A 72,089-nucleotide genomic window follows, 5' to 3' on the forward strand; every position below is an offset into this window, starting at 1 on the left:
CCTTTATCATGCACTTATGATAGCCTCATTTCCATTGAAATTGTCGTAGCTGCCTTCATCAAAAAATTATTCATTTCCAATTCTACTATTTACTATATCCGCATAATATTGTAAATCTAGTGCACGAAAGGTTTCTATCCAAAATCACATTTCAAAGCAGATCTATGTATGCGAGGTTTATTCTATTTTTGGAATCTACACAAATGAGATAGAATATCGAGAATTATAAAACAAACGGCAGAATCAGTAATACGAAGCACTGTAAAATATATAATGTGCCTTTAAAGCAGGGAGTAGCAATGAATAACTAAACAAGTTACGCGCTAACTTTTATAGTTTCGCTAATTTATGTTTACATGTAAACTACAATAACTATTAATATAATTACGCGTAGGTTTAATAATCTTTGAATTCTACTCCAAAATAACTTTCGTGAAGATATCGTAAATGATAATAAAGTATACTATACATCATATTCAAGTTCTTACACTATAACTTCACAACATCCTTAAAGATATAAAAATTAGTCTGGTAATTTCTGAAGTTAAGATTTGTTTATGCTGAGGCAGAGTGCAAATTGCTACTAAGATAAAATGAAAGTATATTCATTTCTCTGTTATTGACATAATACAGTATTTACTAAAATCTTAGATAGCTACAAAGAAACTTTAATTTTTTTGCTGAGTTTAATTTAGTAAAACTCTGAATGATATAAGCGTAAGCGAAATCATTAAAGTATTCATTATGGATCGAGCATAGTCATATCATCTACACGATATAATATTAATACACTTTACATTGGACGATCTGAAAAGAATATTAAATTTTAATTACCGTGTCTAAGATAGGTATTGGAATGGTCTTCCGTAAACAGCTATTATGGTGCATATACAAAAGTATTCCTCCCTCTATTCTTAAGATTTAAGCAATGTATAATCCTAGAGACAATTTCCAATATGGCTTATCTATCTCCTCACTAATTTACCTTTAGAAAAAAAATGTGTAACTTGTATTTCATACTGCTATGATGTGATATTTATTGCTGATGCAATGACTAACGTTAGTATTAATTATTAAGATTTAGACGTAGTTCTTTATACAGTGTACTTGTCTTAAATTATTAATTTTTACTTGAATATAACTCCATCAAATCAACGGTATTTAAGACAGTACAAACTACGATTAGAGGGAGAGAGCTAGGAAGATCGTAAAGTTATTGATGAAATTCGATTTTAGATTTGATCTTTTTGCTCGTTGGTAGTACATCAGTTTTGGTTTAATTTATGTTTAATTGCTCGACAGCAACTTTTAGTTTTTCCTAACTAAACAATTTGGATTTATTGACGGATCTACAAGACTAATCATTATTAATTACTGTATCTCGATACTTATTGCTTAAAAGGGTGGCAAGAATAAAGCTTGCATACGCATAGATTACAATTGTTTCGCAAAACATTGTGATAATAATATTTTATTTCATAACGAAATAGAAAGTAGCAAAAAGGAATGGGATGAATATTTTAGCAATAATTTGTGATAAATAGTAAATTACCGTAAATATATCCATTTGAGGTAAATTAAAATAATAAGATGGAAAACTTTCAATCCAATGAAATCTAGCCCCTATTTTCCTTATTTAAAATGCTGATTTGCGATAATCCTATGGCCAGTCCAATTCTCATTGGTACAGAACTGACATTATAAACAAACTGTTTCCGTCAAATTGTACTATCAAATAGTGTAATAATGAGACTTTTCGAAAGTTTATCATGGTCTGGCAATAAAAAAGTGAAAGTTGATCACTAATTCAACACTTTAATCTTCATTATCCAATCCTGTCGTAGTGCTAACTTATAAAAAATTGTTAGAAAGTCCATTAAGGCCTTGCACCTGTCACATACTAAATTCAACGAATGCAACATTGCTTTGTCTTAAATCGAAAGACAGTTAATAAGATCTTGCAATAATAGATAGGTTTCTAGATTTTAATAGTGCGTAATAATGCCCATAACTTACGTTACGACTTCTATGCAAGTGCAACACATTAGGTGAAAATGAATGTTAAGAAGAATTATTTGCGATTAGATGTTATCGTTCAATATTCTTGATTCGAATTTAAATCTACATCTTATCCATTTTAAGGTTTAATATCTTGATAGTAAATCAGCTTAAGAATTTTAAACATAAGAGTGTGAACATTCATTTCGTATACGATTACAGAGTACACTCAGAAGAATTAAAATATACGTAGCTTCCATAAAATAATTCATATTCTAATATTATTAAAAGAAATAGTTTTGCATCTTGTAGGGAAATATCTTCTATCTTTACCTATTCCAAGCAGCGCAGGTATTATGGTTAATTTCTTATAAATAATATATGATATCTATGATCTCAATAATCATACCTGCTTCATAGCAAATAAATTTTATAAGCCGTCAAATATTACCTTAGACCCAGAAAAAGTGATTCGCTACGTCAAAGCAATTAGACAGATTTTAAGAGAACCTCAAGTCCGAGTCCAGAACAACTTACGCTTATAGTTTGACAGATTTTGAGAGATATTAAAGATGTAAATAATGGGATTAATTGTGCAGTTAACTTGAAATAATAGCAAGACATTCGGTGCGGTATCCAGAAAACGAATATTGTCGATAGATAAACGATAATTAATAAATATTGCTGTACCACAAGCAAGCGAAGGAAACCAAGCCACAAGATTAGTAATACTAATAGTGGCGGCAATTTTTAACGTTTTCCTTTCAACGTTTTGGTTGAAGGTCTTGCTAGCTTTAATTTTGGCTGCTATATGCCGTAGTTTAAGATATGTCCCCATATATAAGGATAATGTAAAAATATAACAAATAAACCCGATTACGCTCAAAAGTAACAGTGAAAATCTAACGAAATTAACGGATACATCTGCAAATGTACATAAATTGCTAAACCGATAACTAATTGACTTAGCGGGTGGAAAAGTTATATAGGAAAACGCCGTAAACATACTTGCAGTGGCAATTCCAATGCTCCAACCACCAATGGAAATCATTTTTGCTTTCTTAGGAGTTATTTCTAAGTTGTTCGAAAATGGAAATGCTACGCTAACATAGCGATCAACGGCAATAATCGTAATGATGAAGACAGATTGAAATGAAGATAAAACATTTAGATACCTAGCTGTAAAACAGAATGGATTGCCGATCCAATCGTGATAAATATTCGATGAATTGATTAGTGACTCTGCCATACTACCATTATTGTAAGGATTAATTTGCATAAACCGATAGCGAAGATCAGCTACTGCTAAAATAAGTAAATATAATGAGCCAGCTAAATCGGAGGCAGCTAGATTGGCTATCAGGATAATAAATGTTCGATTGCCAACGTATCTGGCTGTAAATTGGTTACTCGTAATTTCTGATTGCCGGCTATGATCAGAGCTTACTTTAGAAAAGATAGTGCGATTGCTACGTTTCTTTAGAGCCAAAATAATCTTAAAGACGTAGTAATTAGCGATTATGCCACAAACGCCAAAACACCATGTCAAAGTGATAGCTATCGGGTTATTATAAAGAATTGATGCCATAACCCTTCCATCAAGGTAAACTTATATATTTTATGAAGCCAACTGCCTTGAAGAGCAAAATAAAATAGGTTTAAATGCAATTATTCTATTCATAATATTCATATTCTAAAAACTGCTTACCTTAGCACCCCTAATTCAGTATTATTGCTCTGCATTATTTTATCTTATAGTATTGAATTTATTATATATGATTTGTATTTTTCAAGTGTTACTTCAATGCTACAACAATAATATAAGCAACTATTTTAATTAATAACGCACAAATAATTATATGTAAAATAAAAATATTGCAATAAAATAATAAATTAATGAATATCGTATAAACTATAATAGGAAGCGATTCTTACATTGGATCATACATAATACATGCGTACTGTATAACAATTGCTCAAAGTTTAAAATATTATCATGTAAAATCTATTGCTAAATATCGGTATTCGTGCTTATAATTCACTGATGGTTAAATGTATTGTATTTCACATTTGCTAGGATCAACACAAAAACCAAAAATTTTATTGGAATAATATCACACTCTTTTCTAATGGTTTTTGTCATGGCACTAAAGTCCAAAGTGATTCAGACAACATCAAAATTATTACATGCTCAAAATTTAAACATAAGTCGTAAGGAATATCACCATAAAATTCTAAACCATGATTACACCAAAAGAAGTAGGTTTGAAGTCTACTATCGCCCTTGGCATGAATATTAATAGCGATATCGGCATGGAAATTAAGACAAAATAACAAATACAGCTATGCTTTTATTTGCCAATTTGAAATAGCTATAATCAGATGTAAAGTTATAAAAGCGAAAATAAAATGTTAATGGGGTAAATAATCATATTTATTTTCTTTAAAATTCTATTTTTATTTGCAGCTCTAAAATAGCAGAATTATTAAGGAACTAGCAAACGTTATTAGACTGTTTCCTCTTTAGTACAAATGTAGCGCAGAAACCCTCTATATTTTAATGTATGATGCTGCTGCATTTGAGCTTCATTAACTAAATGAATGTTGCATCTCCAACCAATCTGATTAATACACCCATCACCAAAATATTTTGGATTACTATCAGCATATGTCCTTAACTCTCTTTTTAACCCTATAGTACTTGAATAAAAATCGGCTAGCCGGCTGAAAAATCATCAATTTAGTGCGGACTAAGCTATTTGTTAAGATATTTCACAATCAGTATAATAACGGCTATAAATCATCGTACATAAATACCATATTATTATAACTATAATGGAGCGTGAGGTGGAAAAATTGCAATCCTGACATTATTATATACTAGCTTATACGAGCCTTCAATTTTAAATACTGTAACAAAGCAGATTTTCACCTTAAGTTTTCGTTGGTCTAACTTTATTGTGAATTAGTCAACTTAGATAGAATAAGATATAGTTTTCCGCTTTACAATAAATAACCTTCACTATGATTAGATTTCATAAATTTATATTCCATTGATATAAGATAAAACTTTAAATAAAACTATTTAACAATTCTTGTTGAGATCACAACTAAAGATTTGATACGATACGTTATAAAAATATCTAGTCACATCAAGAGATATGCAAATATTGGCATCCAATATAATAGCGAACATATTTAATTGATCGCTGTACTGCTAAAATAGCTACTCAATATTAATTGTAACTATAATTAATTAAAAGAAATAATTCTAATATAGCCACCTATTAACAATTAATGCATAAAAAAAATGCTTTACTCTAATTTTCACTTTTATTAATACTGGATTATTCTAAATCATAAGTTATGGAGTGAAAAATACCTGATCATTCATTAAATTGACTACAAGTAAATAAACCAAACGCCAAATATCTAGTAATTTTTGGATATAAAATAGTCCAACAAAGACTGCATTACATCATAAGTTAATGCTAGTAATTCACATGTCAATCCTTACATCAAATTTTCTGTTAAAATACGTAGGATTTTCTCACTTTCTTTCATAAAGAGAAGAGTCACTGTGATAAGCAAACTGACAGCGCTAAGCTACTATTTATACGAATGATTATTTTTACAATTGCCAAGTAGCCTACAGGAATGGCAAAGGTTTAATTCCGTCGTAAATGTTATCAACGTAATAGGATTTAAAACACAATTGATTTGAAATAACAAGAGTGAATTCGTAGCAGCATTTCGAAATAGATTATTCACAAGAAATATAGGATGATAGATATAAGCAACTATGCCACAGATAAAACCAGGAAACCAAAAGAAAAAATTTGTTGAGACGATTATCATAGCAATTTTTAAAATTTTCCATTCAGCTCGTTTACTCCCAAATTTGTGATTAGGATGTATGCTTATCGACCTTTGTCGAATTTTATAATATATTCCAGCATAAACCACCAATATGACTGTGTAGACAAGTATACCAATTATTAAAAATAGCAATACCAATAACCTCACTTCGTAATCTGCATAGTCCTCGAAACTGCACAAGTTATGGTAATCATAACTAGGCGCAGGGGCTGGAGGAAATGTAATATAAGCAGCTACAGTAAATGTTGTACCAACACTCATCGCTATTAACCATCCCAATAAACATAGGAACTTCGCTCGTCTTTGTGTTAATTTCAAGATTGCTGAGAATGGATAAGCAACGCTAATGTAACGATCGATGGCAACAAGCATCATGATATAAGCGGATTGAAAAATAGATACACAATTTATAAATCTTGCTATATAGCAAAATGGATTACTAATCCAATTTAAATAACTGACTGAAGAATCTGTAAAATGAGTCTGATTGTGTTTATCATGAGCTAATCTGTGATGGAGATCGGCTGAAGCAATAATTATCAAATACATTGACCCGAGCAAATCAGAGCCAGCGAGATTAATAAGTAGAATCGTAAATGTTCGATTAATGGTTGTTTTAGTTGGCTTAACAGTTTGATTAAAACGCAATAACTGCCCGTGACGATATATTGAACGAGAAATAATAGCTCGAACACGCTGTAGAGTTGGAGAATGTAAAAACTTAAGTAAAACCATATTAGCAATGATACCCGCTAGGCCAAATATCCATGATATTAATATTACTGACAGGTCGTTTTCGATTCTGATAGTCACTGACATATTGAATGCGGCTATCGGCGACAGCTTTAGTTTTGATTCAGTCATTTTTAAACTGTTTTATTGAAATGGATATCAAATTTAGCCAAGTGAAGGACTTTTCGTGCTATAACAGATCTAACAAACAAAGTCAAATCTTACTGACGTCATGCTGTATTAATGATCCTTTTTGCTTTCTTGAATCTTTTTAGATCAATATTGAAGCCAATTAATCAACTTTAATCTAATTAGGTGCAGCTATAAAAGTCAATACCTGAATAAAATAAAAGAACTCTGTAGAAACCTTATGATATTGATTTTTAGTTTATCTATCTTATTGAAAGGTTCCATACACATGAAAAAGAACCGAATGATCTGGCTAAACTTATTCAATTCATTACCGTATGCTCAGTTATTATCTAAAAATATCAATCTGATTGTATCACAGAATTAGATGCCGTGTCTTCTTCTTCTATTTCTCTTAGTTTATATCGACGAATATAAACTGAGACAGCAATATTCCTTATTTAGCCGCCTTAACTAATTATATTATCGGTCATTAATTTTATGACGCTTAATTAGTAAATTAGGGAGGCAACTTGCTCGACTTGATCATTAGAAGGTTTTACGTTTCATCTTAAAATATTCTAATAATTATAATCTATTTGCTAACATAAAATAAAACCATTTTATGCGTATGTGACGATGATGTTGTTGATTGCTACAATTTAAATCCTCACCAAGGTTACTATTATTTAAATCACAGCCAGTATTTTCACAACATCGTATTTGTCAATTATGAGCCATGCCTTTACTGTCAACGTCTCTATTTTGATTAATTCAAAAGCAGTAATCGATTTAAGCACTATTCATTTTCGCGAACATATAAATTATCAGTTACTTATTATGAATTAGTCAGATAAGAACTTCTTTGCTCTTGGTCACATTTTGTAATCATTTCCTATGGCATAAGCTTTATATTCAATCTCTTACAATTGTTAATATCATTTCCGAATACAGTGAGTCCAATAGCCGTAACAGTCAATTATAAATTCATCGATTAATGATAAAATCGTTTATTTTGCTATTGTTATTGATATATTTGCTATAATATATGTTGAAGAGCTAGATTCTGCTGGAATCGTAACTACGTAGATATTGCGGTATTTAGAGAGCAATTTACCTGAGTTAGATTGACGTTAATAGAAGTGGAAAGAAAATTATGTTCAAGAAATTCAGAAATCAAAATTTAAGTTAGAACATGGAATGAAGAATGCACAGTATTCAACTCTGTCATAGATTAGAAGGAGACCTAAGTAATGTCTAAGTGCTTTTCGTTCCTTATTTTCATTTAGAATTTTATTGTAGCACCAGGTATGCGAACAACTACAGTACTTCAAGACTCGTCGGATTTTATAATACCTTATGCATTAACAGTATAGAATAATATCATAACTTTAGAGGATATGAATCGAGCAAGCATGTACCCTTGCTTAGATTTCACCTACTGTAGCTATATATTAGGCGAGAGACGCCAATATTGCTACTAATCGTTGTTATATAGTACTAGTGCAACCTATCGATCGGAAAATAGATAGATAACTTGTAACGTGGTCGAATGGATTACTGATGAAATCTGAGTAGGCGATCAATGAATTATAATGCGATTCTCATAAATTGATTCCTTCATATGTGAATAATATTTAATAGATACTGGCACTACAGACTATACAAATAATAAAACAGAAGCTTGCTTCACTGCCAGAAGTATTCCTTTATACTACAGTGTATTGGCTTTAAAGTTAAATAATAAAATGATTTATTTGTGGTAATATGTACAGTAATTTGAGCAAATAAGTTGTTAAGTTTTGCTATATCTACACCTGTAAATATTACAACATCGTCTTCATAACATTTTACAATAACTATTTTGAATTATCAAAGTAACGTCATGTCGAATAGTATGCCAGCTTCTACGGATTCTTTTATGATAAATAGTATTTCAAAATTAATGTGCAATGTATAATTTTAAGAAATACAATGTATTAAATGCAAAATTTGTAGTGCAAACATATAATTTAGTCTAAGTTCACTTTAAGTGATGTCTAGATACGGTTAAATGAGCAAATAATTACTGGCTTTAATATTAGCTTGCAAAGTGAAAAGTTTTCTGAATTTATGCATATCATCCATTTTTTAATAAGTGATGATTATAATTATGTCTAGTAGTAATATCACAAAATAATATATGCTTGGAATGTTCATATTTATCATATGCAGTACCTATATTTGTCATAATTGCTGTAAATGTAGCCCTTGATGGATATATGTATATGTGACTTGACGTCAAGTTACTCCGGTAAAGACTCAGATGAAGTAATACTTGTGTAATCTCCACAAGTTAAATTTATTAACTTCTATCCAAATAGAATTAGAATTACTCTTAGCAAGGTAAGAGTTTATATACGACTAATGTTCTTTACAATTGATATCTCAAGAACTTCGCTACCTTAGCGAGTATCTCTTGACACTAAAATCCTTGAATAACCGATAGCACGATGTGCTCAGTTATAAGTATGTAGTCTTTCGGCTACGGGTTGATTACAGATAAGTTAGTTCAATTGACTGGATATAGTTCTTTTACGATAACACGTACCAATACAGTTATCCTATCTTATGTAGTACTGTACATATTCTGTAAATAATACCAAATTACGACAATAATGTGACTTTACGTATTAGCTAAAATTAAGATTTATTTTCGATTTTTAATATAAATTTAGTCTATTTTATTTCTTAATACAGTTATTCTCACATGATCAATATCTTTGTAGCATTTTTGTTCATCATATCTATCATGGTACATGGAGCTTACGTGATTGTATGTTGATGTAACGAAGTGACTTCAAACTGTACTTTCTCTGGAGAGAGTGAGACATGCAGTAATTAACGGCGAAAGGAGTATATACATAGGTCTCTTATTATAGAAAATTACCTGCTACATATTAAAGCCATGCATTTGCGGTCAATTTCGTACAATTGATGCAAAAACTGTAATAACGAATGTATGGGATCACGTTATATGCGCTAGTCGTGGTCTACAGTACCGTCTACTATCAGGAACGTCCAGGGACTTCTAAAAGTCTTCTAGAAAGTCCCTGACACCATCCGACTAAGTGCCTACGTGCTCTGGCAACTTTAGTTACCTCGGATTAAAATTCGTTCATACGATCGAATGCAAACGGGTATTTCTCGTTGTATTTTGGTCCAGTCCCGGCCTAACGAGACATCCATCGATGTATCGATGAAAATATAAAAATTTATATTTTAGCAAATTTTTGTCGATGTGGTTGTGTCTCGTTATAATATTCGTTGTAGTAAATTACTGAGATGCGAGTGTTGACGTACAGTACAACCAGAACGAGAATCTGACGTTCTCTTTCTGAACTCATTTTGATCGTATGAACGTAACTTTAAGATTAAGTATCTACTGTATGTGCTCTAGCGACATTAGTTCCCCCTGATTGAGCGGCTGTGATTTGCGCAGTTTTTCGATTAGCGATAATATATAGAAATCACTAAGAAAAGGGTAAGTTCAGACAGTTCCTATGTCCGGGATATGATATTTGCCCTGCAACCCAATATTGCATTGCTCTGAGTGCATGTATCCACTAAGACCTAGTGATTATGTGCTGTGGCAACTTCAGTCCCTTGGCTCTCCTCCAGCGTACAGCGTGACCATTTCACGAAATGCTGCTCCCCGCCGAACATTGCTTTTCAACTAGCGGCAATGCAATTACTAAGAAAGGGTAAGTCTGCACAAATTCCATGCCGGGAATATGATATTTGTCCCTATGACAACTCAGTATGTATTGTTTTTGAGTGCATGCATTCACTAAAGACTAACATAAGTGGCTATGTACTCTGGCAACTTCAGTCCTCTGACTCGCCTCTGAACATTGTTTTTCTAGTAACGGTAATATACTGTAATCACTAAGAAAATATGACAACAGTTACTGTAGTACGCTGTTTTAAATCTATATATAAACATGCTGTGACACGAGTTTTAAAGTTATTAATGAATTTCGTAAATAAAGCGCTTTCATTATGATTATTACATAGTTTGTCAACTTCTTGTCAATAAATAGCCGATTAAACGAACGAGGCTCAGCACGCTATTCGCACGTTACCGGAACTTCGCGGCGGGTGCTAAGGTGACGCCAATATTAGTATCTATAAAGATTATACTAATTAATTTCAGAACAAGCTTACACCTTGATTGTCTAGCAAAACTATACGCGACTAATATTCATAGTTACTCTTTACCGTATTGCCATTAGCTACATAACGAAATCTACTTAATTAACATGTACGGTGCTTTACTCCGTAACAATTGTATGTAATGAAGTATTGAATTGTGAACGAAACTAAATGTTGGTGCCTACAAACACTAATCATTATTATATATTCAATATTATCTAATAAAAGGATAATTTCCCACAAAGTAGTCTGTAAATTTACAAGGTGTACAACTAAATACAGAACCGATACAATAGTTCAATACGAGATGTATGATCTTGTTCTCTGCATGTGCGCTATTTCTAAAATTATAAATACCACCAATTTCTACCTCAGAATTTGTTGGGTACAATAGTCACAATGTTAGTATTTTCCACGTTACTTCACGACAGTTTACGTGCTGCTCTACCGTAACTACCATATTGTACGCAATTTTATAATACAACAAGTTATCTGTTCTTACTAAAAAAATTGTATATTTCTCTGTGTGGTAATAAATCCGCTGCAGCTGACTTATCGAACTCCCCATCACATACAGATATATGTATACGGCTAATGCCAACACTGATTAAACGATATTGATCGAAGTTAGTAAACTCACTAGATGTAAAGCGCAGATACTCATTGGTAGATCAGATAAGATTATATTACAAGCACATATTGAGGGAGTTTAAATGATTTATAGAAATATTTTTATCTAAGCATCAGAGATTAACAAAAATAGAAGTACTTGTCAATTAATTTAGGTTTTATAGTGCAACGTAATTGTAATTTTTCACTAATAATGACGGTATTTAATATTTTTATAACTAGAACTACAATAGTCTTTACATAGTATGTAACAGGCAATAAATAATCTAACCTTTTTAAATTTTTATTTTAGAATGCACATAATGTACATCAATAAACATATAGAGCGGCTCTACAATTTAAGATATCATACAACCGGTGAAACGATAAATTTTACAAACAGTACCGGAATATAGTAAATTACGAAAAGGTTTTCCACAAAAGAAATAGCCTGATATATCGAATTAACGGCAATAAAATATAAAATATATGAAGACATAAATAATTCCAGCACTGATATAAATAAGATGCAAACTTACAAATCATAAGATAGGTCAGATCGTGTAAGCATGTATATTACTGTGTATGATAAGCTATAATACAGGCGTTCAGTAGCAATTCTGTTTAAATAACAAGGCTACAAATTCGAAACATCCATTTCATCAGAAGTCAACTTCATTTTTTTACCAATGGCTATATTTCTTCTTATTGCAAGACAAATCATATTATTCCCCAAATAATAATTGGATGTAACGATATTCATCTGAACTTTGTTCAGCTCATTAGATAACCAATCATCGATTTTAGGATTGATTTTATTACTTAGAGTTTGAATACTAAAAGGAATTTGGTTATTAGTTGCATCAAATGTTGTAAACTCTGAAATAGAAAGACTTTTGTTATCAGTACGATAATAATCTTTAAAATGGATAAATAGTTTCTTTTCTCTTTCAATTAGAATTATTGGTTTAACTGAGTGTATTGGACCCCAAACCAAGTCACTGTCTTGATACTTTGAACTACAATTTATTTTATTGTACGATGTAAGGATTCGTGTGTTATCTTTCCAAAGCGTTGCCAATACCTTGCCTGCGTAGGATTTTGGCATCGCATATCCTTTCAACTTGTCCAATATAACATCTAACAGATTATCGTGGATCGTATCTTCATCAAAATCATAAAAATCTACAAAATGTATGATTAATACCTCATTTATATTTCTTGCGGCAAATGTCTTAATCGTGTGTAGAAATGATGTTACTGAAATTTTCGAAAGCCATTTGTTATGACTAAGCCAAAATTTTGTCTTAAACGATGGCAAATATCTTACTCGTAAATCAAAATAACGTATTCCATCACGTAATTGATTCGCTATATTTTCTGTTTGAGTTTGCGACCATGGTGTCAGCATCGGAGCCGACATATTATAACAGGCTGAACAATAAGTTCCAGGAATGACCAGATCTTGCAGTCGTAAATTTTGCAAAGAATGTTTATATTTAGCCATCCAATTAGTAAAATTGTGAAATTTAGCTACTTCACTTATCATAAATCTTGCTTCTTTGGAGCTGTAGGTAATATATGCTACGTAATAGTGTCGATTACGTGCAAACTCTACTACAGTATTGCAAGAATTATTATAATTTGCTACCCAACACCACTGCCCTTGAATATAATTACTTACATTCCTTGGATAATGGCGATAAATAGCTACATAGTCCCATGTCAATGCCTTATCACCACGAAACCATTTTAGATCAAATGTTAAGCTTTTATCAATTCCATACTTAAAAGTATACTGGCCGGATGCAGTTAGGTAAGGATTATGCCGATATCGTGTAACGTTATGAATTCGCTTCGTATTTTCCATGTTTACCTCTATCGGAGGGATTAACGGATGAGGTCTTTGGGCATAGCCGTAACCATCATCTTCTGGAGTTAATGAAGGTGAGACAGTTTTGAATGATTCAAATTCTTTGATTAAAAATCCACATACCTTGGTTTTATTACACGAGTATGTATAATACACGATATAGTAAGTGTAATCCTTGTCGTAACCTAAATTCGTTACAATTCTATCGGAGAGACGCATATTTAGCCAATGCTGATAACACGATTGGTAAATTGCTTCGCTCTTTTTCTTGCATAATATGGCAATGTAATCATACGCGTTAGGCATAACACCAGCTACCCACGAAATTATAATGTAAGTGTTATTATACGGCATCGCCCATCTTTGCAATCGCATTTTCAGTTTGACATAACTTTTTTTCATTGCTGTTCGATTTAATTCCGCAGGTTGAAACTTTTGTATTAGTACTTTCAGTGCTACTGGATTTATATTAGCTAATAGTCTTGTCTTCATCGCAGGAATTAGATTTATGTTCGCGATTTCAGGGTCTGTTATGCTTGCGTTGTAATAAAATGAATAAAAATTTATTATAGGGTTATTTCCGGCATAGATAAGTAACTCCAATTGCTTATATTTGTTGGTTGTCATTATTGTTATAGACGGCTTCGGTTGCAAAGTGAATTCTAGATTGTATAAAATGGTCATCTACTAAGTTATGTACACTGCAATCATACAAATGAAAATTACTAATCGCTCGAGTATATTAATATATCATAACGTTATTATTAATAAAAGACAGCAATTACGGGTAAACTAAGTGATAACCCAAAATGTTTTATCTTACTTGTAGTTTGGTGACCACGCAGCGCTACGATATAATAATCATTATTATCCTCTTTGACAATATATCCTGGGAAATGGAACTTATCGGTACCGATGGCATCCTTCATAATATAAACAATGCGATATGAGTATTTCTTTTTAATGTAACTACTGGTTACTACTCAAACAGGTTCCATGCTTACTTGAGATAATTTCGGAGTAAACGTTTTCCAAGTCTTCCAGTTAAATATCTTTCCAGAGGGAGAATCACCCTCTAGCCCAAAGATATCTTTCGATCCTAGCTTAGATGACAATTGCACTAAGTCATTCTCAAAAATAAATCCACCTGTAGAGGTATCAAACCTAAGGACCAATAATATGCAATACATATTTTAATAACATATAAAAAGATGCAGCCTATATTTATAGTTCCTACATATATCTACATATCTTCCTCGCTGTAATGCATAATTAATCTGACGCACATTGCTTTACCGGTCGACCTTCGTATAACCTTTAATGCAAACGGGTTATGATTACAATAGATGTAAAAGTCTCCCGCACCATAATTATTGCTAGGTTGTTTCGAGAAATTGGATGGATAATATCGAGGGTCATAAAACTAAAATTCGTAATAAGGCCAATAAGATCAATCAGTGACTGATTGTACAATAAAGGATGCTTTATTGTATATGTAGAAAGGACACATTTTGAGCGCCGTTGTAATAAGAGCACGACGTATCTTATTTCACTACGTAACATCTTAAGTTACCTTAATCGATAGCATTGCTGGACGATAATGTTCGATAGTAACCATGATATCAGTTAATGCCTTGCTGCTGTAATAAGGAGTATCACAACGGCGTAACTTTGCAATGAAATCTTTACTAGTTATTTCAGTGCGATTACGAATTTGATATCCGTAATTAACCGGAAAATAGCATGATGGAACAGCATTGCCGCTTGAAGCTCCCCAACAACATCCCCGTTCCTTGCATCCTTTCTCTGTTGCTAGCCCAACCGGGTAGCAATCAATTCTATCTTCCACGTCATCACTGCAAACTACATCGTTTTTACCGCAAACAAATTTTGCAGTGGTAGAAGAAGGAGACGTTATGATCCCAGCAGTAGTTACAGTTTTAGGTAATAGCTTTGGTGTATCAATTTTTTCATGATGATTCGAGTGTGAAATAATTTGCAGATTGGACCGATTGATGTGATATATAATTACCAACGTTGCTATAATTACAATTACTAAAGGCACTATTCGTTTACGTCCATGGCCGGTAAACATGATCAATCCAAGCCAAATGAGCTACATTTGTATATTATTAAAAAGGCAAGAAGTATTATGATTAGAGTTGCTAACCTAGTTATCATGATAAACAGGACGTAAACATAAAGTATCCTATTTAAAATTTAGCAGAATTGAAAAGTCGAAAGCACGAAAGATCTCGTTTAAAACGGCTTTACTGTATTGATTTCTATACATCCGCGATATTATATGATGTGTATGAAGTCAGGTCTAACTATAGTCTTATGTTTTTACTGATTAGGATACATATAAGCTAGATATTCCAGAACAGGCTAACAAGGTAAAGGATATTCGTTTTTGTATTAATCTTTTAAGCGACCTTAAAACTAATTAACTATAATGGACTATAGTTCAACTGATATCCAACGAAGCCTAGCTCGTACATTATTATCAAATTATAGGAAACGATTAAAACGATAAAATAATAACGTAATAGTTTATTAGCAAATAATCTTCAGGTACGGTTGAGTTTATTGGTTAGTAGATGCGAAATCTGTTATATCCTCATCGAGAGGCACAATACCTTACCGTCAATTAAATTTCGAAATACCGATGATCTAAAGTAAATAAAATAGTCCAATCAAGCAGGACGTAATTTTTCTTAAGAATCAAATTTTACAGCTAAACCTGTATTTTGACCTAGGAAGCAAGAATTTAATTAATTAATTTAGTCTAATAAAAGTTCCATAGCATTCATTGATACATTTAAGAATTCGCTATTAATAATGTTATGTTATTAATTAATTACAGCAAATTGTTCTTCAAAATCCTAAAATGAATTTCCTTTAACAGTACGACAGCGTAATGTATGCTCAAAAACAAGTATCAAATGTATGCGGCCTTGGCTGTAAATCATTTTAATAATAGTAGATAATTATAATGATTTCGTCTGATTGATGATAAACATGTGTGTCCGCAAAAATGGCATAGCTAGTCTGGTACTATAATTCGTTAGTGAACTTTAGAAATCTTAACGATTATTAAAAATATTGCAAGTCTTGGGTATTTACCTGGTACCCTTTGACTCTTCAAATTAAGGAAAATAAGATTGAATTAAATCAACTACTGTATGTGCAGTAAAGTACAGTGTCATCATTGTATTGCACAATTCATACGTGGTAAAGTAGCAATGGAACAATGTCGCGCCATCTTATTACAGTATCGTGTAAAATAGATGCCCAAAAACAGATTGATGATTTCTGTCTGAATAATAATAAAAACTGTTTATGATTAACTGTTATTTCATCCTTTACGCAAAATTAATCAATCCACCATACGTACGTTACGTAAGTAGATCTTAGCTACGAATAAATCGAAAAACTGTACGCATATTTATTCTATGTTATTTGCTATAAAGCTTGTAGATTGCCTTTTCGAGTTTACTGTTCAAGTGTAAATTAATGTAACAACTTTTTGAGTTGTTGCGAGATAGCCATCATCCGGTATCCACTGTTGGTAGTTTTAAAGTGATAAAGAAAAAATTAACATATTAATCTCCCTACCTATTCGTCATTCTCGGTAGTTAGTTTAGGTATCTGCAATACCGTGCCAAAATTAGATTATGCTTGTACAGTAGGTTCGATTAGATTACACTGTACTGTATTGTACAGTATACATGTACTGTATGTACTAAGTTCGGCAATTAGGCCTGAGTGGACTGTAAAACTGAACTGTATCCTTTTTACAATAGGCATTTCGAAGCTAGTATTAATTAATTAATTTTAGATTGCGTACAAATAGCATCATTGTAGCGTTGGCCTATAGTGCTATACAATACAATATTGTACTTGTAAGATATTAACAATAATTAAGTCATCATGATTGTAGGTTTTATGCAAATTGAAATCCAAATTAAGTGGCAGGCAATATAAAGAATGAGCCTTACCGTAATGACATCCCTTGCAAGTTAATCAGGATTGAAAAATATCAGCAAACTAACCGTAGACAACTAAACAATGAGCAATACAGTATTGTGGTGTAAAAGTATTCATGCTTGAATCTTTACGAACAACGTCGAGTTCGCTAGCCTATGCCTATACTATGAACCGATCATGCTGTACATTAATCTTTTAAGCAACTTTTCATTCTTCTTGATGATACGTTTTAATCGCTAAATATTTTCAACTTACAAAATGACACAATAGGCGTACTCTGTATGAATTATCATAATAACTACATCTTGAAACATGATCGTAGCAAAGCATCCAGGAAAGACATACGTATACGAGTAGTACAGATATTACAACCAATTTCTACGTGTACTTCCTTACCGTTTGTCAACGTTTATCGACGTGTAAATCGGCCAGTCTTGACAGCTACTTTCTCATGGTAAAGGTGAGTAGTACAGTAAAATTTTAATTATAACGAACGTCGTCTATGGAAACGATAGATTAATTAGTTATAGCATGTATTTGCTGCAATAGCGTATCAATCAATGCTAAATAGCGGTACTTACCAATTTTACGTGGCCGTTTGTTAATCAACAAGATGCTGCTTACTTCTGGCTGACGGTGATTTTAGCAGTATAGATTGGAAATATACATACATACAGTACAGTCTACAGTAGTCAGTAATCCCGTGATTATTTTCAGTTACCGTATCTTTATTCCCTTAGAAAAGTAATACCATGTTCATATTCCTGCAATAGTATCGCTTTTGATTAACTTCTCAATAATAAATATGCAATGTACGCTGCAGTAAAGTAGTTCTACTCAGTATGATGTCTAGTAAACGTTGAATCCTAGCTTCAATGATGTCATCTTCTGGCTGAATGACACAACATTCCAAGCCATTTGTACTGTAGTTAGGCCTGTTCAATGTTCATAAGGATGACGGACAGAAGTACATACAGCGCATGTACTGTACTGTACTGTAGTCAACTGCTACAGTACAGGGGTCACCAGGTGGTTCGATAAATGAGACAAAAGCATTGAATGTACAGTACACTTGTACACTGTACAGACTGTACAGTGTACTGTACAGTACAGTGTACACTACAGCGTGATTCACTACATTTTGCGTATTTTAACATCGAAAATAAATGAGATCGTACTATATCAACAATCTGATATTGAATTCGGTCATTAATCGTATGTTATACATTCACTGAATTAATAATTGGTTGTTTCCGTAGAAGAGGAGTGAATCACGTTGAAGAAAATCGATCGATTTTCTTGATCTCTAGTACACTCTACAAGACGGTACTCATTTTAGAGACTCGAGAGATTGCGATGTGAAAAGGTTCTCTTCACTTCAAAAGCTGTTACTGGCTAACAACTTGGGCATTTTAAGCAACAGTGTTACTCTAAACGTTATTTATAGATATATATATATAGACTGATAGACATGACATATACACAATGCCTTCAAACTTGAAACATATCACATGTTGTTTAGCACTGCACCATGAGATTGAACGTAATCCTGTACCGTACTGTAGATTCAAAATATAATACTGTACAATAATACTTGAAGAAATTATGATTCAATTTCAGAAATTTTGTAAAACAATATTTTGACCATATGCTGGCCCACTGTGTACACTGTACATAGTGGATTATCGCCATGATAGACGGAATGATTATCCGTTGACGCTGTTTTACCCGCCTTGACATACTGTACGAGTACTGTAAACTGATTTCGTAAATGGAGCACACTGATTATTTGACCTCGAATGCGGATAACTACAGTACATAAACTCTTCTCAAACTTGACAGTCTCTACAACACTGTACTGTATTACTATTGCCAATCCTGTCTGTTACATTTAGGGCTACCGGTGTTGTACTGTCTACTGGACACAGTGGAAAGTGGACAGTAGTGTACAGACGGAAACTCATAACGAACACTAGTCTAGTCCGCCTTTATAAGTACGTCTACAGTACACTGTACAGTAGACTGACTATACGAGTATAGCAAAGGTAGTTTAAATCATTGCTTAACCCCTCTCAACTGAGATGTTAACTATTACACACCGATCATATTTAAAAATTTTGTCAATTTAAGCACTTTTAGTACTCGCGCAAGACGAATTTCCGCAACGTCCAACAGATATTCTAAATTCGGCCATTTCTTTTTGACAGTACTGTACACTGTACAGTATGGTAACTACTGTACACTGTGCAATACTGTACTGTACAGTACTGTACAGTATGCGAAAACTTTGCCAACTACTGTACTGTACTGTACAGTACTGTGCACTGTACAGTATGTAAACATACTGACTGGGCTGGACCTCACCGGCCATCATTTCATTCATGTTGTTTGTTGTTCTTATTTTAGTTATTGATCACAGGAGAAGAATTCGATCAAAGTATTACAACTGCTTTCATCAGTTGTTGATATGGAATCGCCAGTAAACTCTAATTTGATTTCATTGCCGGCAGAGGTTATATGCCGTATTATAAGTCATGTTCCGGTCGAATGTCATCCTTCAGTTTCATTAACCTGTCGCTACATGCGAGAATGCTCTCATGTTGATCGTTTATGGCTACAACGATGTCGTGATGAATACAACGTTGACGATTACCGAAGTTGGAAAGGCGTTTCATCGTATTATCAATTATATTCCAAGATATTATATAGGTATGGGCCTCTTCTAGGAGTCTGGTTACGTCGAATGGGTTGCTATGGAGGGCTTATATCAATTAAAATTCGAGATGGTCAAATATTCGGTGAAGAATACGTCGTAAATCCCGACGAACGATCAGCTGACAAAATTAACGTTGTCTGTCGACCAGTCTTTGCTATCACTACGACCGAAAACGAGGACTGTATCGTAGAATGTCATACTCTACTTAGTGAAAGCCATCGCGCCAACATTGATATGAAAATATTTAAAAATGGTCTAGTTGATAAATTTAAGCTAAATTGTGATGCGAAGTATCGCCATATTCCTTTAGAAAACAATGATTTACAATTTCTCTTCGACTCATTATATCGACTGTGGGCTCAAGGTGAACTTGGAGCTAATTATACAAATGACACATTCGTTAATGAGGTTATCGGTATAAAATTTTGGACTTATCTGTCATGGAGTCATGGATTTACATTTACTAGGCTTCCGCCAATCAATCATAGCAATGTTGATACAAACATATCAAAGAATCACTTACGATCTGGATATTACGCCGGTACTTATGGAGTCCATGGACTAGAAATTATTCGGATCCTGTACAAGGAGCAAACACTTAATGGAACTAAAATAACAGGCGATCCTAACGTGCCTGCTGGCAAGATCACTTTCAAAGCATTTTTAAGTAATCCTATCCTAATAGCCAATCCTGAAGATGGCCCATTCTTACTAACTGACGACCTATTACCATCGATTAATGGCATACCTCGCCATGCATTAGCTATCTACCACGGTAGCGGACAAATCGCTTTTGAAGGGTACAGATTACCAAGATTTATTAATGGAAAATTTATTGTATTCAATCAAGATACGTGTGGATTTATTTGGTTGGGAGCTGTCATTTCCTTTACTTTATTCAAGCGTTTTGATGAAGGATTTCTCAATGTATAGCACCAATTCACTACAAAATTATCAAATCATTTGAATCTCATTTACCTTCATAAGGTATCGAGTAACGCTGTATCTTATAAATCCAATGTAATAATTAATCCTTAAAGAATTCACCTGTAGTATCTATCTGTACTAGCAATGTTAGAAAAGTTTGCAACGCTTACTCTGAAGCAATTCCTTTTACAATATATAGGTGTCCTACTGTACAGTATAAAAAATTAAAAGGGTGTTTTAACCTACAGTATATAAATATATAGGCGATTTCATTCAAATTTAGATGCCTATTGCTCAGGTATAGCTAATCATAAACAAATTAATTGATTGATACGTTTAGCAGTTACAGATATGTGACAAATGTTATTTACTGCCGTTAATCATAAAACATACGCACAGTGTTGGAATATTTAAAGAGAAGGTCACAGTTTGTATTCATGATCGTACTTGATAACTAATTGATCTCCATTAAATGTGAATCGATCCTGATCTGAGTACATAAAATAAATCGCTAATCTGTAAGTAGAGTATTGATCTGAATTTATTTAATGTGTTATGTTTAAAAATGCTACTACAGTAGCTCATATTAGCATATCTACAGTACGTGTATAATCAACACATATTTAATGATCCATATTAGTAATACTATATCGATTCCATAAAGTAAAAGTACCAAAAAAAGGCCTAAATTGCGATATTATAATATATCATCATCCATTAGTGGTAAACATAGGAATAAATACCCTCTAGATCCAAAGAAACTGAAGCCAAACGAAAGTATTGACCAGTCACTCTTGGAATCAAGATTATTGTCACATTATCCACAACTGGTTTCTAGTATTATTGCAAATACGTTGGCACAGATCGAGTCAGAAGTAGTGTAATTACAATTATAGGAGATTGCCCATAAACTGCATGATTCGTTAAGCCGTAAAACTAGCATTAACTCACGGAACCATCTCGCTATCAAGGCATTAAACTCTATCTAACTTTCACATCCTGAGCTTCCTGCAAATTGTGGTAATACAAACACTTTGTCCACTCGTTTATACCTCATAGTTTATTTAGATTTTTAAATAATTCTGATAGTTTAGCTAGTTATTACATTACATAGTTATGATATCCGTTAACGGTAGTCTAGCTTTTAAACATATCTTCGGGTGAATCATATCTCAAATATTCATACGTGGTAAAAAGAGTGCTCTATTAGGTACTATCATGACTGCCAATAGTTTGCTACTAGTATACTCGGACATACTGTACAAGTCCATTATTACAACTTTTAGATCGCATAGATTACGGTAACTAATTGCTACTGACTTCCGTTGCCCTGAACAGTCAATTTACTACCGTGTACTGCATTGTTAGTATACAGTCATAAATGAAAGAAATAAAAGATAACCTATTAGAAATTAATAGAACACTAAATTCTTAATTACAGTAGCGAGTAAATCTGAGCGTGTTGAGTAGCGTAAAATATATTAGATGGACAAACTAATAACATTGATATACACAGCAATTACTATTCTACCGTTATGTATGGTTATCGTACCGGGTATTTAATGCCAAAATTACGCTAACTTAGGTAAATGATAATTATGAAAATTAAATCAATCGTGCTAATTTCTATTATTCTAAAGTTAAGTATTATCGTGGAGCAAGTTCAAGTGCTTGATTTTGAGCAATAATAGAAGCCAGGTTTACAGCCAATACCCAACGGTTAGCTATAATCATATCTTCAGCTCTTAGGATCATCGACTTTTCTTCTGTTTTAACGATAAACACTGGATTATCTTCATTTGCATTGTCAGCGAGCCTAATAGCCAAGATATCTTTCAAATAAGTAGTTTTCACGTCGGTATCATCCTAAAATAGAAAAATTCAAACGTTTAGCAACTCTGCTTGTAATAACTAGTTCGTCAAGTTTATGCCTCTTCATAGCGAAGCCTGATGACTCGTTTAAATCTATAGAAATATAAATTATATATTTTCATTTAATTAACAACACTACTACTATTAGGCTTTTTCCCTTATAAAACTTACATTTTCCTTTCGATTAACTAAAGAATCTTGAGTTAACGTAAAGAAGCGCTCATGCCAGAAATGGGAAAAGTTATGTCCTTTCTTTCTTAATTTTCCAGCAAACCAAATAATGCCATCGCGTACGAGCTCTATCGGTAGTCCAATATAAAAATATATTTGATACAAATTTAAAACGTGCAATATTTTTATAATAAGAAGCCGAAAGTAATAATTTTGATGATCCTCTAACGCTTAGATATTAAATTAAGCCACATACTGCTTATCTTTCTACCTCTACAGAGCTGTATATATACTAGTACTTAATGTTAATTACCAACTAGGAAAGTATATGTCAGAATAAGTTTATACTAGGAATAGTGATCATTGATATAGCCGTAGAATAATCTCAAACCATTCAGAAATCAAAATTTAGCTTTAATTTTAGTTTTAATTCCTAGCAATTAAATCCCATATTCTTCTACCTTCCGCTTTATCAGGATTGGAACAGATGAAACAATACCAAGATTTGTTGGTCTTATTAAACTGAAATGCTTCATAGAATCGGTTATCTACTAATTCTTCACGCATTTCACGTCGTTCCTATTAAACGTTAAATTTTGACGTAAACTATATTGACATCTCTCATTGTAAGGAAATATAATGATCTTTGCTATATATAATATTCAATAAATAATGATATTAATTAGGCTGACTTAACAACAATATCTAGTAGTATTACAAGTATACCTGAGCCGTAATGAAGGGATCATTTACTGCAACCTCAAAATTCTTAATTACTTCATTAGAGCTTTTCCCATTTTGCTTCCAATTTGCTCTGCCCGCCTTTAAAATTACAACATTAATAAATCATATAATAGTTAATCGATTAATAGATTTGAAACCTTATTTATTAACATGTTAGATTCAACTTAACATAACTTTATCCAGATGGATTCTAAATAAATTAATCAGATTGGCTACCTTCATTGCACAAAATGAATACTTCATCCATTCTGTTACTTGGCTGGTTTTAACGCTAAAATGTTTGCCATTAAACATGCAGCCTGGGTTTCTTTTAGTGCATTTAAAATGTAAAATAATTTCCGGCTCTCCATAAGCTGTAAAGTAAAAAATTTAAACAAACTTAATAAACAGAAAATACAAAATTTAAATAATTTATGATTTGTGATCCAAAATATATTCAAAAATATCCTTATCACTGTAAGTTTTACGAGATTCCTAAAACATCAACAATGTTTACACAGATATTTACATGATCTGCTGAAAGCTCTAAGAATTGGAAGAGATTGAACCGTTTCGGAAACGAAAATTTTTATTGAATTTAAATCTAGAGAATTGGCTTCTTCAGGAGCTGTATTGCTTGCAATCTTCGGCTCTTTTGCATGAATAACGCTATTTAAGCTTGCATTGGATAGACTTGACCGCATGCTATGAGAAGGCTCTCCATGCTCGATTTCTCCATTTTCTTTAATTCCATTTGTCATATTCTCATTTTGTATCTCATCGCTCTTCGCGGCCTTCAATGCAGACGATTAAGGATATAGAATATACAATAGTTATATAGTAATAATTAATTCGTTTAATAATTTAGCACACCAGATGATATTAATTTACTAACTAGTGCTATTTAGCACCGTTTCAGTAGGCAACTCGGTGCTGTTCTATATATTAAGATAGACATTTTACAGCTATTGGTAGCCACATATGTTACATTATATCAATCTAGGCTTCAAACCGTTACATTCTTTGTCTCTTCCTTTATTGGTGGAGTAGTACGACTTTGTTGAATCTAGTTAAGCAAAATAATTATTGCTACTTTAGGGAAAGTATTTTCATATAAAAAATTAGTAAAACTCCTTAAGTAACAATTTAGAAATGTATAAACTTTTTTGGAATTTAATTGCTGAACAAATGTCTATAAACAGTGACCATATTTGAATATTTAGGGTAATTTAGATTAACGTATCGAAATATCGCTGTATTGATTACCTGTTCATTGTTTTCCATAACATCATCACTAGTAGGTTCTTCAGCGGTACTTAAAGTAGGCAATAAGATCAAAATTTTCGGTTTATAAATGTTCTGGTATTCATCATGAGCATTGCAAATTACAATAATATTCGCTCATATTTTTGTATTTGGAATGAATATAATGGGAAAAGATAAGAAATCGAAGGCATTTAAAGTTTGAGCAATATACCTATTCTTTATATTCTGAGTATAATTTTCCAAATCTAGGTCGGATATAAATGCTCTAACAGAACGGCTGCGAGCTTTATTCGACACATTTGTTATAGTTGACAATCGAGATCTTATTTGCTGGGGATACCTATCACCAATTTTTTTCATTTCCGCCAAAATTAAGGGGTATTTTGCTTCTTCTTCAGTCCTTAACATTTGTGACATATTATATAGCATCTTTTTGGCGTGTTTCTAAGCAAATACGTACAGAAATTAACACAATTAGAATATATAGATCATTAATCTTTGGGTTATTAAGGTCCATAATGAAAATTAAAAAAGTTTTTTAAACATTGTACCTCATCATTCAAACCAATCGCCACCCTTATACCTAATTCATAGCCAAAAAGTGTTGGATCTTTCCGACACGCTGCCGTAATGTCCGAAAGATTATCGAAAAAGATTAATGGCTCATGCTGAGCAAGAGTTTCGCATATTGCCAAGACTAATATGCTGAGGTCATTGCGATCAAGGTACTGAAGCAAAACATCTTTATAAGATTTTACTGCCTGTGCCCAAGGGTAAATATAAATGATATTTATATCAGTAGATTATATTTATAGGATCATTTCTCTACGAAATTTATTAATAAACAAATAAAAGGCCAAATGAATTCAAATCAAACATTTTATAACCTCCGGTTTATGCTTGGCAATCAATCCAATTGTCTGCAGAATAGCAACTTTCTCTACAACGTCTGCTTTCGAGAGCTGACGGATAATAATATTTACGTTAGATGAAATTAAATCAGGACAATTATTAAAGATATGTGGCAAAATTCGGCATAAAACCGGCATTTTTATCTTTTTTAGAATATTAATAATCTCCTGGCTATGAGGTGCGACTAAACGTGGCATATCCATCGTTACTCGGCATAATCGAACAGTTATTAAACGAATAAGAGAAGGATTATTCTCATGGAGAAATTGGAAAGCAACTGGAACAGCCTTCTCCATTATTTCAGACTTATGGTATTTCTAAAATTAAAATTAAAACAAAGTCTCGTATTATTTAATAGTAAATATCGGTAGAAGCATGCTATCCGATATGAGACATTATATACTCGATCTTAGTATTAATATCATATACATTTGTGTTATCTACGCATAAATGTTACTACTAGGCTTTGGCATCATTAAAGTTAAAATTCTTTCATGTTATACCTGGAAAAGGCAAGACGCTACATCAGTGGCAATGGTAACATGAGGATGCTCCACTTCGTATTTAGATGTTGAAGATAATGGCTGTTCTAAACAAATTTCCCAAATTCGGATCAATCTTTCGTAGTGTTGATCGATCAGGTCATCATTTCTGATCAATACAAAATTATTCAATTCTGGAATAAGTTATCAGAGTGCCTTGATTTGGTAGGCTACATGACACAAATTTATTTCATACAAAATTTCGATATATCACGAAACAACATATGGTTGGCTGTATATAACATCACGCACATCTAAGAATTGCAAATTTAGCTAATATCGCTTAACAATTTTACCAAACACATACAATGATCGTATAAAGAGTCGCATTATGTATATTTTAGATATAGGCTTACTTGATTACGGTCAAAACGCGTTCCAAGCACACTGCTACAGCTTGTTTCTCATTATTATTAGAAATAAATTCTGGACTGGCGATAGCGGTATGTATCTTAATTAAAATATCATCAACATTGTCGCGGATATAGTTATTTGGCATATGATTTAGAGTTACTTTTTTAGGTTTGATGAGCATTTTAACAATTAGGTAAGTGCTATTGGTATTAATGCAGATAGATTTAGCTTACTGATTGAGAGACGAAATCGATCTACTTAAAAATATCTATCACAAACTATTCGATGGCAATTTTACATTTATTTAATAGCTGATATGAAACGTAACAGTCACAAAATGTTCTACGTACTGCTGTAATGTAGCTGTTTATGACTAAAGACAATTCTACTCCTCGTCAGCGTCTATGCATTCTCTCAACTATTTGCGTTATTACTGAGTAATGATAAAAACTATTACTAATCTTACCGTTTCACCCATATTAGTCATCTTCTAGCAACGGATGAGTCTATCCATGTATTATTCCACCGTCTGTTTCACCATATTGTTGACTTTGTTCCACCCATTAATTCTAAGCAATTTATTAAGCTTTAGTCCACTCATGACAGGTGTGGCCTACTATAAACTTGGTATTGCATTTATATGCATACATGTATGCTAATGTATCGAACCCTTTATTAGATTACTAATTTAGCGTAACTCTCTTGTCTACTGCTTATTATTATCTAGCTATGTAAAAATATTTATTGAATCATTGCTTCTCTATCATCAGATATTAGTTAGAATTTTATACCTGAATCGATCACCATAGGAAATAAAATTGAGCTATAATACATTTAATAAAAAGTGATCAAATACGATAAAATTTTACCTTTCATTAGTCTGCCAGTAATAGCATATATCAGTTTTCAAATTTTCTTAATTATGATATAGATAAAAAACTAGATTAAAATCATTTCCTTCTAAAGTAATGTTACAAAATTTGTCAGCTTACTACCGTTATTGTAAATATTTATACTACCTAAATAATGCCATTTTTCTATAATTCTCACATTAAAATATCGGTGAAATAGCTTAAATTTGTTTAATTACAACATTAAATTAATTAAAAGGATACTGTTTTATATAAAAATTTTGCTTGACATTTCTAATGTAGTGTAAAGGCAATCAATGTTTGGACGTGAAAATTTATATAAATTAATTGGTAGCATTATTTCGATTCACAGGACATTCTGATTACAAGTGCAGTATACGTACCTAATATTAAAGTAAAATATCGTAAAATGGGATTAAAAAATTGAAATTTCGAGAACTTTTCAACGTTAAATTACTATAAAGGTATTACACTAGGTAATCTATAAAAAAAAATTGAAACTTGATTAATATACAGTGTACTAATATTAAAATTAATTAATTTAGGAATGTACATTTAACTGAATCCATTATACTAAGTAGACTAACTTAACGGAAATGAGTAAATTATATGCAAAGTCGCGGCAAGTAAATTATATAGCGCACAAGGTATAACGAGCGAGTACGCTACTAGCCATTCTGAGACCTCAAATGACGACGCCATCACGGTGACGTAATCACGATATTACGCAAGCGCAGATTTATCGAGACAGTTAATTTAACAGTGCAGTGCTGGAAACGAATGAATGAATGGGCACAAGGACTTCTAGTAAGAGGAGAGTTTAGAAGTCGCTGACCGATATACCATAAAGGTAAGAGAAAATGCTCACTCAGTATTTTTCTCTTACTTCTATGGGATGTACGTTCAACTCCGTAACGCATGCGAACGCGGGTAAATTCGATATATCGGGATATTAAACAGAAATCGAGGACATTGTATCATAATGCTTATCGTAATTACTACCGTGTTTAGTCTACCACTGTCTGCTGGAGAGATTAAAAATTAATTTTCACAATCCTTGTCAGTGAAATGATCACTGAGATAGAACTTTATTTAGAGTCTAGTCCATTCATTAATCTTAGTAATAGTCTAAATTCATAGGCAAAGAATTACTAGATTAAAATATCTCCGTAATTCTTTTAAATGAGAAAACAGAGAAGTATACACGTATATACTGGAAATTTATTCATAGTCTAGTCCATTTATTAATCTTATTAATAGTCTAATACATTTATAGTCAAAGTATGACGAGATTAAAAAATCTTCATTACTCATTTAAATAGAAAACAGGGAACTGTATTACTATATTGACCTTGAAGGTATTTCTTCGTCAATAATAAACGTTGAGGTTTTATCAATTCATTTCAATTCAAACGCCCGTAAAAGGAGATATTATTAATTTTTTTCACGTCAGAATGATAATAATTAATGACGTAAAATTAGACAAAATGAAAAAAGGATTGGAACCAAGAACACCGATTGCAACAATATCCGTTATATGTATACAAGCAATACATTGGACATACAATAGATGATGCAGCAATGTCATTGATATTTTCATGGTTTACGCAGTGCATCAAGATTAATTAACTGCAAATATTCAAATCGTTGTTACTAATAACTATAAATACTGTAATGTATATATAGATATCAAGAAAGAATAATTTCAATGAAATATTTAATAATTTATGCTTGAATCAAGTTAGTTCTTAATTTACTTTAATTTTTCCAGTTCCTGTTATTTATTTAGAAGTTCGCATGCTGTATATGTTATGGCCATTCCTAAAAACGTTTTCAATCTTAGGACTGATTATGATCAATGAATATAGCCTATACAAAGTCTTAAACACCTAGTACTGCATCATAATAATGATTAATTCTTTCGCTAAATTATCATACACTGTTTTATGGCTCAGATTATTCAACAAGTATATATATGCGTACATTCACATTGATTTCTATCGATGTTAAACATAATACTGTAGCAACCAATACTAATTATATTTTATTATTGTATTAAATAACAAAGCCGCTATAGTATTGAGTCTTAACTCACCTTAGTGACTTTTATATCAAAATCATTACCATTATAATTAGCATTCACGTAGAAAGTTGTACTATATTTAACTGTTGAATAGGGACGGCAATAATGGATTCGATATTATTTATGCTCTGTCCAGCACCTATTATTTATTTTACTCTATACATTATGTATTTATCCTATAAGAAAAGGGCTGATTATCATGCTAATCATTATTCGTTCAATTTCATTGGTTAAGGCACTTTTTCCCTTAGGCAAATAACTGAATAAGTTATTTCTTTCTCCCGTCGTAAGTTACTTTAGTTTTTATTGAAAACATTTGATATTACTCGTCGTCAATTTGGGTAGCCTTCAAGAAGAAATTAATAACTTTACTTAGAAAAAATCGCGATAGCATATCATACAGGTTGAATTTTTAAGCAATATTTAGTAGATTGTATCTATTTCGATTAAGTAAAACTCTTGTCTTCCTTCTTTGATTTTATAACATCGATTTAAATGTAACTAACACTTTTAGATTAAATCTTTTTTCGTTTAAAACGTAACTAATTACCTCGCCTTTTTGACTAGATCGTCCTAGCTTAATTTAATTTTTATTGAAGATGAAGTTCATTATAGTATCATTACTGATTACTATTGCGGCGTTATCGTTAATCGTCGAAGCCGATAAAACTCAATCTAAGGTAAATCTTATAATGTTTGTCAAATTAATAATGTATCCCACTTTTTTCTAGGCATTTTACGATTTTTAAAGAAAATGATGGTTGTTGCATAGCAATTTTATAGCATTTTACGTTATAGTATACATCTACTGTATTGCCGCTCTTGTTTTTCGAGAAACCTGTTGATTCATCATTACAGTGCCAAGTATAAATGCTTACACCAACATAACTATTCAATCGCCGATGTAAAAATTTTGATTTAAAACCACGATAAACAGAAGTCCGGACATATTTTCTTAAACATTTACTTTGTTAAAGCGTTCATGAACTTTTACTTGATTAAAAAATTCAGCTCGATGCTTTACAGTCTCACACTTTGATTTGGAGTTCTAATTCAGAAAAAATTATATCGCGGGCTTATATTTTATAACCAAAATGTGCGCTTAATATCTTGTTAACTATCAAAACGACATCATTCTAATTAAGTACGGCCTAATAATGTTTAGTAGCCTGTTGATTCATCCTTTAGTAATCCAGAAGTATACATGGCTAACTACCCAAGACTCTTAAAATAACGATTTCTTCCTTCTATGTTCTATGAATAGAAATTATCGAAAACCTTGAAAAATAGCCATTCTGAATCTCTTAATAAAAAATTCTTCGCTGGTACGCTAATTTTCATCTTTTCAACGAATCTTTACAGTAATTGAGTTAAACAGATAAAATAGGTAACTTACTCTTAAGGTGTACTAATATATTCTATACAATGTGTAACAGCAATGATGAAAAGATTGGCAATGGCAAACATGGACGAGGACGAGGGCGATGAAGAGTCAGACAGAGAAAGAGAATCATGGGAAGATAGAGATGACGAAATTGTACCAGATAAAATACTAAATAAAGTACATCAAACTAAAGCAAAAAAGCCTTTGAAAAAGACAGTTAAAGTAGAAAAACCACTAAAGAAAGAAAGCCATGGTGAGTTAAGAGAACGTACATGCTATTTTACGTTACGCTGATTGATTTCTGATAAAATATTCATTCAAATAATCATTACATTTAATATTACTGCCTACAGAGAACGTATACTATACTGTGGTAGCATAGAAGATAGGATAATATTACTGTTAGGCGTAATACTACTTTACTGTTTGAGCTTGGAATAAATGCACTCTAAGTAATAACTTTATTGTAATCAATTTATATACCCCTGGAGCACTACGTATTCTTACTTATTCCTTCAGTATCTATCCATTTTTATCGACGGTCTAATTTCTTTATTTTTAACTCAATTTATTTACAGACATTAACAAATCATCCAAGAACCAAAAATCAGGTATATTTACTCTGTAATTATAAGAAACCGTTTTATCTTGTCTTAGCTACAGCACAATACGACGGACATATTTTTAACCAGATCCGTTTAGATATTATTGAACAGCTCTGCTGGTAATAAAAGCTGGAGGCCTTCCCATCATCTAATACTATTTCAACTAATAAATAGTATTTTTATCAATCATCAAGTCTTATGGATTTTTAAAATTATCTCTATTTTAGATAAAGACAGCCAAAAATCGTCCGATAAAAAATCAGGTATCTTTAATTTTGTAAAATATTATAAGCTTTAACGAAATATCGTTTTGATAACTATCATAAATTGGTTTAAGATAAAATTAATTTATACAAGTATACAACCATGAAATATTCATTCCGATAATAACGTTCTAGTTCATTAACAATAACATTCAGTTTTAGCCCACCATTGATAACTCTATTAACCGGTCTTAAATCATTTTAAATATGCCTTTTCAGCCGCTAAAGCTCAGCTTAACGATAAAATATGTGGAAAATCGGCATTTTCTGAACATATGACTCGCATTGTTGGTGGACAAGAAGCAACGCCGCATTCATTACCTTGGCAAGTAACATTACTTATTAGAAGAACTTACTTTAATGGCAAAGTAAGTGAACATGCTTACTGCGGTGGTTCATTAATTTCACGCGAATGGATCGCAACAGCAGCACATTGTGCTAAGGATAAGTATCCAGCTGAAGATATGCGTATCTGGTTAGGCAGTCATGATCTGACAAAGCAGGAATCATCGCGTGTTAAGCGTAGTGTAATCAAGAAAATACAAAACCCTCATTATAACGCTCCAACTACTGATTACGATATCGCGCTATTACAATTAGATAAAGCTGTTGAATTTAATGAATATGTTAGGCCAATATGCCTTCCAGAAGCACAAAAACGAGCTATAGAAGGCTCTCAATCACTTATATCAGGTTGGGGAACGCTTTCCTTCCGTGGAAACACATCACCAACATTGCAAGTTGCTGTCGTGCCGATCGTTAGCCGTGAAACTTGCAACAGTTTGAGAAGCTATCATGGCCAAATTACAACCAGAATGTTATGTGCTGGCTATACAGAAGGTGGTGTAGATACTTGCCAAGGAGATAGTGGTGGACCGTTGGCTACTCAAGTTAAAAACAGTGACAAATTTGAGTTAACCGGAGTCGTCAGTTGGGGTGCAGGCTGCGCTAGACAGTACAAGTATGGTGTCTATACAGATGTATCATACTTCCGTGATTGGATTGATAAAATGGTCAATCAATATTCTCGTCTGTAATGCCTCTTAGACTAAATAATGTGCACTTCAATAAGAATGTGCCATAAATCCATGTTGACAAAGCTTTAAATGCATCTGCCTTGAAAATTTCAATCACGAAAACAAGTCTACAAAAATATCACCCGTTATACATGAAAAAAATTGAAGCTATCAAAACTGAGTCCAATATTTAATTGCTGCCAATGTATAATTGCACGTCAGGGATATTAAAGTTTAACACAAGCTTGGCGTAAGAACATTTTAACAATTGGATTATTTATTCTTATCCTCTTTCGTATTTTGTATAGGTGTTATTTTTTGCGCGTATCGCAATGTAATACCTTGCTCAAGTAGAATTAGGACCATTAGTTTTTGATGATGTTCGTGTTTAAGTTAACAGTAGTTTCATTATATTTAGTTTTCCTTAGTTAATCTACAAATCATAGGGTATTTTTATACTAATAGTACTTAATTTTTTAACTTAAAGGGACTTTAGATTAACAATTATACTGGAAATCTAAAGCAATACTAACTTATTGTTAGCTCTTGGCATTTATTATTTTACGATGGTTATATGATATCTCGATTTAGGTTATAAGTTATCATTACTATCATTGATTAGCAATGCAAAATGGCGTAATATTATTTGGAAATATTTTTATAATTTCATTGCCTGTAATTTTAATATTCAACCTTTAATAAATATACCTGTCTTAATAGAACTGTATGAGCGTCACTACTAACTATATCAGCTTTAATGACATTGAAGCGTAGCAGAGGATGCTTAGACTCAATTACTTACTTGAAGCACACGTGTTAAGGACTGCAGGTGTCGCGAATATTTATTTATCTTTCAACATCAATAATGGCTTCATACTATTAATCATGTTCAATCAAAACTACTAGTACTGATTGGTTATATTTATAGTAGCTAATTACGATCTAAGATCTTAAGTTTAAATTTCTGCAATTATAAAAATAAAAATTGGAAGGCATACCGCATGCAATGCTGAAGTATAAGTGTGCCATTAAATTACCTTCAAATGTTGCACTGATTACAGGTATCTAGGCATTAAGTGATTAATGAAATTATGTCAGTCGTATTACTATCTATGGCATCAACTTACCCAAAAATTTGTCATGCTATATGGGCAAAGACATACCGAAATTTTATAATAAATTACCTTTGTTGCGGGTAAGAACATCATATCCTAATTTTTGAAGGAACAGGTAATCTGAAGTAGCCTACAGAATCAAACCTACCTTTTAATATTAATTCCTCTCTTGCATCAATCATATCTCCCTTCCAATCGATCAATCGATATACATCGTTATTTATACACTTTCTATAGAGGCTGGCCTATTCTGCCTACGTCTAATGGAATGTTCTAATGATTATCGGGCACGCCCAAATCTTAGTTACTGGAAAATAAACAAATGCTAAGTATTGTGAATAGATGAATCTGATTAATTGCACATACCTGCTAGAATAAATCTAATAACGTATTATGTGCCTTAAAAATTAATCATTATCGTTTGTTTCGAAATTAAACAAAATAATTGTCAAAAAAATGAACATCGTAAACGTTAGGATCTGCCAATGAAGTATGGTTACTGAAGTGAATCCCCAAATATTGCGTAGTCAAGACGTTTCTAATAATGTACCGTAACTATTTTGAAATTCCCCAGTTATATCTTTTAATAATAAACTGCGATATATTAGCAATAATTAACAATTACACCAATGTTTGTGATATTCAAAATAAAACAAGAACTATAACGTAGTTTACGCAGTTATCGCTTAATGCCGTATTAAAAATGAAACAGCAAGGATAATGGCAACTAGCTTGAATACCTTACATCGACAGTCTATAATAATCAAGGTATTACATAATGTTCTGTATTTCTACAATATTGATAAAGTCTTGAATTGATAATAATTTTTCACTCTCTATAAATAAATTTCCAATTCGAACACAGCTTGAAATCAAATGAGTACAACGCAAAGGTTATAATCATTATTGCAAGCGTAAACGCCATATTTGAGCAATTTTGAGAAAATGTATGAACGTTAATTTAAGCTGAACCCGTAATTCATTAAAATAATGTACCAGAAGTACAAAAGATAAAAATTTAGATTATTCAAAATACCGTTCTAGAATTTCTTATGCTCTGAGATTTTCCAGTTTAAAGGGTTAAAGCATCAAAACCAAAGCAATGCAGCATATCAAGAAAGCTTTCATTGGGCGAATTGAAAGAGACCAGTTTATGGCATGGGAGCTTAAGCTACAGTAAATTTATCAGAAAGCCGATTAATATCCTAGTAGAAAACATAAGAAAGTTTAATGGTAAAGAAATATATATATTCATGGATTATTACTACCTTATCGCTAGCAATAGACCAAAAATTTATACCTAATTACTGTACACGCCGCGTTTCCCCGTCATTATAAATTTTTAAGTATCGTAGGTTCCCCTAAATTGTGGCAAAGATTGCTCGATATCGGTATTCGACATCACTATTACTTTACCTTAGATTATTAGGTTGGTGTTATTTTTTTTAGTCATAGATATATGAATGTTATTGTTGAAAATTTACAGTAAACTATGCTATCGTAATATAAACGGACAGTTTACAATATATATATACAGTTCATAATAAGCAGGTAACGTCTTATTTTAATGTATCAAGCGAGAAGCTCAAGAACCATACCCTGTAGAATTTTACTATTACCTGTGTAAAATTTAAACTAAAGACCCTTTAAAACGGAAGTGCGTCTAAGCCAGTAATATTAAGAATACCTATTGCCTCTATGGGTTTTATTCTACAGATCATAGCTGTATCACAGTGGTCTCTCCATGAAAATTACATCGGTTATAGAATTGTACCCAAAGGGTGCTAATGCTATGCTATTAATTACATCTCATCAACAAATCATCTCAAATTTGAGTAGCAATTACAATTGCCATACTAATTCTTGAATCTGCATTGCAATCGTAAAATGTTACTCAGAATAGTAGCTGCATCTACGGTAATGGATTAAGTAATGCACCATATTTAGTAGTCAATGATATATCTAAAGGTCCACGGTACTATATGCTCACGCAATCGTAGACTATCTATATTATTTATTACCATGCTTAGCAAATCTTTAAAAATTCAAGTATCTTACTGTGATATATACCAATCACGAAATTCCAAATTTTAGAAAAATAAGGGCTTTATTGAATCTTATACAAAGATTAACTACACACAACTCTACTCTAGCCGAATACTACTACTAAAGACTTCTACAACGAACTAACAGAATAATCTAAAGTTGCATGCTTTTATACTTTTCGTAGCATTCGCAGCTACAATCCGCATGGCAACCTTTTACCTTATTTTACACATAGTTAAATTATTCTTTGTAAGACTATTCTACAGCGGAGCATCATTAGTCCAATATGAATACGACTACAGTACTTACGTAGACATTGTTCACACCAGCCAAAATACAATGAATTAACCATATCCTAATATATGATTTACAGTTCTATTTTTACCTATAGCCTTATTAGTAACTCAACACCTTACTGTATATAGTCATCTGTACTCTAGCATAGAGTCTCTACCACTACAGTCTATAGTTATAGCTACCAAATATCTCTTAGGATAAATATCTACCGTACATTATACTAAACGTGGCTAATAGTCTACAATCATAATACTAGTTACATTACACTTACCCTTTGAATTTTCGCTAGATATTGAGAATTTGCGATAAAAGTAGGAATGAATCGATGAATTACAGCAAATTTTCACTTTATCCACTACGATACACATCTAAGGTGTAAAAATGTACGCAAATTTGGGTCTATAATGCTGCTACAGTACCACATTTGTAGTTATTACCTAGATAGCACTCGACATATAACAGTCCTACGCTAAGTGGTGTAGAATATACCTAAATAGTCAATAGCAGTAGAGCACAATTTCAATTTATTACGCCATACTGTTAAGTGTAAGCATAAATTTAGCGTAGGACTAATAAATAATGGTATATAATTGTGTCAATTTCATTATGCTCTATATGGCATCGATAGTAAACAATAAAACAGAGAAACATAATCGTTATGTTCAATATTAGTATAGGTTCAAAGTCATATTCAAATTATGTGCGACCATGACCACACTGATCTAATAATATTTTATTACGTCATTCTCATTGAATTCTAATAATGTAGGATATTGTGGGTATGCCAGCATGAACCCAATCATCACCGTAAAAAGCGGGAGTTACAATTTAGTTTCCGAACTATTTATATAATTATTTAGGATTAACTCTGGGTCGCCAGTACATGCAAGAGGAATACGCCTTCATTCATCTCCAGAGAGGATACACAAAACGCTTAATCACTTATTTCATACCATTTAAAATATTTTAAATAAGACAGTTTCAGTTCTTAACACTAGCACTACATTATAAACTTTAAACAAAAGATAAGCGCATACATAAAATTTTGCTCACTATGTATGCATCCGAATAATTTAGGATAAAGTTTAATTGGATTCGACTACATTGTACCCGTTCTATTTGGTTATGGACACATTTCCGTAAAATCTAACCTCTTTGTACAATCAGTTGCCATTACTTAGCTAATATGAAGAATATAGACTAGACATAACTAAATAAATCATCATACAAATTGAAAGATATAATACTCATTTATAGCGCAACTTTTGTTTCATAGGATATGGTGAATTCAACATGACGATATATATATAATTTAAGAAACGAACATAAAACGTGTGATTCTCAACAGTTTGTTTTTGCAGGACGAGATTTTGTATTATCGACCTTGAGTGCTACCTCTAAAGCAAGAGAAAATGGAGAGACTTTGTGAAATAATAGATGTGACACAACGGTACCAAACTATTGAATATACTGTACGCGTATATACTTCGTAAAAGATGTTAAATGAGCACATTATCGTAAACCGTCAGTAAAGCGACGGGAGTTTGCACTAGTAGTGAATGAAATAAGTAATAGCTAATCCAGTTCTAGATTTGTTCGTCTACCTATGTTTAGCACTTACCTCCCTTAAATAACTATTAACTGTCAAATTAATGAGAATTAGAATTGAATGCATGCCATAAGATTATCTAGAAGAATTATTTTAGAAATAGCGATACTGTAAAGGCTTACATCCAGAATGTAGTTCTATCGCCACTACAGCAAATCAGAAGAATTCTGCAGTATGCTGACTTTCAAGCTCAAAGTACAACTCTATTTATCCTCTTTTGCTAATGTTAACAGCACTATATTCGTCACAGCTATAACGTTGCCATAGTATTCAGGTTAAGAATAATAAACCAACAGGAATAGTCTTTCTCGCATCTTCGTAAACTGCACAGTCACTTCTTGGTTCAACCCCTACTGCGCAATCAAAAGGATTGATTAAGTCTTAATTAAGACATTCATATCTCTTATAACAAAGTCCTTCATTGATAGAATTTGTTTCAATCTTTACGTACTTATCAAAAAATATATTTGCAGAAATATTTCTTGTTAAATAAGCTAGTTTTCAATTATTATAATCATCAAATTGAAATAAGTTTAAAACTAATATTACTGTATTTAATGTCTATGGAATAGCATTTGATAAATATGCAAATACGATCGAGTAACCTCGATAAGAATGTTTACTATTTCTTAAAATAAGTAAATAAGTGCAAAGTTCTCCTGGTACGAAATGGTAACTATTTACAAAGCAAACTAACGATGCTTTATCCTTATTTCTTATAATGAAGGATTAAAACCATAAAAAGCTTAAGTTATGACCCCAGGGGTTTAAAATTTTATTATAAATATTCCAGATCAGCAGTCTTCAATTTATTTAAGCGACGAATTCATACCGCAAAGCAAAAACCTCCCTCGCAATCATGATCAAGACCTGTATTCTAATTCCTTTCGCGATTATTCTCCTACTTTTACTTCATTCAAGTAAAGTTGAGGCTCAAGTAAGGCACAGTTCTAATTCACTTTCTACAATGTTTTAGCCGTAACATACTATGCACTAAATGAATTTGACAGTGGTGCATCTCAGATAGCATTGGTCAATAGATATAAAATGTTTGTTGGCATGTATGGAACGAGTAAGCTCCCAGATATCAAGAACTATCTTCAAAATACAGCATTAAAAATCTAACCTTAAATTAAAAAGTGATCAATGTAAAAGACTAGCATCAAACTTTACACTTGCAAGAAACCAAAACGAAATTTCATTTGTTAATATCATAGAACTTATAAAGAATATTACGTAGTATTGATACTAATTAAATAATATAAATCTTTTATCTCCTTATTCAAATCCTGTGGTTCAACATTATAACAATCTTGTTCACTCTTCTCTAATCCAAAAAAATGTAAGAATACTATCACTTATGCCCGCATATCATTTATATCGAAGTTTTAATTTCCTATTTTATAATTAGCACAAGAGTTAATACAAAAAAGTAGCATACAGAGCACATTCACAAAAGTGGATATCTAATGTTAGTAGCATAATCAAAAGTGAATTTTAATATCTGAATATATTTCGATTCATAGAGGAGGAAACAAGTACAGAATATCCTCTGTGTAACAGTAATCCTTGCTTTGCTGGACTGTGTTTCAATTCGAGCAATGGACAGTCTTATACCTGTGATTGCTTTACTGGTTTTCAAGGTGTAAATTGCGAGCAAGGTACGTACTATAGTATGACATTTTTCCCTTAAATTTAACAGATTTACCTTATACCTCAATCTTTCAATAACTCAGTTGCCAACAAATACAGTACATTATCAAATTGAATATTTCAATGATCTATACTATAATGCGTCACTTCATATTTTGCCATAATATTTCCGATCGTTACACATCGCAGCAGAAGTATTCGTATTACCGCTAACGGCCACTTTTGCTTAATATATCACATACTATTTTCTTTATAGTGATGTTAAATCCTTGCGCAAGCAATCCTTGTTTCGCTGGTCAATGCACTTATTCTAATCGAACGTTAGCTTACCAATGTAATTGCAACTCCGGGTGGTCAGGCCAATACTGCGATATAGGTTAGTATCTTAAGTTGAATTCATAGCAAAAACTTCTTTCATATGCATGCGCTAATTTAATCTCTGAAACAAGTCTGTTCAATCAATAATCATATTGCAATAAAGCTGATTTATATTGCGTTATCCATCGATTTATAATAAACATTATTACACTCGATTATAGAATTATAAATAAAATAATCAACTTATACTAGCAATACGCAAATATTGCCATTTGCATGTACCATAGTATACTGTATATATTTTTAAGTAATCTATCACTATTTCGCTCTATATTTTCATACACAGTCTTTAATTTCGATCACTTTCTGCGAAATGTAGTAACAGATGCTTGCACCAACAATCCTTGCTGGGCAGGAGAATGTTTATCAATATCCAATGGAACTCAATATGTTTGTGTGTGTGATTCTGGCTATACTGGAAGCAGGTGTCAAGAGAGTAAGTGAGATCGTTGCAGCTTTTATTATCATTATTATTTAGTATACGTATTACAAATTTGAATATTTTGCTAAAGCTCTAAATTGTTATGATTAAAATTTTAATTGTTTATGTTCATACAATTACACATTCGCAGGAATTACTGATGGTTGCCAAGATCAACCGTGTTGGGCAGGTACATGTCAGCCAACCGGAGATCAAAACTTTACATGTAACTGCGTTCCAGGATACACTGGCAAATTGTGCGATCAGAGTACGTAGAAACTAAAAATTCTGCAAACTTACTATTTATCCTTTGATATATCACGATTAACTTCAGTAATTTAAGAAAATAAGATAAAATATCTTTCCAATATTTTAATCCTTATTTTACTGATTTGCAAAAAATTTTCAGCTGATTGAAATTATCATAAAATACTAACAGTATAATGAATCCCTAAAATATTGTTATTACTAATCCCTATTATATTTCATCACTTAAATACTGTTACGTTTCTTTAATCTGAGCTTTACTTAATTGTACTATTAGAGAATTCATCGGTATTCCCTTGTGCAAGTAATCCATGTTTCGCTGGAACTTGTGTAAGCAGAGAATTTAGTAGCGGAAAATTCTATGTTTGTCAGTGTCCGCCTTCCTATACTGGTGAACGTTGTGAATCAGGTAAATCTAGCATTAATATAAAAAGCTACATTGATGCTATTTAGATATTATATAGCACCTAGAGTGAGCGAGTACTACATTTATCAATTGCTAGCTAATAATAAAGTCTGTAAAAGTCTAGTAATAAAAAATATCACTTATTAAGCAATACTTTAGTGAAGTCATTATAGAATGGGTTATTCAACGTAAGTCTTATTTAAAATAGCATCAAAGTATTAAAATACTGGTGATAGTCTACTGTAAACTTAAGCCTGCAAATTCAAACCTATTTTCTTCTTGTTATATGTTATAGTGCGAAATAATCATCCTTGTCAAAAGAATAATTGCTTGTTTGGAACTTGTCAAGCAACTTCTAGCGTTTTCTACAAATGTAACTGCTATCAAGGATTTACCGGTGCAAGATGTGATCAAGGTAAGACGATAGAGATAATGATGAGAATATTAATATTTCAATAATACTGTATAGGGTTACAATTATATTCCATGAACGCCTAGATATAGTCGTAAAATACTAAAAATTTATCTACCGTACTTCTAATCTCAGCGGATGAGACAGTACTACCGTGTTATGTTAACCCATGCCAACATGATGGAACTTGCACAAATACGAATGCAGGTACAAACTACACTTGCACTTGTCAAGGGAGATTCACTGGCCGAAATTGCGATACCAGTAAGTATAATAATAGAACAAATTTATCTAAAATAGCAATTATGGCTAATAACTAGTTATCCCAATGGCTTATCGTATTCATGTAAAAACAAGAAATAAAAAACCTTCATTTTACTCCTCTAGTTTACCCTAAACTTGTGTAGTTACTAGCCTAGTAACTCAATCTGCATTACTATTATATAGTTATTAACGACTTCTGCAGTGATAACCCATGCGGTAATCGAGGAATATGCCTTGATATTGGTGACCGTCATCAATGCGTCTGTAATCCTGGCTATAAAGGCAGTAATTGTCAAGGTATGATTAATTATAAAATCTTTAAGATCATGTAATATCTACAGTAAATATTATAAATTTGATAATCTGCGATTTCATTTCAGTTCCTGTTTTTACTAAATCAATGCCGTACTATTTTTAAAATTTATTAGACATAGTAACCCTGGCTCCAACAACAGCACCCACTCCTGCAGGTAAAACTTGAACTTTAATACGTTACATTTTACTGATACTTAACTTACGAATAATCATGGACAATTTGCTACAGCAACTGAAGCAGGCTGCGGTGGAACATATACTCAAAATACTGGCATAATCCGTAGTCCAAGATATCCCAAGGATTATACAGGAAATTTAGACTGCACCTACCAAATTATTGCTGGAACAAATCAAACGATTCAGCTAGAATGGATTGATTTTGAATTAGAAGCGGAGACACTTTCTATATGCTACGATAGTTTAACAGTATATGATGGTCAAAAGAACACCAACAACGAAGTATCACAGTACTGTGGAACAAATTTGCCTAGCAATTATCATTCTCGTGGCCATGTTTTGACTTTAAATTTCCAAAGTGACTCATTTATATCTAATAAAGGATTTGAAGCTCATTACACTCTTGGTAAGCGTACAGAAATACTATAATACTGTAGGGAATAAAACGAACGGAATATATTTCTATTATGCTTTAAATAGAAGCACAGGAAGATCAATAGTAAATTGCGAGATCATTGACAGTTAGAGAACACCTACTAATACAATTTTACTGCAACATGTTTGAATAGTGAATGAGTCACACTCGCCATGCTTTTCTAGTCCTTGCAAGAATGGTGGTTCTTGTCAAAATGAAGCTGATGGATATTCCTGCTCCTGCACTAATGGCTATATTGGAAGAAACTGTCAGAATTGTAAGTGACTCCTATTTCTTTTCTTCAAAATTTTCTGACTAATCATCTTTACTTCTCTAATCTTAATGCAAGCGTTCTAATTAAAATATTATTTCACGTATAAATTTATTTTAGTGAGCGAACCGACTAGTACCATGGCAACAACAGGTATAATATTCATAAATGATCTCCATTAGTTATGAGGAAACATGCACAGTGATTTCAACTTTGCAATCACTAATTTATCTACTATATACAATCTTTCTCTAGAGCTAATTCTATAAATTCTAATGATTTTGATTGCATCTGTTCATACAGATTTTGCTTGTGGCGGAAGTTTCACCAGTAATAATGGAACGATCATGAGTAGTAACTATCCGAATAAATACGATAGCAGCTCTGAATGCTATTATAGGATTCAATTGGATACTGGTAATAAAATACAGCTCGATTGGCTTGATTTCGATGTTGAAGGCAGTCAGTATCGATGTTACGATCGGGTAGAAGTTTTTGATGGAAGCATAGCTGGAATTCGATTATTAAATAGTACATGTGGTAATCAATTGCCTCCATCTCTGACATCAAGTGGTAGTACGATGACTCTGGCATTTTATAGTGATCTTTCTATTAATTATAAAGGATTTAAAGCTCGTTATAAACCTATACAAGCACCGTAAAAACTAAATAATCACTAAAGTATGTAAATTCGATGAAAAATTTATGACTATTATTCTACTGTGGCTACAGTTCGAAACCACAAAGAAATCACTATAACCTATAATGCATCCTTATAAAATGTAATTGTCGTAAAAAGACAAATAAATAACGTTTATTGAAATGCAATATATTTTACATACTTTAAAGCTTTGCTATGTTATTAAATCCATCATCGTATGGAATAACTTTTGCTATGGGCAAAAACCTTTCAACGAACTAAGATAGAAAGAGGTGATATTATAATTATTACTGTCAATACTGGTAAGTGGCAGTACAATTACTTTGCCTACGGTTCACTGAGACACAAGATTTTAGATAGAATGATTAACCATCTGTTGCTATTACTTAATTAGCTGACAAAAATAAATTTGAGCGACCAATATGCTATACTGATGTTTTGTTTGAAGTTATGATATTAGGGTACTGTAGAATGCAATAAGAGAGACAGTACACACATACGTAATGCTAGATAAAAGTAGATGTAAAGTACCAGTACTAAACCGAAAATAGAAACATGCGATAGTGACATATTCACGATTTTTTGTCACAATCTTAGATACAATATAAGAAAATAAAACTCATATGTTATCCAACTTTTCGTACACTACTTAAGAGGCTACTAGCTTGCATATGTCCTCTGTAATCATTCGATTGTATTTTCTTCATCTAGCAATAGAATCTTTGGTTCTTGCTTTTGCTTAGTAAAGCAAATTGCCTATCAATAGATAGCACATCTAAGAAATTAGAAATATTGATTATATCTCTCATTTGTATACTATAGCAAACTGCTTATTTTTAAAATATTATCTAAATAATGATAAGTAAGGTTTACGTACCTTCACTACAAATTAGTTGGCTTTTCAATAAAAATTGGGTCCATAACTTAGTTCGAGAGGTTTTTTGATATTATGGCCTCCTAGCAATAGAAGAGTACGGCAGCGGGCTCGGAGTTTTTAATATCACGTTGTAAACGTCGATCTAGAAGAGCTTTGAACTTATCTTTCCAAAGATGCTAAAGATTTAACCTTAAAAATCTAGATGAAGGCATAATATCATATGTTTCGCTTCCATTCTATAAAATAGTAAGTGCGTTCACTAATAGTAGAGAAAATTTCATCGTTTCCAAGCCCATAATACATTCTACCCTATTCGCGTATCTATTATATTATTACTCTAATATTCCCATAGGATACTTCGCTCTTAATATCCATAAATTTAACTGTAACATGATATTTGATCAATAAATAATTGTATCACAAAGATACAATAACATTATTATCACATAGTAGAAACCTGTGGCAGAATCATGTTTTCCTTAGCTATTTTCCTTTAGTAAAAATAAAATAGCTATTTATCTGTAGATAATTTAATCTGTACATCATTTACCAAACGAGAACAGTATCAAATAAATAATAGTAACTCGCTCAAAATTTCAACTAAAATAGTGACTAATGGTAATTACGTAAAAGTTAGCCTTAACTTCTTCCTATAAACTAAAACCAATCAGTAAAATGGTTACTTGATACAATCGACCGCAAACGTAATATAAAATTATCATTGCTAAAGATTGATAGCTAGCGGTAGAATCTAACGTAGTACATTAACAATAAGGCTTATCGTTAATACAACCACATTGTATTAATAAGTAAATTTTTGTGGAATAAAATTTGAAAATTCATTTGCTTACTATTGATATCAAACAAAATCAAAGAAAAGCGTCAATTGTACAGATCAAAGACTTCAAATAATGCTGATAAACATCCGGTGCCACTTTAGATGATCGGAACCCAATTATGATGTAATGCCAATCAATGATAATTTATCGATGGCATGACGTCAAAAGCTGAAAATCTGTTCATTTTTTTATTAACAGATGCTAATTTTATTTTATATTCCAGACACAATACAGCATAGCTGATCCTAAAAGGTTTATTAATTCTTGTGATGACTAAACTTAGTGACGACGGAAAGATAAATTATTGATCATTGGAGTAGCAGGTCAAAGTAATTTACTGTAACATGTCAACAGGAACAATATCTGCTCAGTAATAGGTCTTAAAATTTATACGGATTCATTTTGCATTTATTCTCACTACTATGGCATCTAACTAATCAACACAGGATCAGTTAGCATAATTTGCAAGCAAGTTGTAAGATTATTGCGTAATCAAATCAAATTAATATTCATGAAGATGAATAGAGCATATCCTGTACGATTCCTGACTTAAGTTTCATTTTAGAATAACATGAATAAACGGTATCCATTATCATTTAATGCACCTGAGTATGTATGTTGCATAGACTGATCCTTTTTCAACTCTTCGGTAAATAGCAGAGATTATTTCACGTGATATAATTGCTTTATTACTACAATACACCGAAAGATTGCACTTTAAATTTACTTCTATTAATTAGTAGACAAACAGTTATTATCGATAATTTATATCGTTTATCAATTACTCTTGTCTATACAATACGTAATAGTATATCCGTTTTTAAGCAAATTTAATTTTCTGTAACTTTCACATCCCATCATTTGAAACAGTGCTTTTAAGTATCGTTTAAAATCAGACACAATGTCAACAATGAAATAACAATCTTGTTTACATGAACTATTATTCTATTGATAACCGATTCCATTTTCAGACAACACCTGCTAAGGTAAAAGATAATCCTAAAATGAATACTTCGCTATTGTCTCAAAAATATTCAAATTTCCTGATATTCGATTACGAGCTTGAATCTTGTTAATCCTACTGTAAATTACTCTTAATTGCGGTCATTTACTAATTATTACTATATTTATATTATTGTATTCTCTAGTAGAATTTAATTTGTTCAACTTTGATTTATGCAATGCTATCCACTTTTACTGTTTTTATAAAGGTATTTATTCGTATTTTAGTAACAGGTTTCTCTCTATCCTATTGATAACTGAAGACATGAAAATAAATTTTGACTTCTTTTTTATCTATCTCTAGCTAGTATTAAGGCTAGCTGTGAACATTATACACCAATAATGATTGGATGCGTTTATGTATTCGTTATAATATCCTGTAGTAAAGTATTATGGTGATTTTATTCATTTACTTATTCTTGTGGTACTCTGTATTTGTTGCATTTTCTAATAATCATTAATTCCAATACTAGCACCTAATGCTATTTTGGAATCCACGCAAATAGGATACTTTACTTAATTAAACATAAGATCTTGGGGACATCGTTTATATTGACATTATATTAAACCTTGTATTAGAGTTTTAAATCTTCTTCGCTTATATCTGCAATCTCAAATCGAATACGGAGGATTTACTACTAATAATAGATACGATCTTTTACTTAATTTTATCTGAAGCAAACACATAATGAAAAGAATCAAATCTATGCATATATTCTAAGAGCTAATAGCCATATCTCAAAAGCATACGAACATCACTGATTCATTTTTCAACAATTTAAATCTATGCAAGCCTTAGTTCAGGATTTACATAATTTAATAATCATTCATAGTTAAGTTAATTCTTTTTAGTCATGACAATAAATCTATTTGAAATAAGATACACGTTCTGTATATCAAAATATATCTACTATTACTCAGTTGATTTACCGCCTATCTTTAGTCTAGTATTATTTTTTTCGGCTAATAAGCATTCAGATAATAAAATTTTTAGGAAAGCTACTATTGGCGCTCTACAAATATCATCGACCATGAGAGCATCATAATATGTGTTATTAACGGACTATTTTGCTAGGATAATAACTATAATGCACATTGCTAGATATAGATATTTCAGCGATTAGTACAGATTTTTTCTATCACCAAGATGGCCATAAAGCATTTTCTCATTATCAATTCATATCAGGTATAGAATAAAACTAATTCTATTTCTACATATATTCTTCAGGTAGTCCAAAAAAAAAGCGGTAATCTTTACAGAACTAATAAATATACTCTATTTCTACTAGAAATTTCGTCATAATGACTTATTAGTTAAAGTGAAACTGCTCCAAAACCAAATCAATCTAGACTTTAGTTGCTATCGGTAGTTTAGCGTATACAATTTGTTAACGTATACTAATAGTGGTCTAAATGTTCTAGAATAGAACTTTCATCTGCTATGTAAATAATTTTACTGCAGATAACACTTCTTGCCACTATGACAGCAATATCGGATGTTGCTTCTTGTTATTGTACGTCTAGACATCCAAGCTCAAGTATTAGTCTTAAAAAATCATTATCCTGATAAGTAAATATGCTTGGTTATTCAGATCAAATTTAGGCTTGGTAATACATTTTCAAAATCAAGAACGACTGCATATGTAATGGTAAAAACATATTATTTATAAGTAAAAATTAATCAAATTGGCTGATCATAATAATATGCCATTCTACTAATACGTGGAAAATTATTACTGAAGTCTTGATATTCTCATAGTAAAATATTTGTTAGTCAAGCAAACGTTTGCATGAAAATTTAAATTTTTATAAAGAAAACGATATCATATAAAATTAATAAGCAATGGCGACAATCATTAGTAATGAAGCATTAGTGATAGAGAATAGGTAATCCTCTTTATTCATTAAGTAGTTTATATTGTAAACATTATGGTCTAATTATTCCTACTTTAAATTTTAATAATTAATTCTTAAGCTTTAAGTAATACTTCAATGTCGCAGTAAGAAAAAAACCACCTCATTCTTATGGAAATATTTGTAAATTAAATCGATATACAATATTACTCCTTAGTTCTGTTATGTCTTACTACATTTGTACTACAGAGGAAATGAAGTATCCAAAATTAGTGGATAATCCAAATAGTCGCCAATAGTAAAGTAATATCCATTCAAATAATATATTGGAAAAACTAATGTGACAAGCATTAGATGTAACTAATAGAACAAATTGTTAGTAGAGGCAAATATTATAAAGATTTTCATCATTCTTTCTTTCAATTGATTAAATAAAAATGTGTTTGAAAACGCTTTCAGATCATTACGAAAATAAACCATTATTCCAGTCTTATGAAAGCTAACATGAAAGTAGATCGATGCAGACTTTATCAATCGGCTCCATTAGAGGTAATACTCGTATAGCGGGAAAGATCAGAGATTAGTAACCAAATACTATATTTAGCAGTAGCAAAGTGCTAGTAATTTATGATAATTTAGACATAACCTGAACATTGAAACTAAATGATAGAGGACCACCATCCTCACTTGTTAAAAATAGATTGTAATTACTAGCATTATTAATTCGCTTCAATACTTTAAACATGATTCTCGGTCTTTAAAACGTATTAAGCCCATGACTACAATTTAATTACTTTTGTTATCTTTTAGTTTTATGAAATTTACTTGAAGGCTGATAAAGTCTCTTAGCAATTTAATGAATCAGCGACAAAAATTATGCTTAATTTAACTATTTAGCTGCCGCAAAGATTCCATGAAGTTTAATATGATCGAATATAAAAGCAAATACTCCATTGGGAATATCCCTAAGAATCAAAAGTCTAAAAGCTAGTTCTTTATATTTTGATAAAATAACTTATACTACTTAGTATCAAATAGATATATAATTTAACACTAGAATTTTTTATGAGCATTATTGTAAGTGATATCATTATATTGAAAGACGTAAAATATCAGCATGGCCAATTAATTTATTGAACTGTCAATCTATCGTACAATTATGTCGTTGTTCTGATATTTAGATTTAATTTGACTACCAATATGTGTATATTTGTAGCTGTAAGGCTTATTCAAAAAGCGGAAATCACTTAATTTGGCCTTCTATTAAACAATGGTCGTCATTTTCATTTTTTTAACAACATGTACATAAACTAGATCTTTGCGACGGAGCTCGCTCCGAAATGAATAATATTTTGATCTAACATGTGTAATAATGTTATTATCTAACGATTTCGGAAGTGGAAAACGGCGGTATTTATAGTTTAAAAATAGCGCACATGCAGAGAATAGGATTGTAGAATTAGATACAACATCTACCGTAACAGGTTACAACATATCTGATGATTGTAGCAAACAGCGAGTACTGTAATAACTAAATACAGTAGCCTATATATGAATTTGAAGTAAGCGGACTGTAGATATGTCTTAATATAAGAGCAATACAACATGCCTATATTTAAGAGTAGAATATAGTTACAGTATATTCTAAATACACTACACTAATCATACATGCATTACAGATAATTCTTTAGTCTTGAAATTCCAAACGTATGTGCTATTATCTAGAACTTATAATTTGAAATGAAAAGAATAACCCGCCGGTAGATAAATCAATCTTAATTATGTCTATTTATTTTTATGCTGTCTTCGAGTATTCCTTGGTAATCTCATAATTTATTAGTAGAATGATTATTAAAATCTATACTATTTTCGATATCATTATGCTTAGCATATATTCACGTTTGTTTTATTATTTATTGAATCTTGCAAACAACATCATTAACTTTTACGATTAACGTAGGCAATAAATTAGATTTATTAGCTCTATCGATTGAAATCTCCTTAATTAAATCTACTGTTGATGACGTTATGCATTGAATGGAAAATGTCTAGCTAATCATTGGTATAGAATATTCGAATGAGTATTTATGTTCTATATTTAAATACGTCTCTTCAATATGCTGATATTTGCTGTTAATAATAGTGGGCGAAAATGCCAATTAATTCTATCACTAGCAACTTTCAAGATTAAAAATCTCTTCAATAACTCTACTAGCAATCTTACTGTATCCTAGGTATATTTCGATATTATGTAAAGTTTTCCTGGTGACCGTCCTTCTAAATGATTTTTCTCTATCCTTTTTACTGCTAAAGATCACTACAACTACGTAAACGAAATGATTAGCTCAATTAAGACCAATTCTGTACGATCAAGCGTATTTGTTAAATTTATCCTAATGTAGTTGACAAAGTGGTTTATTATCATCTTTACGTCAATTTTATTCCAGCTAACTTCTAACTTCTCATTCTTATAATAATAAATGATAATATTTTAGAAATAAATATAGTACTGCTCAAGCATAAACAATATCCATTATTGTAGATTAATATTTCTTTATGATCGCCTCGATAAACAAGCAAAATTGATAAATGGCAAAAATTAGTTTCCACATAATCATCATCGTAGTCCTCTCGAAAAGTTCGAACAATGCTTAAAGTTTACCAGGAGACTATCGATTTTCCTCGTCCGATGGATATCATTTAGGCTAAATTCAGCATTTCCTTCCCTGCTGTATGCTTATATCGTGAGCAATGCAGGTGTAAGACAGTGTAATATCGCATTCTAAGTTGATGATATATTTAGCAATGTCTACCGTAGGTGTTGTGTTCAACATGTGATAGATATTCTCGTTATAGGCTTAAATATTAAATATAGCTAGCTTAGTAACTGTAATCCTTTTGAAGAGGAGCGCTACAGTGCTCACACTAGAGCTTCACACGAAAAGTGTGAACTATCCTGTATTTGAGATACTAATACTGAAGTGTGTAGTAAGTAAGGTGCTAAGACTGTAAACACGGAAAAGTATATAAGCGAGTAGTTTAGTATAGTAAGATAGTTCTTTCTCGTTAGAGGTCCTCAGCTAATCAATTACGTTGTATCTTCGTAAACGAGGTTTTGTTCAATAAATCTTAATTTTCTAAAGTTTTGAAGATTCTTGATCTATCAACCTCACAGCAGGATAGCAGTATTAATTATTGCAATGTGACATAAAATTATCAACATCTAAAAATTATACTCTATCTAAATTATCAGTATATCATTATCACTCACTCATCCAGTGTTAGCATAATTCTCCTCAAATCGTGATATTAACATTCGATTAGGAAATGTTTCTCTCATTCATCGGTAGCTATGTAAACATTCCAAGAACATCGAATAAGATCATTAAATAAGCATAAATTTTAGATCTCGTAGGCGTCATTTAATCTTGATTGATCAATAATTCCAACCAAATTGCTGAACTTTACACATTCCATAAAAATTTACTTAGATTATATAAGCGTAATAAATTGTTTCAACACAAATAAGCAATTGCTAAAATAACAAAAGAAAGAAAGATTCAATTTTCAATGATATATATTAGACCTTAAACTCATGTACAGTGCATCCTACAACAATTATTAATGACATAATAATCAATACAAAATCTGCAGCAATAGAAAAGTAAGATTTATATATTTATTTAAAAATTATCGTCAAATGAAAAGTATCAATTCAAATTAATAAACATCTTGTGTCAAAGGCCAAGTTTACATACAATAAAAATACCAGGTGTGCAAATCCAACAATGCAAACATCCATTTCCGTCGTTATCACAAGAAGAGAAATGTTGTTTATTATTCCAGTAATTATTGTTAGCTTTAGTGTTTAGTGTTTTTATAGATATTTTTTTTCCTATTCTGAAATTAAAAAGTAATTATAACGAAGCACAATCACATTTACTATGAAAGAGAGTAAAAATTTCAATCTTTTGCTTCCTGTAGTTTTATCAATACCAATGTTTGAACATTCTAAATATACTGTATTATATTGATTAATTCTATAATCGATAGCTAGGCATAGCCACAATGGCAGAGAAAAAATCATATAAAAAAGACTATCCCAAGCTAAAAATGTGTTCTTTTTCCGTGATAGCATGTCTTTCCTTATGAACACGGAAGGAAACCTTAAAATTATCACGAACACAATTCGGCTCAATCAGGTGCTTTAAAATATAAATATTATCAGAATCATTTATCAACAATTAACACCATTCATCAGTTTCAATTAAACGATCCAAATCATTTGTGATCAAAAAAGACTAAGATAGAATTCTCAATTTATGCTACTTTGTTAGACCGTTAATAACTAGTACGTGAGATTGCTCTATAATGTCTAGAGAGAAGACGAAAGCCAATCTGATTTCTTTTAGTAATCTTAAACTAGAGTTCTCTTCAATTTTGGACTCGCATTGTGTTTCTGCTTTTCCAGATAATGTAATACAGACATTCCATATTCAATATTAAAATTATAACTGGATCGGCCTTAAATTTACTGATTTAAACGTCATTGAAGGGCAATTTAAATATCAAAATAGACTGTGACGCCAATACGTGCATATCACTTAATTAGGATGGAATAAGTATTATCTTTTAATTTCTTTCCCAAAATAATATAATAGATACCTTTGTGTTAGAAAACATCCGGAAGGGATAATATATTTTATGTCTTATCTGCCGCTAAGGGTGACATAGCAAGACAAAATCTAAAAAGTTAAATTGATCGATCTGTTGTAAATTAAAATCCGTTGATAACGGTATACTTTTCAGTTGTGATTTTTATTCTAGTTGGCTACGTCTATAATAAATTTAATTCTAAGTATATTAGAAGACCATGTTTCTTGAGAAGCTCTTCACCGACTGCATATGCCTTATCACAATTATATTCAATGTCCTCATTAATTATATTATTGCGTAGAACCAGTAAGAGAAGTAAGCTAAATCGAAATGTGTTATTTTTAGCTTCTGCTACTTAGTACAGTTCATTTATTAACAGATAAGGCAAAGTAGATAGTAAGATACGTCAGAAATTTATGACATAAGCAGGTATAAATTTAATCAAGAAAGAAGAACAATAGGGTAGGTGTGAGTGATAGGTAGAAACTAATTAAAATAGATTGATAAAATTCCAAGATGAGTTCCAAATTACCTGACTTCAATATCTACTCTATAGTAGTAATCCACCGATGCTGCTAGGCTTCCTACAATAACTTTATTCCTTTCATTCTCGTATATCAATGGCAAATATTTGATTTAATTCATTTGATCTGTATAAAAATAGCTAAGACAGAGTATCGAATAAAAGATCTCAGTGAATATTTTCAGGTGCACCGTTACGACATATCAATTTCTAGATCAATACACTCACGACTCTAAGTCGCCTAGGCAATGATTACATAGGTCGATATTGCAATCTCTTTAAATATACTGGTATTTCCTTAATAAGGTAGCTATTATAGCCTGCTAGAAAGGTTAAAGAATTCTTATATTTTTTTGAATGCCTGTCAAATTTGAGAAAGAACTGTTATAAATTGTATCTGCGTCATTTAAAATCACATATTAATATCTAATTTCAAATCTTCCTAAATACTTTGTTAAATAAAACGTATAAACAACTAAGCCCTAAGCGCCCGATTAAAGTTAGCTAAAATGTACCAGCATCAATTTGGCCAGATGCCTTAACTTAACATACTCGTATAAGGATTTGATTCCAGCCCCATAATAAAATACTATAATTAATGCCACCTTCGTATACAGACCCAATAGGACTTAATATTTACATCATCAACCGAATGACATTAACGTAGCATACTTTTATAATGGATTACACCACTTTTGTAACTATTTACAAATATAAATTTAGTAAAAATAATTATACCGATCAAAATCGATGTAAGGCTTATATTGACTGTAACTCAAAATGTATAGGGCGCATAATAAAAGAAAATTTCAGAATTTTATACACCAATTTTCGAAATCAAGATATCACAGTTTGATATAATACCGGTATATAGGGTTATACTACTACTGTATTCCAGTATAGAATATGGAGTTCAGAAAGTGCAGTTTGTATTTTATAGTTACCGTCAACCTTAAACACTCATGCTACGATTATGAGATGAGTAGATTTCGAATCGCCGCGATCTTTCAATTATAACCAGAGCTATAATATTTTTAAATAACAGATTCATCATGTCAATAAAAAATTTGAGTTGTATTGCGATCGATGAGAATTATTAAAGGCCTAGTAGTATAAATGCTTAAGGATTTATTCCTTTCAAAGAGTGAGTATTTTATTTATCAAATAATAATAGCCAATAAATGTAGTGCGATATAAAATAATACATAGTTTGCATTATTTATTTGCATCAATCCATTTTAAATTTCTATAATACTTATTACAATATAGTACACGTACAGTCTAAACCATTTTACTCTGAACAATACTTATTAGTATATTTTATTTAATTATCTCGCTTTTTATCATAACCTCTAGGGACTCTTAGAATATTGTTAAACCTATATCTGCCCTTGGTAAGCAATGTAAATATCGTGCATCAAGCTGTTTTAGTTACGCTAATTATATTGTCAAGCTTTATTAGCAACAGCGAAATCTTATCACGATATCAAGTAGCTAATATCAAGCTAATCATTACGATGATCCTCATACCTCTACGCTATTATGAATGTCCTATAACTCGGTTCTATTTCCTATTTATAATATCACTGTTAGGACTAAATTCCTAAAAGCGCAATTCCCTTTCAGTTAATCTACATCTGACTCTCATGCACTCTTAGTCGCCGGCTTATTTGTAGCTATTTTGTATTTTTGTTATACGCATATAAGAATATATATTTGATCGAAAGAATTTGGATCGAATTAATATTTATTGTCTTAATACAGCATAAATTAAGAATAGAATAAACGAAACAGAAATGAAAATTAATATTTATACGTCTGCTAATTAGATTAATAGATCATCATCTGTTCGAACAGTATGGGATGGAACTTTAAAGGGCGACATAGCATTAATTCAAGATCAAATTACGCTTTATTTATCCCAAATATGAAGGCTAACGTGAATAATTGTCAATAAATTTACAAGAACTCATCAGCTTTAATCTATCATTTAGCGTGTGAATCAATGTAGTCTCCATATCATTGGTGATCAGTAACAATGGCGTTTACATGACTTTATGAGCGATGATATTAAAAGAACTTCCATATACATTAATAATCATAACCCCATTTATATTAGACTAGTTCGTTGTTAGCACGCAAAAGTGTAACTTTAAATATTTTGTAATGGTTGCACATTAAACCTTTGTTATCAACTTATATTTCAGAGTTCGGTAATGTAGCAATACAAGTCTATAACATTATTTTCTCTTAGGATGCTCACTTTTATTCATTAAAATATGCATTCATTATTTATCTGGCGCCTTAATCCACTTTCAAGATATGTCAATCAATCAACAAATAAATGCCTATTAATTCAGACAGAATCTTATTTCTCTTTATCAAAATAGTTTCTTAAAAGTAAGGAAGTGAGAAATCGATCAAAATTGTAGTTGTACAATTTTAGATATCAGTGCAGGTGAACGATAATTTCGTCTATTGAAAAGGATCCTTATTTAAAAATACTACTAGATAACTTCATTATCGGGTCTAGATTATAAGATTTTACTATTAATATTAAGAATAATGATAATATAAAGCCTAATATACAAATTGAATCTATCTACATGTACATCATTGACCAAACAATGCCATAAAGCATCGATTATAATGACAAAAAATTTTATATTTAAATTGAAAACAGAGTCCTTCATTATTCTTGCTATGGTATACCACGAATATAACATCAGCACCGCTGCGCAATTTAATAGTGATAATTTTCATATTCGTTAAGGAAATCAGATTACAGAAAGCAACCCATTTCATATCATTATATCTACCTATCAACGATTTCCGAAAATATCTTAGTTCTAACGATATTATTTCCTAATGAAGTATTGATTTCATCATCATGCATAGATGGAATATTTCTATTATTAAATAGATATCGATCGCGATAGTATATGCATTTACCGAGTATTTTTAAGTCGTTGATGCAAACTTTAATAAAACAAGACAATCGATGAGTAATGATTAGTTGAGAGTTGAATAGAAAAAACCGTCTAGTTAGTGATGTAGTGATGATTCATTAAATCAATAAAAATTTTATCAGCTTTGAATATTGTTTCATAAAAGTAAAGTTAAATGAAGGATAATACAACTATCAGATTAGCTTATTCTAAAATGATCACGTCATTATTAGTAATACACTATAAATTTTACTTATGCATTTGATGATCGCATTTGATATTTATCAAAGGAAGTGTGACAGGCAAAACTGTCGATTCGTCGTGAGTTTATGTTAAGAAACTGTAATTAGTATAGGACATGGAAATGTCCCATTGGCACTAATATTATTCACTTATTGAACAGCATCGTTGTTGACATAAGATAGAAAAAAACAGATGATAAAGCTTTTACATCGTTGATCTAACTAGAAAATATGTAGTATATCAATTAATTGAAATAAAGGTGATAAAGTATGATCGAAAGAAGGAATTGCAAATCATAATCATTATATGGCATCTATTATTGAAATAGAGTACGTGAGGAAGGTACGGGAATGAAGCGATATTCTTCTATATCGTTCATAAAATATTGAACGCAAAACAATTGAATAAAATGCTGTTCACTAGATGATCTTCATAATTTATTCTACTTAAAATGTACCGAACAATGCAACTATCTTCTTTCGATATTATTATCGCTTAATTCTTCATTCAATATTTGATGTACTTGACATCAAATTAACGAGATAATTTATAATGTATATATATATAGTTCATATATGAACTATACACTAAGTATGCGAAAAATAGTTAAAAGTCGATTATTAACCCTTCATTAGTAACTATAATAGTGGTTTGTCGATTCGAGGCACTATTCCAAATCATTGCAGATAGAACTGCAATAAGGAATGTAAATTGATGTCGTATATTATCTTCTTTCCTAATTTCAGATCGATAATAGATAGCCCAGCTGCATTTATACACCCATTTGACTAATGTAAATATAAAGTCAAGAATAAACAACACAATACTTCCAGTAAAATAGCTCAAAATTGAATGTTTAAGATAATTAATCAAATAAGCCCATTGTGTAACTTCTTCATGACATCATCGATCAATTCATTTTATTCTATCTTTTATAGTAAACGAGTTAGTTCTAATCAACTGAATAGATCTAAAGTTCCAATGATGATCTAACAAGCAATTAATTTTGAAAAGCAAAAATCTAGCCTCATTTTAATTCCATGAAATAAATATAGATCTAGATGACACTGATACTGATCTTTATCATTTAATAGAATAAGATTGTATTACAAAATTGATCTAATGCATATCATGCTCTTTTTGATAAAATAATTTGGAAAATGGAAAATGAGAAACCAACTTTACTTTCGAAAGCATTTTCACAACATAGAGAGAGATATCGACTATAAATGTTATACCTATACATGAAATACGGGTGATATTTGTTTTTCTTCTTTCAATTTGGAATTTATTTCCGTCCGATTTACAATATTAATTGTATTCTATAAGACTGGTTCCATCTATTGTATAGGAGTGATTTTTTTTATTTTTGTAAAATTTTTATTACGTATAGAAAGTTAAAAATGTCAATAGACAAATGGATTATCAATTAATAACTGAGCTATTGAATAAGAAATCTAAAGTTATATAAGATGAAACAGACGATATACAATATGCAATTAATTTTTTTTCCTATCTAACTAAATTAATCAATAATAGCCATAGGGAATAGATTGTAAGATAGCTAATTCTATTCATCAGCTTGATATTGAAAGGAATTGTACATTACATCTATTGCAATAGCAATCGTAAAATAATATCTATTAACTTAGCTTTCATTGGCACTTGCCTTTGCCTACTCTGTTGATAACTTTCCCTATTGAATAGGACAAACATGATTAGTTATCAATTTTTAACGAGCTTAGATATTCCTGTTTTTACAATGTCTTACCACTTGTATAAACATATTAAACGAAAAGTATTCCACTCTGTCAAAAACTAGCAGACAGGATTGTCCATTTATATCTTAAAGACAATTTTAAATGTTAGCAACTTAATCCAGGACGTCTTTAATCTATTAGAACAGTTGAATCTAATCAACATTTGAATGATTTTTTCCTTTTTTCATTTCAGAGATAATTTACTTGAAAAATATATTACTGATTAATTGTAGATAGGGGACGATAACCTAGTTTCAATATGTCATGATGGAGATTATCATCGTTATCCTTTTTGAGTTTATATTTTTATTCATCAATATTCTTTATATACTTTCACCTTTACAAACACTATCATCTATCATCTCGAATACTATACATATATAATATTCAATTAGATAAACTACAATCACAAAACTAGAAGTGATAGATAGCATTAAAAATTTTATCACGCTTGTTTATTTGAAGCTATACGCAATTCCTGTTTGCATAATGACTTTTTTTCTCATATTAATTAGATAGATCTAGCTTAAAGTTGTAGCCTAATCATGGAAATATCAAATGATAAACATATATTATTACAGTAATGATGATACTCAATTTATTGATTAGAAGTGGATATTTTTTCTTTGCCTACTATCTCTGTTCCTCTCCCCCTCTTCATCTTAATTTACTTCCAACCTTGAAAAAAAAACAATAGCAATTGTTTAATCTTGGATACTCTACTCTACTTAGAAGGGTGTCTATCTATTCTATTATCGTCGATCAACATTTTAATTATCTTAATAACTTGCTTTGCCATCGTTACCAGTTGAAAAATAACCAAATTAGATTGCCCTAACAGTAGTATTGTCCTGTTTAACTATCACTGATGGCCATCCCATTCGTATTCAATAACTAAACAATAAACAACTAAAGCATTATACTCAGATTTGATTTTCCCCACCCTTGACCACATTACTCCTATTCGAGCGGGCTATCAACTATTCCAACATTATATATCCTCATTTAAATAGCTTTCACTGCTTTGCCATCATCATTGACGACAGCATCAATTGTGATTGTATACAATCCATATAAGTTGTACTTTTATTGAGATCCTTTAATTTGAAACAGTCTTGTTAGCTCCATTTCTCAAGATATCTTTAGCTTAGCTGCAAGTAATTAAGCTGCTTAAAAAGTTAAAAAATCTTCATCAAACCGCTACATTTACTCGTATTGCCCATCACTTAACTCAACCTCGATCAAGTGCAACTTGATAAGGAAGAAAACGTCGAACTGGAAATTGGAAATTATTTTTCCTTCAACTCAAACAAGACTGCATAAACCAGATCTCACTCAGGTAATGGAAATCATTTTTTATTTATTATAACGTATAGATCAAAATGTAAAATACTTACGGTATATCTTACATTCAGATTCTATGTAAGCGAAATTGAAATCCATAAATTTACAAACATTTCTTGTCTTTCTTTTGCACTGTCATGTTAATGAAATATTCTGAGTCTAAAGTCGATCAACTGACCAAGACATTTTATCATTTCAATGTAATGCTATCATGATGAAATTGATCATAAATGTGCAGCATCAAACGATAAGCTTAGTCCACGTTTATAGCATTGATGATGAATTCCTGTAAATCCTAACACATAACGATTAGGTAGAAATGATACTACAGACCTTTCAAAACGATCATGATTTAATTTGATATTGCGTAGAAATAGATAAGCAAAGTAGGATAGTAACATCTACTTATACTCTCGTGATTGTATCTCTCGAGTAGATAAATGGAGCAATCAGCTCTTATAAAACATTAAACCTTGAAATGTTAGAAATAACTTTTGGTGATTTAAGGTGTTACAGACAAAATACAAAGTTAGATAGAGTTCATGATATGGGAAATTCATGAGTTACCTAAATAGACAGTATAACATGAGCTTATTGCTAAAAATGGATATTCAATCATAAAAGGGGTTAAGGTAAATTAGTAGAATCTATCCAGTAGATTTTCGAGGATAAAACTGACTGGTATGCCTCAGTTTTGTACTAGAAGAATTCAATTTAACTCCGTAAATATTCTCTGACCAAGTTCTGTTGGCCGTTTTACTAGAGTAGTGCTTTCCCAAGATAGAAATATTTAGGGTACGTTGAGCTAGAATAACACTGATCGATACAAATAAATTGATTACAATCTGGCTAAACAAGCTTGAGAGAAATATCAATCGACGCTAAAGGAAACCTTCAGGCAAAGTAAAGTATACTATCATAAAGCTTTTCCTGATAATATTATAATAACTTACTTTAAATAGATGTTATGTATATCCTCATTTCCATCAAAAGAGCCTTAACAATCTCAATACCAAACTAAATGCTAACTTAAATTACTGCTAAAATAGATTTAGAATATTATTAAATCAAGAACTAACGTTCTACATATTTTCTATTTTCGCTCCATTGCTAACCGACTCAGAGCCATTTTTCCAACTTAGCATCACTTAATAGCCTTCCTATTTAGGAAGTGGTACTAAAAATATGATATCGAAAATAGACCAAAAGATCAATCTCCTTTCGAGGGGATTTCTTACTCTACCCACAATTTAAGTTATGTTAAAAAGAAGTGATCTATCTAGAATCACTCAGGATCGATCTAGCCAATAATAAATAGACTATCAATATAATTTCATCGTTTCCTTATATTAGATCTCTCTTGCTTTCACTTCACAGCATATTAGAATTTATCTTGGCAGATGTTTCATATAAATTGAACTTGAATTCGATCATGCTCTACCATCATTGCAGAAAGATCAAAACTATAAGTAACCACGTAATTAAAGTACTAGATGGAGTATAGGATTTAGCACCTACTGCATTTTTAATAAACGTTGACATCTTCAAGTATTCATCTTTTGCAACAAACCAAGGTGGTCTTGAATAGCAGACAATGGTGTATCAGGATAAATTAAAATAGTATTATCGCTTGACCTAGTCAATTTTTATGACATATATTTTAGTATTTATGTCTGTAGCAGACATAACTAATTATTTAAGTAAACTGTAGCCTAAAATTCCAATGGAAAAGTATTTTGTTAAGTTAGCACACAACGGAAAATCTGCTAGTCATGATGTTCAAAGTACAATAATGACAAGAAATGAAATTAGATACCTCTGGCATTAACTCTTACTTTGGATGCCAAATGAATATTGTCCTATTCTAATCTTGACGTCATTTGGAATAAAGGAACTATTGACTAATGTAGCAAATTGGGGGATAAATTTTTTCACATAATCTGTCAGTTGGACTACTACACTACTTCAAATTTATAATACCTGTATATGGATAAAATTTTCCACACTTCTATTTGCTTATATCGTTACCGCTAACATTAGCCAACAATATTATCTTTCTCGATCCTATTTTTATTTGACCTATTCATCATAGTTATCGGAAAGTCCTAAGAGTTTCGCCAATAGAAGAAATTATTATGGCTTTTTCAATAGGCGCAGATAATACTTCTTTCTAGTCAATTTCATTCTTATTTGATTAGAATATCTAGAAATCCAGAGGTTAAACTGAAATTAAGCTATCATAACTTCTAAATCCTTGTTGCTACTTTTCTGACTACATTTCTAGCACGTAGACATGTTCTGAGTAGAGATTAACCTATTAAAGCCTAATTAATTATACTGTAAGTAGTACAATGACTACTACACCCTAGTTATCATGTCTACGTGAGTTATATTATTTTATTCTCACATTTTTACTCTATAGACTTGGTAGAAATCTATGATTTATAATATAGATGATAATGTAATTCGACAGGTTAGGTTAAGTAGTCAAGAACATGCTATGATCATTCTTCCTATCTCATTTCTAACTCTACATTACCAACTGTCTATCTACGAACGGGGGATAGAAAAGAATTTATAAATTTCATGATCATTCTTCCTATCCCATTTCTACCTTTATATCCGGTTCTGAGTGACTATCTACCAATCATGGAAAGAAAATGAATGTATTCCTATTCCATTCGTTCATTTTATCTCATTTCTACCTGTATGTACTGACTGTCTACGATTATTGATAGAAGAGGAACGCATAAATCTCGTGATTGTTCTCCTATCCCGTTTCCACTTTTATGCACTGACTGGCTATCCATCAATTTTCGATAGAAAGGGAACCCATGAAATCTCGTGATCATGCTTTCAATCCTATTTCTAGCGAGTATACTAATTGACTATCCACGAATGATGGATGGAAAACAAGTAGCTATGTGTACCAATTGTAATTATTTATTCAATCCCATTTCTCTCCTTGCCATACGGCTAGCTATCAACGCCTTTAGATGAGAAATAGAAGAGCATAGTTCTTTTGGCAATCAATGTCACTGTAATTTTTCCTTCTATCTTCATATGTTAAATGACCATGTAAAAAATAAGGATGAAACTATTTAGTTATCACAGCTCAGCCACTTTTAGATTAATTTACGAGTATTACTGTTGTCGTTTCCAATCACCCTTTTCATTTTTAGATAGGGAAGAGGGCAATTGTCCAGATACCAATTTCTATTATGCTTCTACTTTCTAAGTTGATCAGAGATCTGTGATCCTTTCATGGGAAACTAATCCAATTATGGCTAAAAATAACTTATGACGATAAGATGACTAATTGTAGACTAGAATTCTCCCTGCAATGGATTTATTCTTCCTGGCTCGTTCAAAGCATCTATTAATTATTAGATAGGGATAATCATAGTCCTCTCTCTGAGGCTAGAGAATGATACCTGCATGATATGGTTACTCTTCTTTCAAGTTTCTCTAAAACCGACATATCAAGTATGAAAGTGTAAAATCATACAACTATTACTGCAGAGTCCACCACATATGTGAGCGTCAATTTTATCTTTCATGCTGATATAACCCTTTTGTACGTAAGTAGATACGCGTATATACAGCTCCAAGATGAAAAATAAGTTTAGCGAATTCTGAGATCAAGTTGAATTTTTCCTACTTCTCAACTTGAATCCTATTTTCGATCCTCTCTACATACCGAACTATTCGTTCTCTTTTTCTTCATTCACTTACGATATCAGATTGTCCTTTATAATATGGTAATAAATTATTAGTTATGGTATCCCGAAGAAATTAGCAGCGCATTTATTCAACCAATAATGCATTTAAATATATGGTTGCAATCCATTGCTACTACGCTTAGACGAAATTTATAGAAAGTTATTACAATTCTCTTATTCTATAATGAAGAGCATTATTGAAATCTCCTTATGGTAATAAATATTATGCTAGTCAACGGTACCACATGCTAAATATGAAAGTTCAGTCTAAAAGCAACTAGCTCACGACTTGATACAATTAAAATATTTTGATATCAGCTCCAACAATATTATTAGAATAGGAAGCAGATTTTACTCTGTTAGTGATACGTAAACTGTACCTATGCTAGATGAAAATAGCAAAGCTTACTTTACAAACTACCAGCTCATGATTTCATGTAATTAAAACTTCTGGATATCCTATTAGTTCCAATTATGTTGTTAGAATATGAAGCAGATTCTACCGTGCTCGTGATCATTGAAGTCCTAGTTCAAGATATCCTACGCTAGATAAATTACAAAGTTTAATCTAAAACTATCAGCTCATAACTTGATACAATCAAAATTGATATGCTAGCAGCTCCGACAAGACGATTAGAATACGAAGTAAATTCTACCTTGCTAGGGATCAGTGAAGTGCTCGTTATACATGCCCCATGCTAGATAAAATAGCAAAAGTGTAGCCTAAAAAACCGCCCACCCATGATTGAACCTAACTAAGAATTTTTTCGATATCCTTCTTACTCTAACATTATTAGAATATGCAGCAGATTTATTCAGACAAGCTAAAGTTTGGGTTGTTAAAATAGAGTAAATCTCTAATATGTCGCAAATAATCAACACCGTATTATCGAATTTTAAAGCAACGTTCATTGCGTCCCTCTGTCGGAGAAGAATTCCAATTTCTTCCCCTTGTAGGTAATCGATTTCTTAGCAGCTAGGAAATATGAGATAAGATGAATGTGTGATAAAACATTTGCTGATCTCAAGAAAATTATGATATCGTCTATAGCAGTCATCATACGGAATGATTTCTCTTAGCTTTCCTTCAGTATGTTAGCAAACAACCATTCTCATGAGTTATAGATACTGCTTAAATGATGCTGGAGCTCAACACTCGACAACTAACTTTAATAAGCAGTCTTAACCTTTACTCGTTCAAAGATTGAAATTGTTTTATTTTTATGATTGCTTCCTGTAGTTTACTCTGTATCATTACTGCATCTGACTGAAAGACTTGTCCCTCGACCTTTACAATCTTAGTCACCAATCACTGATTGTTCAGCTTAGCAGAAAGGATTTTTTTTTACCCTTATTTTGAATCGATTATTTTCCATGGTAATTATGGTCAAGCTATGATTCTAATCGTCAACAAGTTGTGATCAACAAACATATTGTGGTGTGATGGAAAAAACAAATAGAAATTAATAGTTCTAACAGCAGGCGACGACAGAGCAAATAAGCCGAATGAGAGAAATCAAAAGGAATTGACTAACAAAAGCAATCCAAGTTGGATTCTTCTCACACTTGAGTAACTTTCCACATCAACAATGAACAATTCAATAATAGAATAAAAAAAAGTATCCATGATTACTTTAGTCTAGCGCTCTTTGTCAAGTAATATCTCTTCTATCATTCTCCAACTCTTATGGTTGGTAATCATATTCAGGTAATTCTTCTATCTCCCACTTGCCATGACAACAAATAATGGACAATAGTCCTTTTCAACAGCTTAGCACACAATCGAGCTAAATCGAGGAACAAGTTTTTTTCTGATTTAAATTTATTGTCTTGTCCATCTTGCCCATCAAGAACAGGTGTAGAACATAGAATAGTTGTTAAGAACATTCAATTCTCTTCTAGAAAATCACTTTACAATATCAAACGTATTTTCAATTTATTACGTAATGTACTTTTCCCGCTCGAATCGCATCCACTTTATTGATTCATTGCCCTACAATTCCGAACATTGGTAAGGATAAATCAATGTTAAACCTCTGGATATCATCAAACTCTATTCCAAGAAATTTTTGCAATGGATTTTTTATCCTATTTCTTTTTTTTATAAAATTAATCAATCGATTCATTGCCTTACGGTTCTAAACATTGGTAAGGATAAATCAATATTGAGCCTTTTTGGATATCATCAAACTCTATTCCAAGAATTTTTTCCAATTTGTTTTTTTTATCCTATTTCTTTTTTCTATAAAATTAATCGATCGATTCATTGACTTGCAGCTCTAAACATTCATAAGGATAAATCAAAGTTGAATTTTTTGATATCATCAAGCTCTATTCCAAGAATTTTTTGCAATATATTTTTATCATGTTTCTTTCCCATAAAATTAATCAATTTATTGATTCAAGAGGAAATGGATAAAACATCGATAATTCAAAATCGATGGTTCAAAATTGTAAGTCCATGTCCAATTCCCTGACAACATTAACATCTACCTTTTTCCTTATCTCCTAAAATCAGTCTATTCATTCCAGGAATATTGTATTAAAAATAATTGTCAATTATGATCAAAATTTTAAATTGGATGCTAACCATCACTAGTCCAAGACGATGTTATGAAAATAGAATTAGGACATCTTTATAGCTTAAGATGATCAAAATAAACTATTTTTAAACCCTAATTACATCCTAAATAGTGGCTACAGTCAATTAAAAGTTCTAGTCATGGAATGAATGGTATGCTAGTGAATTAATTTCCGTCTCTTGACTTTATTAAAATTAATCTTAATAAATACCATCCACTTAATTTAATCTCTTTCATTTTTGTCGCCGTCTATCAATTATCCCCTAGCAATACTTGCCTATGGTATCCAACATTTATTTTCAAACTAGATCCGCTGTCTTCTCTATTCGATTGTTTCTCTCGCTCTCGCTCTCGCTTTAGTCGATATTTTAGTTATCGTCAATGACGTCTATCCAAATGGCTACTACCGATCGTCGAAACAACATTCTAAGTATTAATTATTATCTTTCTTATCGTCCATTTTTCTACTAAGTTCCCATCTTCACTTTATTCTAAATTCTTTTTTATACGAATAAAACCCATATTGCTCTTGATTAACATCATAATATTGAGAAAGAAATTGCCGCCTTGTCCTTTATTCTAATCATTTTCCACCAAATTCAATACATTGAACTGTTAATTAAAAGCAAACAATTGCAATAGTATTAAGACATAACTCCAATAACGCTACATATTCATAAATAAATAGATCCGGAGAAAATTATCTTGTCTATCCAGTCAATAGAAATGATCGGATATTCAATCATTAATTATTAATGGCGATGCAATCTTTTCCTTGCCTTGCTTGTATCCCATGATTTAGCTTGTAATAAGCCTTTGACTTTCCGTCACCAAGAAATAACAATCACTCCTATCTAAATTATAAATCACAATATTGTATAACAATTAATGACGATAACTAATCAATCTTTTGATAGAATAATTATTATTAGGTAAAGAATCTGTTAGCATTGATTCTATAGTTGATGTCATCGATCTTTCCATTGGACATTGAATTGATTTTTTCTATTCTATATTGCATTTTTATTAGGCTCTTGCGGTTAACGCTTTTGTCATATTCAATTGGCAATTTTCTTCGCCAATCAACTATTAAACTAAATGAAACATATTGGATCATTTCAAATGATGATCGCATTAAATCCCACAATTTTACATCATTAACGCTATCGCTATCCATTTGGAACGTACTAAGAGCTTTACCGTAATTAATTTTTTCACTAATTGAATCCATTCAAAGTAAGCAATTTAAATTTTAGCATTTTCAACCTAATCCAACTCGTTTTATCTTGCAATTTTTCAACCAACTATCGTGGATATTTGCGAGCCTTTGAAAACTCCAATTACAAGCTTGAATAGTGAGAACAGCGTTAAAATTATCGTGCTATTTGGAAAAAATTAAACTATCAAGACTTATATTTATATGTTTAGCCAGTTCTTAAAAAATTTTTAATATTTCAAGTTTCATCCAACCATTTTCTTGAACACTCCGTTAAAAAAAATTTATACCATCATTTTGCCAGCCGTTTGAAGCCGAATACCATAAAAAGATTCATAAATTTAAACATCCATATTTAAGATAAGCGTAAATTGGAGATAGTAAACAGGAAATTTTGATTTCACTTTTCAACTTTTTTTAACCAATTTAAAGCATTTTAAAACAATCAAATTCAAAATATTTACTATCCTTCACGCTCCTGGTGAGAGTACTAACAGTTATACCTCCATCCACGGCAATCTTTCCGCCTTCAAGGATACAAAGCAGGCCACCAAAATTAAATAGATCAAAAATTGCTTTAATTTTCTATCACCGAAAATTAAAGCAAACAAAGTCATACAATTTTACTTCGGTATTTTTCCCTCAACTAAACTGCTTATCAAGGCTAAACTAGCATCAATTTTATTAAAATTCTGTACAAATCTCATCTCCTTTGCTTTAAGCTAAAATTTAATCGGTACTCCTTCAAAAAGAATAATTGATAGGAAAGAGCAACATGGATAATAACAATAGCAATACGACTGTACCCAAAATGGATCTGGTTTATCTTATTTTACAAGCCACTATATTATCCATTATTACCCTATTTATGATTGTAGGCAATTTTATCGTTATTGTAGTTGTTAATCGTTCAGAACAGCTACAAAATGCTACCGGTATCTTTATGGCCAACTTAGCCGTTACCGATTTAACTTTAGGTGTTATTTTAATGCCCATTACCATTGCTAGCTCCATCTTAGGCCGTTGGATATTTAGTGATATAATGTGTAAATTTTGCGGTTTTTTAAATGTTATGTTATGCAGCACATCAGCATTAACTGTCATGTTATTGAGTATCGACCGTTTTATTGCTATTTCACGTCCAATGCAATATATTAAAATTATGTCCAAAAAGCGAGCCTTAGTGTTATCCACTTACATGTGGATCCATTCAGCTATCGTCTCGACATTTCCATTACTAGGTTGGGCTAAATATGAATATGTTGAAGCCGAAGCAGTTTGTTTTGCTATCGAAAGTGTATCCTATTTTAATTTTCTATGCGCATCGACAGTATTTTTGGCTATCTTTTTAATTATCATTACCCATATCTACATCTTAAAAGTGGCTATCAAGCAATCACAGCAAATTGTAACCTTAACACCTGGTTTTGAAGATGTCACAAGAGAAACGATGCGCCAAATGAATCGTAAAACAGCCAAGACTGTCTTAATTATTGTTGGTGTCTATTTAGCCTGTTGGATACCTTATATTTCATTAACTTATGTCCAAATTTACGCTAACTATGTTCCACCACCAATTGCTATTACAATCACATCAGGTCTAATTTTTGTCAATTCAGCATCCAATCCAATTATTTATGGTACATTCCATCGACGTTTTCGTAATGCTTTCATTCGGTCATTTATGCCAATTTTGACCAAATGTAGCATAGTTGATGAATACGCTCATAATCGCGAGCAAGCAAGTTATCTTCATACTTCCAATACTGTACGGAAACTTAATAATTCCAATCATTAACATATGTAGAATTATAGTTAACTACTCTCGCGATGAATTTCATCTATTTCAAGTAGATGCCGTGATTCAATATTTTCCATGTTTGGCATAAGTTTACGAGTTAAAGATGTTGAAAAATAATAATAATCGACGGTTATCTTCAATTTTACTCGCAACGCTTTAAAAGTTCTTCCCTCTTACTCTTTATTTCATATTTTTATTTTTTATAATTTATTCAACTTCTATGACCATGGTAGGACATCGGAGAAATTCATATGGATATAATCCACATTTAGGCTAATTTTTATCTTAACCTTAACGGACTGCTAGGAGTTCCACCCTTCTAACCCGATTTTTATGAATTCTATTGACTCTAACTTGTATAGGTAAGGGATTATAGAAAGCTTTCAAGATCGAGGCTCTTTGTAGACATGCTATACCTATTCATACCCTTGTTAAAATTAAGCTTTAACTGTCGTTGAAGCGGTATAGCTACACATTTCTATACTCAAAAAACTCTATCCAATTAATATGGATGAGCAAAAATTATTGGCTATCTTGTCTATGATATCATTTTACTAACGTCGTTATTGGAATGAGCAAATAAGAGCACCGCGTTAAATATTCAACCGAACGAATTGGTAACTTCTGTACGCTATGGCTTGCTACTGCTACTCCAATTGATAAGACTTTTGCCATAATTTAGGTCATAAAAGATTAAAATTTACTATGTGTGGAATGAATAAAAATTTGGTCGCCCAGGTGCTATTATTAAATAATTGTCAGGCCTTAAATAAAATTTGCAACTAGTGCTTCAATCGCTAATACAATTACTACTATTTCGATCAAAAAGGATTCAGCTTTATTTCGTGCGAAAAAAATTAAAAAATATGTTCGTTAGGTTGTATTATTAAATTACTAACCAGACTTATTATAATTGGAAATATTAATCACGCAAGTAAGCGATGTAGGAATGTCATTGTATACGTACAATATGATATTATTTCTCCTTCTCACTTTTATGTGTGTGTCTTTGCTCATCAATAAACGAGTAAATACAAAAATCTTGACACAGAGCGGATTGATAGGGTGAATAAAATCCGAAAAGTAGCTATCGCAACATATAAATCTATATCTCATTACTTTTCAGTCCACTAGGATCATTATTTATGGCATTCCTTTTTTCCTTTTTTCCGCTACTTCATACGGTACTCAATACTTAATGGAAGTGATGATTAATAAGCTTTGTGTTAAAAATTGAAGCAGAAAGACATAAATATTTTTTTATTTGTAAACTTATAGATTAAGCAACACAACTAATAAATATGTAAATGCTTTGTATCGCATATTGTTAACAACCATCTAAAATGACCCAGTTCAATATAATTTTAATTTAGCTGAACTCTCAGTATATGGGTCTTAAATATCCTTTCTTTCTTTCAGGCACTATTTTAATTATAAAAGTGTATGAGATTGCAACCACTTTAAATATTGCTCGTTTTAATCGACTAATATTGAATCACCGACTGATAAAATTCAAGATGATAAATGTACGCGTCAATTAGCTATTTAAATAATTTTGCTTCGTAAAAGTATAATATTAGATAATTTTCTTTTTCCTATTGTTAAATATTAATTTACAACTATAGCACGATAAACTATTAATATTGGCTAAATTATAAGTTCATTCAGCTATTATTGCAAATATATTATATTCATTCACATCAAATCCTGTCTAAAAAATTTTTAATTTGTTATTTTAATTAATCATGGTTCTATATGTATATAAATTGCAGTTCGAACATTCAAGTCTACATAGTTTATCGAAATTATCTAAAGATATATGCTAGAAAAACTCCATTGCGTTTATATACCTTCATGTTATTATTGCCTAAAATATCTTTTATATTCTATATGACAATGGTGTTTTATCCGATCATATAGGAATATATATTTAGAAGGAAAAAATTTAAATGACAACCTTAATGAAAATATCTCAAATGGTGTTGATATGTTTTTACTAATATAATGTATAAACAATTTATTTCATTTCTCTTTATCTTATGTAATTATAGTCAGTATTTATGGTTAGCAAACACCACGATTTAGTTGAAATCTTATTTTGATTGACGGCTTTTTCCATCTCAATAAAAAAAATTTAAATTAATTCAAGATTAATCCAATCGAACTTTGCTGCAGTTCTAGGCAGAGCTTTCGATGTACGTATTGAGAAATGACGCACCCGGGGTATCCTCCATCTAAAATATCTTCCAAATCCTTTTCATTTAAAGTATATAGTATTGACTGTCACGGCATGTTCTACTCAAAACCATCATCTTTTTTTCGCAATAATGAGCATCACAATAGTCGTAATGTTTATAGTCCTGACCACCTTATTTAATTAGAAAAATTGATTATATCCTCAAAAACGTCTTTGACGTCCGTTAGGAGATCATAGACTGTCAATATCCAACTCTATAGTTTAACGCAACTAGCAGCAGTCGATCAAATGCCATTTCACGTTTATAATTTCGAATTTTAAACAACTTAGATTATATTAAGAGTTCTTAATACACTCTACAGCTACAAATTGCTTATTTTACATCTTACTATAATCAAGGTATACTTCATTTTCTTGCATTTGAATTGTAAAACAAATATTATTTACATTGGACAGAAAGGCCTTAATTTTATTTTCTCTCGATTGCTTATCATGGCATTTATGTCTAACTTCTAAATTGCCATGTTCCTCTTTATTAGTTGTAATGACCGAGTGATAGTCTTTTACTATTACTATATAACTTCAAATTCAAACGATGATACTGCGCATATTTCTAATTACTATGGTTACTTCTACTGTATAGGTGATAAAAATAAAAGAATTTATCATGTTTTCAATTACTCCGGCTTATAGCAATCAATATCTAAG

The 72,089-nt window shown here is 31.4% G+C and overlaps 7 protein-coding genes across 7 annotated transcripts; 4 read left to right on the forward strand and 3 right to left on the reverse strand.

Annotated features, from left to right (window-relative positions):
• Positions 1–2,509: 2,509 nt before the first annotated feature.
• Positions 2,510–3,586, reverse strand: TRIADDRAFT_57435 (uncharacterized protein; the record flags this gene model as incomplete). The annotated part of the gene is made up of 1 exon (XM_002113684.1): positions 2,510–3,586. One exon carries the CDS (start codon positions 3,584–3,586, stop codon positions 2,510–2,512), a length of 1,077 nt encoding a protein of 358 aa, XP_002113720.1.
• Positions 3,587–12,178: 8,592 nt separating this feature from the next.
• TRIADDRAFT_57436 (uncharacterized protein) lies at positions 12,179–15,509 on the reverse strand (the record flags this gene model as incomplete). Its single annotated transcript, XM_002113685.1, has 5 exons — positions 12,179–14,076; positions 14,238–14,337; positions 14,419–14,578; positions 14,701–14,837; positions 14,988–15,509. 5 exons carry the CDS (start codon positions 15,507–15,509, stop codon positions 12,179–12,181), a joined length of 2,817 nt encoding a protein of 938 aa, XP_002113721.1.
• Positions 15,510–19,871: 4,362 nt separating this feature from the next.
• Positions 19,872–21,053, forward strand: TRIADDRAFT_57437 (uncharacterized protein; the record flags this gene model as incomplete). Its single annotated transcript, XM_002113324.1, has 1 exon — positions 19,872–21,053. The coding sequence occupies one exon, from the start codon at positions 19,872–19,874 to the stop codon at positions 21,051–21,053; it is 1,182 nt and encodes a 393-aa protein (XP_002113360.1).
• Positions 21,054–22,694: 1,641 nt separating this feature from the next.
• On the reverse strand, positions 22,695–27,374 carry TRIADDRAFT_57438 (uncharacterized protein; the record flags this gene model as incomplete). The annotated part of the gene is made up of 14 exons (XM_002113686.1): positions 22,695–22,913; positions 23,091–23,218; positions 23,552–23,669; positions 23,817–23,912; positions 24,051–24,187; positions 24,343–24,607; positions 24,826–24,879; positions 25,080–25,128; positions 25,420–25,523; positions 25,631–25,840; positions 25,967–26,308; positions 26,495–26,642; positions 26,890–26,984; positions 27,354–27,374. The coding sequence occupies 14 exons, from the start codon at positions 27,372–27,374 to the stop codon at positions 22,695–22,697; spliced, it is 1,986 nt and encodes a 661-aa protein (XP_002113722.1).
• A 4,995-nt stretch (positions 27,375–32,369) lies between these two features.
• On the forward strand, positions 32,370–33,131 carry TRIADDRAFT_26286 (uncharacterized protein; the record flags this gene model as incomplete). Its single annotated transcript, XM_002113325.1, has 1 exon — positions 32,370–33,131. One exon carries the CDS (start codon positions 32,370–32,372, stop codon positions 33,129–33,131), a length of 762 nt encoding a protein of 253 aa, XP_002113361.1.
• Positions 33,132–39,756: 6,625 nt separating this feature from the next.
• Positions 39,757–43,128, forward strand: TRIADDRAFT_5635 (uncharacterized protein; the record flags this gene model as incomplete). Its single annotated transcript, XM_002113326.1, has 6 exons — positions 39,757–39,838; positions 40,087–40,206; positions 40,781–40,897; positions 41,862–41,978; positions 42,162–42,275; positions 43,040–43,128. Coding segments are annotated over 6 exons (639 nt in total), but the record flags the coding sequence as incomplete, so codon positions are not given.
• Positions 43,129–68,203: 25,075 nt separating this feature from the next.
• On the forward strand, positions 68,204–69,055 carry TRIADDRAFT_3759 (uncharacterized protein; the record flags this gene model as incomplete). The annotated part of the gene is made up of 1 exon (XM_002113327.1): positions 68,204–69,055. A coding segment is annotated over one exon (852 nt), but the record flags the coding sequence as incomplete, so codon positions are not given.
• Positions 69,056–72,089: the final 3,034 nt, after the last annotated feature.

Source organism: Trichoplax adhaerens, genomic scaffold (assembly GCF_000150275.1).
Source record: "Trichoplax adhaerens TRIADscaffold_6 genomic scaffold, whole genome shotgun sequence".
Classification (NCBI taxonomy): Eukaryota; Metazoa; Placozoa; class Uniplacotomia; order Trichoplacea; family Trichoplacidae; genus Trichoplax; species Trichoplax adhaerens.